Raw genomic sequence first — 67,328 nt, forward strand, 5'->3', positions numbered from 1 at the left:
TTTGAAATGTTTTAAATACCAAAATGAGTCAAAGCTACATATACTTGATGCATTATCAGCTAAAACTTTCAAGTAAAGTTATTATCTGATTGAGACAATCGGCTTTTTGCCTATTGAAACGGTAGAGGCACAATCACCAGCGATTCATTAAATTGAATCCACATGAAGTTCTGTTGGAAATACAAAGACTGTCGGTCTAAAAGTGCATTTTGTTATTGACCCGAAAGTTTTTTGACATTTTCTTTAAATGTGCACCGAGCCAAGGTTATATTTTAAAACTTCTTCATCATCCTAAATTAGTGTGAGTTTAACCTCTGAATGGACAATAAATAAAAAATCATCTATAAGAAATATATTCACTGGAAAGTGTGTCAATAATAATGGAAGGATTTAACTGCTAAAAGCTTAACATGAATCAAATGGCGAAGGTAGTATAATGATTAGGAATGGGTGCATTTGAGACTTTCAAGCCATCAATAAGTGAAAAATGTTTTCCTACATTTACATTTTTCACATTTCATATTGGACATCAGTTTCTAATGGCTGTGAGTTTAGTGATCTACTAAAATGTCCTTTGGGATGAATAGGTCATTTTACATTTCATAGTTGTATTGCCAAAGCACGTTATTTCTTAACGATAAAGGCATTTTAAAGATGCAGCCCAATTTAATATTATTTGTGTATCTGAAAACAATAAAAGTAGTTAAAAAAGACTTACAAATGTATGTGAATGTAAACTAAACATAGGCGTAATAATTTCATCACTGTTCTGGATGCCAGGGCAATAATCTGGAGCCTTTATTCCTACAATAAAAAAAAGTAGACCCCTTGTGGTTAGAAAGGGAATAGATGCAGAAAGCTTAACGTGCCTGTCAGCCTGCACTGTCCGAGCGCACCGAGTGGGAGGCGGCAACCACCACCGACAATCACACAGAGACTCCCTCATAGTTGTTAGCTGTTTGTTCTGATCGGAGGAAGACATCAAGGAGTCGCAGGGAAAACAATGGAAAGTGAAAGCAAGAGGAAGATGAAGGAGAGATTTGCCCTGAGGCGGGACATCTTTAAGGAATTCCTGGCAGAATTTCTGGGGATATTTGTCCTGATAGTGAGTACCTCCCTCTGCACCTGTCATCCAGCTTAAACAGCCGCTTTAAAGCTTTGAACCAGTATGCTAATAAGGTGTCAAACTGGTTCTCTAGGGACTCTGGCTGCTGTCTCCCATATGTCTCTATTATATCAGATAGTATATTATGGGAATAACAGACTTTCTCTTTGATGTGTTGCAGCTGTAATTTGCTCCTGACAATCATAATGTGACTGATGTGGGACTGTTTTTCTTCCTCACATCTCTTCCAGAAGTGCAACGTAACATAAAAGATGATTCATTATAACTGTAACAAGTCACTGTGTCTCACTTATTAGGTTATGGGGGGGGGAAAACACGGGATTAAATAAAGTATAGCAAATTATCTGCAGTACAGAGAATAATGTTTGTTCCCTGAAACAGTTGCCTTCTTTTCAGTTATAATGGTAGTCTGGACTGTCTTCGCCTCCACCTGTCACCACTGAGCTCCACCTGTCACCTCTCTGAGTCCACGTTAATACCTGATGCCATATCAGAGAAGTGATGCAGCTTCCACAACATACTTTATTTTTTTTTCATCAACTCCTCCTAACACTTTGTTGTTGTCTGAATTACTTCTGCCTTTTATCTAATAAATGGGGGATTCTTTTTCTTTTTTTTTTCCCAGACTCCAAGTAGGGCAACTTGTTTGTGGCAGTCAGAGGCTGTCCATGGACAAGAGTGCTAGTGTTAATGACGGTTATAATTGGAATAATTAAAAACAATGAGTCTTTCTACCTCCACCCTTTGTGTTTTTGTTCTTGTCTGTGTCCCAGCTCTTTGGATGTGGTTCAGTGGCCCAGACGGTGCTGAGTAAAGGGGCTCTCGGGGAGCCCTTGACTATCCACATTGGTTTCACTCTGGGAGTCATGATGGCCGTCTTCATGGCAGGGGGAGTCTCAGGTAAAAGTAGCCCACACCGTGTATGGACATATGCACAGCTCACATTCATTACAATACAAACTCATTCTCAACTCTCCACTTTTCCAAAAGCCCAAGGTGACATTTATATATTGCTTTCAAAAACATTCAGTTAACAGTGATATAAAGAGAGCAAAAAATACATTCTTACAGTTAAGAAGCAGCATCGAAGGGATGTATGCCACATTGTCATAAAAAAAAAAAAGATTATTAAGATAGTTGAGTGACTAATTGTCGTTTTCTCAGGTCTCTGGGGTTCTCAGTGAAAAAAACAAGGAAATACATAATTATTTGATATATCTGTGTTTGTAGCTTTTTATTTATTTTTATTTATATATAATATAATATATATAATAACAAACAGGGCTGGTAACAAAGGCCATCACTCACTGTCTGTGGTGGAGATGCGATCTTTGTTTGTGAATGTCTGACCGTCTCTTTGCTCTTACAGCACAATTGTGATTGATGTCACTGCCCACTGATCTAGATAAAGTAATGGTTTATGAAGACCATAGACCTTTGTTATGGACTTGCAGTGGTACATAATGGAGGAAATTCAACATAAAGTCTCCTCTTTTATGGTTTGGAAGTCAAGACTTACTGACACAAATGGAGTTTTTTTTTCTGGAGAATAAACTAATTTGTCCAACCGTCTCTAATGGGCGGATTTTCAGTGTAAGAGCGGTGTCAGTTATCTTAAGCTCTGGAGATATTGTGTCCTTATGTCCAAATGGGACTTTTTTGGGTACATTCCTCTAGGATTACAGCAAGAAGAGCCCTCTGTTCGTCAGGGACTGATAGTTGTGAAATGTCACACTGCTTCTCATTGGCTTGCTGAGCCAAAATGGTGAGCGTCGATTTATCAACAATCAAAGGATTCATTATGTTGAAGGTTGTGATGTTCAGGCTTATGGACTGTTGTGTGGTCATTTCCATCACTGTTGGAAAGTGAAAGTGTAAAATACATTTATTCTCCCATATCTGTCTGTTAAATATGAAGTAACAACCAGCAGACAGCTAGCTTAGCTTAGCATGAAGACTGAAACAAGGGGAAACAGCTACCACTACCAGCGCCTATTAGGTTAAATAATTAACAATGTGTTGTTTAATTAGTGTAAAAACAACAATTCAAAGTTTTACAACAGTTTTGTGAATTCTTGGCTCTGAGCAGTCTCTAGGCAACCACAGTAGATATTTTAATGATCCCGGCCCAGAAATATTATATGCCCACAGTATATAATTATCTTTACACTTTTTTTGAATGGATTAAACAAAAGAGATATAACATGTGCATAAGGGAGCTTCAGGAGTGCTGGGGTTTTTTGTTACCTTTGACGAGCTAAGCTAACTGGCCACTGGCTCTAGCTACATATTTCCCATACAGACATGAGGGTGGTTTCAATCTCCTCATCTAACTCTTTGCAAGAAAGCGTGTTTCCCAAAAATATTGAACTATTCCTTTACAATCTTATAAATACTTTGTATCCCTTACAGTCTCGGGATGGCACAAATTCTCCAGTGTCATTCGTTTCACTTCTCGTCTGTGATTTTGAGAAACTAAACTGTGTATTTCAAGGAATTTAAAATTAATGAGAATTTATTTAATTAAATTATATTACAGAATTTTAATTTCCATTTAGTTTATGATGGCTGTTGTTGTTGTTCGTCCCGGCTTTAAAGTGATACTTGTGCTACATGTTTAATGAGTAGAGTTGTAAAGCTTCAGAGGAAAATCAGAAAAGCCTGAGGACAGGGAGGTTAATATATGGAGAGCTTTTGCTGCGTGACTGGGCCATTCAGCCCCGGGGTCCACATCTCAGTGGGAAGCTTCTGTCCAACGACATCTCTGAAGATGATCATAGGTATTGGACTAATGAGCTTTACTGGGGCATGGGTCTCTGGAGAGAGGGGGGTCAGGTGTGACAAGCTTGGTTTACTAGGCTTCCCTGGCAGGACGGCCCCATAGGAGAAGAAAACACAATTGTTTTCACTTTGTAGTCCCAGATTTTAGCTGACAGTCTACCCTAAGTGTGACACATCATGGTCACTCTAATGACCTGCAGTCTACGTGTGCCTTAAGCAGATTCAGGGAGATTATGTCAGATGCAATTCAGACAGGCCGGTCTGGCTGGTTGTCTTGGTCAGTGTTTGTGAACAGGATGGGGAGATTAACAATGGGCGCATGGCTGATACCCCCAGTGGTGTTAGCACAGTGAGGTCAAAGCCAAGATACCAGAGTGTTAAATAAATGACCCCACACTGTCATCACAGCCCCGTAACATTTGACTGGAATGTGTTCAAACACGCCTCTCAAAGACAATGTGGAATATAGGAAAACAGGTCGACTTTGACGGCACACAAACCCAGCGCTCTTTGTTTGAAAATATCCTGAAAGTGTTGAATGAATGAGCGCTAGAGGGTTTTAACACAGGCAATGAATGATCAAACAGCTTTGGTTTTAATCCACTGAACTCAGTTTACTTTATCTGGTGAGAGAAGAAACAAGAGACTTACAAAATGCTTTGCTAAGTCATCCTTCTCAGCTTGGTCAGATATTTGATTTAGAGCTGAAATGATTAGTTATGATCAAGTCATTTATTCAGAATTTTTATGATTGGGAAAACTAGTATTAAGTTGCAGCCCTAATTATCTCTCTCTCTCTATATATATATATATATATATATATATATATATATATATTTTTTATTTTTTATTTTTTATTTTTTATTTTTTATTTTTTATTTTTTATTTTTTATTTTTTATTTTTTTTAAGTCATAGCATTATTGGTACTGTTTGTCACTGTCATTTATTGTTGTGGTTACTAGATTTTGCTCATCTTTTTTTGTTGCATTGTTCCAGGAGCCCATGTGAACCCTGCAGTCTCTCTGGCTATGGTGATCCTGGGGAAGCTTCCTCTGAAGAAGTTCCCTGTGTATGTGGTGGCACAATTCCTGGGGGCTTTTGCTGGATCCTGTGCTGTCTACGTGTTGTATTATGGTGAGTGTAAATGTGTAAATGTCATCACTACAAGAAAACTAGGTTATCCAGATAACTTTACAGAGGAAACCCAGAACCCTATGTTGAAACATTTACTGAAGTGAGGTCATCCAGCCATAATCCTGCTTAATGTGAGATCTCCCTGAATTTTCCCTGAGTGGAGACAATATGCTCGTGCGAAGAAATTCCCCTATTTTATCAAGATAGTGTTTTAATGTCCGACTTATGAGTAATAAAACACAAATATTGGAGGAGCTTGTTTTGAATAACTATGTAAACAGTTCCTTATCTTTGTTGTATTTTCTTTTCCGCAGATGCTTTGATGGAATATACCAATGGAGAATTTGCTGTTACTGGTGCAAATGCCACGGCCAACATATTTGCATCTTATCCAGCAAAACATCTCTCAGTTCTTAATGGGTTTGTTGATCAGGTGGGGCTTAAGACTTACTTGCAATCTATAAGTAATTTCTCCTGAAAATACACTGATATACAATATATATATGGATAACAACAGTTTATACAAGTTTCTTTTTACCATGAAAGTAAAGGCTTTGGATGGTTTTGCTCCTTTTATATTTGGAATTGTTATTGTCAATGACATTTTTGAACATGATTCTGTGTAAATGGAAGCCACTAGAGCATACAGAGATGCATGTGAGAGTGCATTCAGTGCAGTCATGGATGATTGTAAGCATAAATCGACATGAGAGTTGTTTGCTGATGTATGAACAATTCTGCTCCAATGCCAAGAATAGCTACCATCTGTTCTGGATGTGTACGAGGCGAAATTAACATGTTAGTTATTTTGTGTATTCGTATAGACATATACATTTGAGCTACATTCACATTTAAAAGAGGTTGTGTTTTAGATGAAAAGCATTATGTTTCTCAACTAATTATATTTCAATAAAGCCATGATTTAAACCAATGTTTACACGCATTACTGATGTAAACAAAGTAGCTACACCATCAGAATCATGGTGAAATTTGATAATGGGCATTTGAAACCCAGACCATGTGCCTTCAATTTGTCAAATTAGAATCTGTAAAATTAAACAAAATTAACATTTGTAGATAATATGTTAATAATGTCAAATATATAGCCATATGGGGCTGTGTAATAAAGCTGCCTAATACAGACTGAACCCAGGGGAAAGGGGAAGCCCCTTAATAAGCTTATACAAAGTAACGTAGGGCAGAGGTCACTGAGTTAACTTAAAAACAACAAAAACAACAACAACACTAAAGAGAGTAATTTGTTACTTTTTTTTATCTCTATATACTAAGACTGCGCACTTCATTTTGAAATGTTGTTGTAGTCTTGAATTTTGTGAAAATGACTGATGTGTTAATTGTCTAATGCTTTTGTTTTCAAGGTAATTGCAACTGCTGCACTGATCCTGTGCATCCTGGCCATCACTGATAGGAGGAATATTGGTGCTCCAAAGGGCATGGAGCCTTTGTGCATCGGCCTGATCATCATGGCCATCGGAGTGTCCATGGGTCTGAACTGCGGCTATCCAATCAACCCGGCACGAGACCTTGGCCCACGTTTCTTCACGGCTGTAGCTGGGTGGGGGATGGACGTATTCAGGTAATTTTACTGAAAAAGAAACGCATTTTCATCATAAAGAACAGTCTTTGAAAAATTTAAAATATGAAAGAAAGAGTCTAATATCCAGCAGGGCAATGTTGGAATTGTTATCAGAAAGATGAAAGCCATTATTTGTCGCCTGCCTGAGAGAACTTGGAGTTCATTATTTACTACTGCTCACACTCTCACCACTGCCTGAGACATAGTAGATGTGTTATGTAAGAAACTGAGATTAACCAAGTGACTTCTCTTTTCCTTCCCACATGAAGAGCAGCATTTGTAGCTCCATCTCTGCTCTCTTGACAATCTGAATTAATATTTCATGTATTTCTTGCATTTTTAAAAAGGGCTCTGGGATTTAAGTGAATGGGGAGAGAATTCATGCACACATATGAAATATTCAATGCTTTATTACTCAAATGACACAATTCTATATTCTTCAGTTCCCAAGCTCCTCAGTTTCTTTCTTCCTTTTATTCTCTCCTTATTGTTTGAACCTATTGATTTAATTTCATCAAACCAGAGGTATTCATTAAGATTCCCCTTTGTTAAAATTATTTAGTTCTTTATACAGTTTTTAGTGTCATATTACACTGAGCGACAACTGGATATGTCCAATCACTTCAATTTTGAAGTGTGATCCCAATTTAATAAAACAAAAAGCGATAACATAACAAAGGTGGCACTCTAATGTCCCAAAGTACGTTTCAGATACTGTCTGCATGTTTCAAACTGGAGAGGACACAAGGTGCATCCTTGTCTCACTTTCACTTTGGACTTTGTCAAGAATGTAAACAAAGCTTTCATGCTACATGTATATAAACTCAATTGCTCACAGCAGCAGACTTTGTAAACTATGATCCTACAGGATACCTCCTGGAACATTTACAAAAAAAAATCTACAAACACATATACTGTAGGCTGATAAGCAATGTGGTATAACCTCTCGATTGTGTGTGCAGGGCTGAAATGTTGTTTCCACAATGTTCTGTGACATGGACATAAATTCTTTCTGAAGTCAAGTCTTCTTTCCAGTATCTTGATTCAACCTAATCTCATACAATAGTAAGTTATGTTCACCAACAAGAGCATTCAGTGTAACTGCACAAGCCCCTAAAGTGCAGAACCTTTTTAATTAACAAAACTACTTGGTTAGGTTGAGGAAAAGATCTTACTCATATAGCGTTGCTTTACTACGCAAGATTCAAAACAAAAGTAAGGTAGAATATGTCAACATTGACTTGATTTCACACAGAACACGAACAGCTGTATCCTTGGTGAAAGTCACATGTTTGTTCAGTTCCCCTCACGGTCTGATACCGATGCACAAGGCACCCTTTAACATCTGTATAAGATGCACCTGGTTTTCTACTAACTTCTATCTAAACCCATGTGTGTCAATATAAGATTACTTATTTTACGTAACAAATCTAGTATTTTAGTTGGTTAACCTAACCAAGTAGTTTTGTTGCTGAAGTAAATCTGAAAACTAAGTAAACCTAAGTCGGAAGTATATTGAGCTGTATGTATGTAAAGAGCAGAAACTGTATGTTTCCTGTGGAGAGGGAAAAGGATTTTTAAAAGACACTGTGCACGTAATGAGCGGAAACTGACACGCCGTCCTGACATGTCCAAAACGGACAGTAGATGTCTACCTAGAGTGCATATTCTAAAGTGTATAGGCCACTGACCATGCTGCCGTATTTGACGAGTTGGGAGTAAACATTTTTTTCGACCTATTCATCCGTCCATCTATCCACCCCGACGTCCTTTATGCTATGTCATCTGACTTCCTTACAGGCGGCCCTGCATGGCTTGGCTCATGATTATGTGGCTTATACACACAGTACAATTTATTATTTTTTTTGTTTGTAGAAGAACGAATAGTGAATGAGAACAACCTGCACAATTTAAGCTGTAATTATCACTGAGACCGAGTATTGTGATCCCTTGGAAGGTTGGAACACATTCCTCTGGTCACCTTTTCCAAGCTCTGAGGATGACAATGGTCAGGTGACTCGGTCAGTTGGTCTGACAGTTCTGAGGCTCTTTTTTACAAAATCTCTGTGACAATTATACGGCATGTTAACTATAGCACCCTAAAATATCCAAAGCTGGAAGCATTTCAGGAGTTGTTCTCAGTCACCCTGGCACTTTTCCGAAGAGGAGCTTTCTCATTAACCAATGAACTCTGCCAAGGAGATACTGTAGGCTAAGAGCTTCCAGAATCCTCCCAGTTGCTGAGCTGAACATCAAATTATGTTCTCTGTAGCCTCCCAAAGTTTGAGGCTGTTACAAATGTACAACCTTACAAATAGCGACCTTTTTGACTTGATGTAGGATCTCAGAAATCTTATTTCTATAGCATTCACTGACATAGTCGACATTTTTAACTAGTCAATCAAAGTTTATTTCACACAGGCGTTTACATATACATTTATGCTGTTTTTGTCGTTGCCCTCAGTTCCCTGTTTGAGTCTGGCCCTGTTCTGGTTCTTTCTCTTTAACCCCTGTGCTAAAAAGTGTCTGTGCAGGCCATTGCTAAAATGCATTAAGAGTGAAGAATATGTGGCCGTCAAACTTAGTATAAAATATAACTTGGAAAAATATGCCATTTTATAAAAGCAATATAAAGGCAGTGAAAGGATTGCTATTTGACAGATAATGTTTTTCTCTCTCTCCATGACACAGTTTAACTATCACCAGATGGCTCATATAGCTTTATAGATATATACCAAGATTGCTTTTAATGCACATATAAGCCCTTGGTGCTATGATGTTCATATCATGCAAGTGTCTGCTAAATCTGACATAATCTTTTACATTTATGATATAAATACAGCGGCTACAAATGCAGTAAAGCCATTGGAGGCTGGCACTTGGCTCCGTGCATTGTCCACTTTGCGTCAATGTGACCCACTGTCTCCTGGTCTGATCATTTTAGCTGTGACCATAGATTAAAGTCTGTAATCTATCCGCCTCCCTTCTCTAGTCTACTTCATGAATGCCTACAGAAGAGAGCGATGACCCGCTCAGATGCTTGTTTACTTTCAGGACTGTGCATCAGGTTTGTTAATCGAAGCCCTTTCTCCTGCAGTAAAGGCTCCTAACAGCCACATTGACCTCTAGGACTTTAATCTCCCTCTGGCTCTGTCTGAGGCCGGCCAGAGCAAGAAATGAGGACACATGCAGTTGGTCTAACACACAGAGCTCCTTAAGACTTTACTGTAATCTGGGATAACTGCATATAACTCACCTCTGGTAGGAAGATACTAACATAGGCATACAAATTGGGGAGGCAGTGTACTTTATTTCTTTCAAAAGTGTACTTCATGGACTCTCATGTCAATATGGTTAAAATAAATCTTTGGACATCAGCCAGTTATCTTATCTTAGCTTAACACAAAGACCAGTGACTCCACCAGAGACTCCAGGAAGTAACTGTAGCAAAAAGTAGTATGCCATAAAACCAACTTTTTTTTGGACAGTATCATCACATAAAAATACAGACTTAAATAACAGACTTAAAAAACAAACATAAAAACATACAAAAATCCTGAGAAAAGAGATGGCAGACTTAAAACAAACCAGCAAACATCAGTGAAATACTGTTTATTCAATGTTAGGGCAGAACATGCAGTGCTCAAATGATTTCTATTCCTGTTTTTAAAATATTGAGAGCTTTTGACATGATCTAGTTTAAGATCTATTTAGCTCACACCAAGATGAGGGTCCAAAAACTGTGGCTAATGACTAATGGCTGTGAAAGACATGCAAGCGAGAGGGCTTTTAAAGCACTTATTGCCTGTGTGCGATTGGTTAAGCTACCGCGTGCCAATGGTGTGTCAAGGTTGCCTACCCCTACTTTAATCCTAAATTAAAATTATATATTGTTCTATTGTCAATGCAAAGTATTTTTAACTCTGACATGTTTAATTAATGCAGGATGCTGTGTTAATAATAGTAAATATATTGGTAATTGCATTTTGTCATGGTCATTGATATGTATGGGTTCTCTGCAGAGCTGGAGGTTGCTGGTGGTGGATCCCTGTGGCAGGGCCAATGGTAGGCGGAGCTGTAGGAGCAGGTGTTTACTTCCTCTGCATTGAGTTGCACCATCCCGAGCCTGAAAAACAGGAGAACAACATCCAGGACAAATATGAAATGATAACTATGAGTTAAAATTTAGAACAAGGGTAGCAGTGCAAAGCAACGATGCATCTGATTTTTTTTACCCTCAAAAGACAAAATATTCATCTAGATGAAGCAGTTTTATACATTTGTTCTATAAAATTCAGAGAAAACTTGCTGTTCATATTTAATACAAAGCATGCATCTGACTACACAATAGTCATTTATAAAATATGCATGACTGTTTTATGAAGCCTTTAAAGTCTCTTTTTGTAGAAAGTCTGGCCTATTTATAGATTCACAGTTTTTACTGCCAGCTCTTAAATACGTCAAAATATTAAAGTTGCTTGTTAAATATATTTTCTTTAAACATCAAGAATTTCCTTGAATTCCATGAAATCCAAACCTACTACAGACAGTTTTCTCTGCATTGTAGACATGCAGTATTCTTCATCGTCTCCTATCTTAACTAGGATCTTCTTCTCTCATTAGAAGTATTTGCCAAGCATTTCTATTTTTAATACTGTCTACCTAACAAACATGGGCATTTAATACATGATGCACTTAGTAAAAAGTTGATTTAATGTTGAAATGTTGTAATCTATATTAAGGGAGGGACTTCCTTATTCTGTTTGACTTCATCCTTTGCATGTGCGTAATTTTTTTTGCAATTGATTACTTTATCTTGCTTGCAGCGTTGTAGTTCTTATTACCTGTTTATGTAGAAAATCCAGCCTTAAAATATTTTACTGGCGCTGCTTAGTTATTCAGTCTTCTCCATAATTTTGCAGCACACAAAATATACTTGTGTTGTACTGCTGGATTACAAATTTACTCGTTACAGACACCCTTGATATTGACAAGCCGTAACTAAACATAAAAGACCTAACTAAGACATGGAAATGTCTGCATTCTAAATAAAAACTAAAAACGCCTTTATTTTGTTTCCAGCAGAAGCTTTTGCTAATGTTACTAAAATCCTTTGTGAATTGCGTCAGTGAACATGCTTTATTTGGAGCAACATGCAAACACTGACTCTGAACTGTTTACATTAAAAACTCTGAGCTGGGGTAAAATGTGTGATAAAGCACAAGAGAGGCACAATTATGCTTGGAAATGTAAAATGGACTCTCTTATTAACTGTGTTGTTGTGATTCATAATGCTTTTTATCGTGTGATCACAGAAATGTGAATTTTCAAAGACAGGCCATGTTTTAGAATTAAATGACTTGTAACCCAGGCTGAAAGACACCAGGATGCATATAGACCTCTGCTGATATTAATGTTGATATTGCTTGACATGCATTGGTACTTAGACTTATTACAATACACAAGTTACACTAATTGTGGGATTATATTGCACTGCACTGAATGTAATTTTACAACACGTAATTGACAATGTGACAATTAATTAAATTAAATTTGTTTGTTTTACTTTTGTGAAACAGAAAAATGTGACAAAAGGCTGAGGCACACACATCAAACAGTGTTTTTTTCCTGTGAGATGGTTCAAACATGCAGTGCATCATTTTGTCCTGCTTTCACCAGAACAATCTTAACACTCATGGGGAATGCCCAATATACTGCACACCCTGTATGTGGACTATGTTTGAATCAGAATAATTACATTATGTTTGAAAAGGAGCTAAAGGTGTATGTTTCACTGAATCTATTCAGCTGTTCAGTGGAATGCTGTATATATTGTCTCTCCCTGTTACACACTTGGATGTCAATGCATGGGTCAAGAGTGGTAACCTGTCAGGAAGTAACATTTTAATCTTTTTGTATTTCTTTTGTTCTTGCTTATTTGCTTTTTCTAAGGTAGATTCCTAACATCAATTGCCTTTATCTGTCTGAATTAGTTGTTTGTCTTACTCAGTGTATCTTAATGTTGAATAAAGATTATTTAAATTATTTGTTTGTTCATACTTATGTGGGTTATCTTTAAAAAAACAACAACAACAAATAGCTAGAGATCATCTTTACTATAACCTTTTTTCGAAATACTATGATATGACTTAAATGTTTTCATCAAACTAACAATTACTTTTTCGACATACTGTACTATGACTTTTTATGACTTTTTTCAACATACTATACTATGAAAGTTTTATGACTTATTTCAAGATACTATTACTTATTATGACATACTATACTATGGCTTTCATCAACCTTCTGTACTATGACTTTTTAATAACTTGATTCGACATACTAGACAATAACTTTTTTATGACTTTTTTCACATACTAAAAAAATATATTTTTTTGTATATTTTTAAACTATATAATTACCTTTGTACAACTTTTTTCGACATCCCAACTATGTTTTTTTATGTCTTTTTTCGACATACTATACAATGACATTTTTCTTTTTTATGGCTTTTATAATGGCTTTCTTCATCATTCTTTACTAAGACTTATTTATTACTTTTCAAGAAACTGTTTTTCAACATACTATATTATGACTTTTTTGTGAGTTCATTCAGCATACCTTACTATGACTTTTCTATGACTTTTTCTATATTCTATACTATAACTTTTTTGTGAATTTATTTTCGTTTTCGTTTTTTTGTCATGCTATAGTGTTCATTTTTCAAAAACACAATAACATGAATGTGTTACTTTGTGTCTGCTTATGGCATTATTATACTAAGACTATACTAAGACCATTTTATGATGTTTTTTTGACATACTTTAGTGTGACTTTTTTTGACTTTCTTCAACATACTATACTATGAATTTGTTGTAATTTTTTTTGGCATACTACACACTTTTTTATTACATACTATACTATGTGTTTCTATGTGTGACTTTTTTATGACTTTATTCACCATGCTAAACACTATTCTAAGACTTTTTGCAACATACTCTAATGAGACTTTTTCAGGATTTTTTTAAACAAACAATGCTTTGACTTCTTTTTGACACTACTACTAAATGAAAACTTTAGATGGCTTTTAATTAAATACTAACCTATGACTTTTTTGACAAACTATGCCATACTATTACTTTTCAATTTTCTCACGTCGTTTTTGCTTATGAAATTTGTATCGAATGTATTCTTCTTGAAATCCAGTTCCCATACTGGGAGTCGAACCCAGGACACCTAGGTATGTGGAAACTCAACCGTTGGACCATACGGGACATAAAGCTGGATTTGTTTCAGATGTACAATACTTTGTATACTTTATGCAATGTTTTTCTACCTACCATACTGAGACTTTTTTATGACTTTTTTGACATACTACTTCGTTTTAAATGTATTCAATATACTATGCTATGACTTTTTCATGACTTTTTCAGCATTCTATATATAATTACTTTTTTGACATACTATACGATGTGTTTATTATGCCTTTTGTTGACATACTATACTATGACTTTTTATACACTTACTATACTGTGACATTTTTATAACTTTTTTTGTAAAAAAAAATTAACGTGTATATATTATATATATAATTGTTTTTAAATATTTTTTTTGACATTCTATATGTTGACTTTTTAATTTTTTTGACATACTACACTAACTTTTATATGACACATTATTATGACTGATTTTATGATGTTTTCTATATACTATAGTATGACTTTCTTATGACTAGTATAGTATGCATTGAAAATTAAATTGTACAGAATGTTATAAAAATGTCATAGAATAGTATGTTCTAAAAGGGTCATAAAATGTCATAATGTTGTTTGCCAGTATGTGGCAAAAAAGGTCATGGTATATTTATCAAAAATGTAAAAAAAAAAAGTCATAGTTATTGTAATCTTATATATAATCTCATATATACACTTTTTCATCAGTCATATTTTATTATATTGCTAAAATATCATGGTTTAGTAGGCCATAACAATTTTATGAAGATGAATAGTAAAGTATGGCATAACGATGTAAAAAAATGGGGATGGCATTTTTTTCCATAACATATCATGAAAACTCTTAGTAATTGTACTGTGTAAATGTTACAGTATAATATGCCAGAAAACTGTAAAGTCATAGTATAGTAAGTCATAGAAATTTCATGGCATACATTGTCAAACATAATATAATTAGTTAATTGTTTTGTTTACATACTATACAATAACTTTGAACATATAATGCTAAGAATTTTTTTATTTTTTTCAAAATACTGTACTATCACTTTTCTATGACACTATCAAACAATACTATACTATGACTTTTTTATGACTTATTCAACATAGTATACTACGAATTCTTTTTTGAATATACAATGTGTTTCATGTGTTTTATTAACATACTGTGATATCTACTATATCATGACTTTTTTATTGCTTTTTTCGACATATTGTACTATGACTTTTTTATGACTTTTTCAAACAATACTATACTCTAACTTTTTTGTGACTTTTTTTTTTTTCAGGAATATTTCAACAAAGAATACGATGAATGTTTCATGACTTTTTTGCACATATTATAAGAAGAATTTTCTTACTTTTTTAACACACTATACTGAGACTTTTGTATGACTTTTTTGATGTACTATACTAAGATTATTTTATTTATGTTTTTTTGACATACTATAGCGTGACTTTTCTTAAACAGTCTTTACTATGATTTTTTTATGACTTATTTTGGCATACTATACTAGGACTCTTTTATTACATACTATACTATGTGTTTCCTTTTTTCCAACACACTACAATATTACCTTTTTCATGACTTTATTTCCTATACTATACATTATAACTTTTTGTATGATATTTTTTGACATACTTTACTTTGAATTTTTAATGACTTGTTTCAACAAGGTAAATTGTGACTTTTTCAGGAATTATTTGGGACAAACAATGCTTTTTCTTTCTTTGGACATACTCAACAACAACTTTGTATGATTTATTTTTTAGTATATAAAGTAGTATGGTAATAAAATGTCATAAAAAAGTCATTGTATAATACGTCATAGAAATGTCATAAAAAAGTCATGAGAAGTCATAGTATGTCATAAAAGGTCATGGCATAGTTTGTCAAAAATAATTCATAGTATACACAATCACAAATGTCATAACAAGAGACTGTCTGGAATCACACCAGCCGAAATACTGAATCAGGCCAATTACCCTTTTACCACTACCCTACCCCCCTACTTCCTGTGTCCATGCTCTGACCTCACCCATGATGAAACTCTGCCTTCATTTTGATCTCAACTATACGCCTGAAATGTTCGTTGATTATATCTCTGGACTTTTTTCATGCCATTGCAGTGACAAAAATCCTTCCACAGACAGAAATATAAACACCTGGCAAAGTTATCAAACAGCTTTTTGTGGTAGTTCCCACTACAATAGGTCTATCCAGGACCACATTTGCCATAATGACCCACACACAGATTTACAGGGTGAAAACTATACCAGTGGCACTGTCACGGCTGGTTATTTGGGGTTTAACAATATATACGTATCTATATTTTTGATACAAAAATGTGATGCTACACAACATTGCCTTTCATTTAGAAAACATTCAAAGTTATGTTGTGAAAAATGAATTATAATAACTACTATTCCAAAGAGTCCTATTTTTTCTCCTACTGAAATTTGTCTTGCTGACATTCATGTGCTTTTTCCAAGGTCAGTAATTTTAAATAACTTTCTGTGTAAGATAATTTGGTTTAGTTGACAGCTAAGGTGTATGTTGAGAGAATTATTGTCCAATCAAGTTTAGACATTAGCTTTTCATATTAATGAATTTATTTTCAGCCATCATTGTTATAATACAATAGCAGAAAAATGCCTTTTGACAGAAGACATTTTGACTCATCACAGGAGGAAAAGCATAGGTGTAAATAATAACATGAATGATGGCTGAATTCCATTTAGCTGCTTCAGTTTCAGGGTTCAGGTATAGGGCATACTGGCTCACTGTCACAATGTGACTATGACTTACTGGGAATAGAACAAATTAATGTTGGTAAGATTAAACTTGTAAACAACAAAGCATATTGTACCTATTGGCAATTGAACATACTGGTTTGAGACATGTTGTGCATAAGAACAAATAAATCTTCAACTGTCTTTTTACATTTTTGATTAAAAGTTTGATGTCCTTCTCACAAACTAACATTTAAAGAGGCGAGGATCGGCCAATATGTACTCACTTCCAAAAGAGTCCTCACTTCTAATTGCACTAAACTTGGTCCTCACAAAGATAGATGGTCAAGAGCACTCAAACACACGCACACACGCACGCACACACACACACACACACACACACACGCACACACACACACACACACACACACACACACACACACACACACACACACACACACACACACACACACACACACACACACACACACACACACACACTGACACACTAACAGGTTGTTATAGGCATTCATTCTACTAATAAAATCTTCAGACTTTACTTTAGTCCAGAACACTCAAACACACAAGTGAATATACACAATAATCTATCATCAATATAAGTAGAAAGTACAGCATTCAAATTTAAAAGAAGACCACTGGAAAAGCTTATACAACTTCATGGAGAATGGATGAAGACTGTGTTGTTGCGGTTAAATGGTTTCAGAGCTCTTCCCCAGAGTGCATCTTCTCTTTGACTTGAATAATAGCAGCTTTACATAATAATGGACCACACCAGCTACTGCACATGAGCCCTTTGCTCATATTAAAGTATTCCTTCAGTTTTTTGTCCTTTATTAATCAAAAACTTCTAGCAGCCTTCCTTCATGCTCATTTTAGTAGTACTTTTGATATTGTATCTTTGTTTTACCTGGATAAACTGTTGCATTTGTGTACATATGTTCATAAGCAATGATTGGATGCCAATACAGCATGCAGAGTCACAGAAGCAAACACACACACACACACACAAACACACAACACACACACACACACACACATTTAAACACAGTACTTGGAAAAGCAAAGGTCCATCATGTTTGCTTTCCCAAACCGTTGCCCCTGCAGATGTGACATAACTCATAAGATAAACTGTGACTTTAACCCTTTTGCTTCTGGACTGAAATGAAGCTTTAAAAAAAAAAAAAATGTGTACAGTTCAAATTTTTGTACAATAGAAACTATATTTTTATGTGTGTGACTACTGCTATGATTTGGGACAGTTCTTTACTGGCATATTTCATAAATACATCTAATATTGACTCATGATAATTCAAAGGCCTCAATGATTTAAAGAATGTTGTTGGTGTAAATGCAGTGAAAGCCACTCGACAATCAATATTACCTTTATCATAGAAGCTGATATAAGAATGCATAAGCATGTTGTTAATGTAAACAATTAGAGTAAACAATTAGAGTTGATTTAATTGCAATTTGAACTCAAATTGAGACTTCTGGTTTGTAGTTTATTTCAAAATAGAGCAATACTGGAAAGATAATTACTTCATTAAGCTGTTAAATGTGAAGTTGCTATAGTTTGTGACCATAAAGGCAGAATAATATCAAAACAAACGGACAGATATACAGACACCAAAATAGGAGGTTTGATATTGAATGATAGGGGGAAAACTTTCCTACTTAAACACTGAGGATAATCTTGGCTACATAGCATCAAGAGTTAAAAAATATTGTCTTAACACACCACAGACATTACAAAGAGAAATGAGGATTAGGCTTGATTTGATCAATAATCTCAAACAGCATGCTGAAATCTCATCTAGATAATAATTGATTTTGTTTGATCATTAAACATAAACACAAAGATAGTTTCTGAACACAATCTCTGGTTAGCCTGAGTACACTGAGAACATGAAGTGCTACTTGTCACCTGTTCAAACACATTGCCACACTGCGCTGTTGCTATGCAGGAAAATGTCCTCATCTAGTCACCCATGTTTTGTCCATAGACGAACTGGCAGTTCTTTAAAAGCTACACAAGGAAGGACATTCCTTGCACTTAAATTTGGGACATGAGGAGGTTCTGATTGAATTGATCTGATTTTTACCTGTCCGTTATTATCAGTGCATCGTACCAGATTCCCTCCCCATTCATCCCTTTGCTCTTTCACAATGTGTTCGATCACATGGTCCGGCCCCCAGCCAATCAGGAAAGGACAAAGTGTCCCCTTATCCATAACCATTAATCTTGATGTCCCCTATCTTTCTGTACAGTACAGCACAATGTGTTTTCCCACTCTGTTAGTTATTACGCTTCTTTAAAAAGCTTCTGCACCAGCAATTCAAAGGATCTTACCAACAGACTCTACATTACCTGCATTAAGCCTCACCTGTACTGACCACCAGTGTTGGTTTAAAGGAATTGCCCAAGTGTCTGTGCGACACCATGTCCGTGGTCAAAATCCTGTGCTGTTTGCTGTTAACGTATCATCTCAATGAGGGGAAGAAAATCAAAGGAAACAGAGCAGGTGAGTAAAATGTGTTTAAATGATCACAAATATCCAAAGTGTATTGTATTGTATTTTCTGTCAAAAATCTTTTAAACAGCTTAACAGGAAAAGGAAAGGACATTTTAGGGCACATATTGTTGTTTTTGTGTAGTGACACCATTAATGTTTGGAATAGAATGGTGAATGAATTGTTGCACACTTTTACATTACGGTGGCTGTTGCTAAAAATAGATTAAATAATCATTAGCTGTTTTATTCAAAGTTTCTTTAATAATATCTGCTTCAACTGTGTTTGATGTTGAATTTTATCCCTCAATGTTTGATTCTTGGAATTATCACGTAAAATAATAGACATTTAAAATCTGTATCTGGACCACATGGAAAGTATCAGCCAGAGCACAGTGCATGCAAACATTGCTGCAGTTATTTTGTTTTTGTTTTATCCTTCAACATTATTGCAGAAACTGTATTTAACAAATTACAGTCTGAGATTTGTAAAGTACACTCTGGTGCTCTCTTACTAATGAGTCACACTGTTTTTAATTGGATGAACAGTCATAACAGGGAAGAGACACACCAAAGAAAATGTGGGATTAATGAGGAGAGGGCTGGATGATGGAAGGATAATTACTTTTCATTACTTTCACTGTGGAAATTTTTTCATCGTATCAGCAACCAAAGCTCATCAGATGGCAACTGTGTCATCGAGCGCTTAGGCGCCTTGGTTTCTGTCATTATAAACATTAAAATGTTAGAATATTAAATATGCTGGACAAGAATCAATGATTAACCATAAAGGACATGTAATGATATATTTCTTTGGAAAGGGATCTATAGTGTGTGAGTGACTGTGGGCTGTGGTTTTAAACATGGTAAGGGAGGGGGAGTTTATTTAAGAAATTACGAGAAGAGTCTGGCAGAGATTCACTTATTGGGACTTCTTGTGAAGTGTTATCTGTGAGCAACTGCCAAAGAGCTCTTCATGACCTGGAAACAAAGCAAAGACCCTCAGAAAGGGCGTTAGTCGGCCTGCAGTCCAAATGGGCCTCAATAGGAAGTGTCACCCTGTTTACTTTTTATTGTATCAATGCTTTCATTTAAACATTTTAAGTAAACGCATCCAGTACTTCAGCATGTTCTGATATGTAGAGTTACCAAGAACAAACAGATGACTCTCTTGCTGTTTGATTTCCGAGGTGCAGTGGACACAGAGCAGAGGGTAGTCCTGAGGGTGAAAGATCCGTACGTCAGCAGCTCGGTCTTCAGGATGTTTTTAGAAGGTGAGGACAACTGCACACTGGATCCTCTGCAGCTGCACACGCTCACCTCCTGTGGCTTCAACAGCAGTAATCCCCTCATCATCATCACTCACGGGTGGTCGGTAAGGTCAACTTTTCTTCCACTTCACTGACTTGATCCACTGCATACAAAACATGGAGCTCAGGCCAGAGTGGAGGACTTGTTGCTGGCGTTGTTTCAGATGTAAATGTTTCATACAAATCCCTGAGATGTGCTGAAATAACAAAACATTAAGATAACATACAGAGACTCTCTGAAATGCCTACAGAAACTCATTTAAAACTGATGTCATACAAGTTACACATTCCTGAATGCAGTTGAATTGGATAAGGTTTAGAACATCATAATTAAGAGTTATACTGTGTCTTGTTTTTCCATAGCTGGATGGTATGATGGAGAGCTGGGTGCTCAGGTTAGCCACAACCCTGAAGACAAATCTAATAGATACCAACGTGGTGATTACTGACTGGCTGTCCCTGGCTCACGCGCACTACCCCACAGCTGCACAGAGCACTCGCACTGTTGGAAAAGACATAGCTCACCTGCTGCAGTCACTTCAGGTCAGGGGAAATTAATCTGCTGAAGCCACTTTATTTTCAAAGTAAATACCATTGTTGAGGTTTCCACCTACAATATCACCTTCTCACCATTTAACATAATTAAGTAAAGTCTAATAAATTGGTACATTTTTTTTACTAAAGACGCAGCTTAAAACATCATGCAGGTGGCAGATTTAAGTTGTCAAATGTCCTCATAAATAATGTATCTGTCATTAACCCCTCCAGGTACATTACCAGTACCCAGTTAGAAAGGTTCATTTGATTGGCTACAGCCTTGGGGCTCACATCTCTGGATTTGCTGGAAGCTATCTGGATGGTTCGGAGAAGATTGGAAGAATTACAGGTGAGTTTTTGTAAAGGGTTAGGGTTCTAATTGTGCTTTCTAATTGTGCCAAAACAAATATAATTGCCAAAAGTATATTTATTTAAGTACATTATATTCTGTATCAAAACAGTTCTTGATTGCGTATCGTTTCTGCTCAGGTCTCGATCCAGCGGGGCCACTGTTTGAAGGCATGTCTCCCACAGACAGACTGTCTCCTGACGATGCTGAATTTGTGGACGCCATCCACACCTTCACCCAGAAACATTTGGGCCTCAGTGTGGGCATCAAGCAAGCTGTGGCACATTATGACTTTTACCCCAACGGAGGAGACTTCCAACCTGGATGTGATCTGCATAACATTTACGACCACATATCCCAGTACGGGCTCAACGGTACAATAAAGAACACACTACAACACCTTAGAAAATATGTAATATGGTCCACCGGGGAGCACAAAATCTAAAGCTCTTCAAGTGGCCCCTAGAGGCTCTAATGTTTAATACATCCTAAAATACTAAAGCGTTAGACAGAAAGAACATAGTGCTCGTTTTATTGCAGTAGTGAGGCTGAAAATGAAAAATGTGCCCTGAGGCATGTGAGGCTGGAGGAAAGGTCCTGGAATATGTGGAAAAAAGGTTTATCACATGGGGACCATGAATGTGCTCAGAAATGTTCATGCTGTTATATTTATTTATTTCATGTTCACATTTATTGTGTACAAATTGAAAGATTTGGCAAACATGGTGATGATATAACAAGTCAGAGTTCATCTTGGACAGTCAGCCATTCATTTTTTTATCCTTAGTACAAAGCTGACTGTGGATTTTAATATTGTGGTGTAAATTGGAATTTTAGCCTGATGGTGGCGTTAAAAAGGTCCAATGGTGAAGGAAACATCCAAATTCAACCTCTGGGAACCATGACACAATTAAATAATATTTATTGTAACCCACTGTTACAGTTCTGGCTTTAGAAAAAGTAATTTAGAAGAATTGTAGAATTTGTAGAATTAGGTTTCTTGAGAAAAGCATTTTATTTTCTGTGATTTTAGCATGACACCTTATAAAGAACATTGTGATAAGGCTAAACCTAATTGTTTGAACATTTCTACATCTTTTCCTAAAAATCTCTATATTGAAGAACATTACAGCCACTTCCCAGGGGCACTTGTTTGTGTTTTTAAGGTCTGGATGATTGTTTTTTTTTTTTTTAGGGCCTTGTTTAGCCCTGAACAGCCATGCAGCTTTCTCATTCTCCTGTGTGCCATTTACAATCCTTCATTTCTGGAGAAATGCAGAACTCCAATTGAAGCAGTGTGTTCTGCTGCCTAACCGCTTTCTGGTTTGCCTCTTCCTCTGCTTTATCATAACATTTATTTTTCTTAATTGGACTTGCCACCTCAAAACACTGGTTCAGAAGGAATATCTTTGGCACCAATTCATCTTTTGGTTGTTGACAGTTTCTCGATCTGTGCTCAGACAGATGAGTTTAATTCCCTCCAGGCTTACACAAGTGGCTTTGGGATCATGGTGCTTCTCAAATGAAAACACATCCGCATAATATGATAGTTAGAGCCACATTAAAGCATCTGTCATCCTCGGAAGTTAATTAGCAACATGTGCCTTCCTCTGCTCTGTCCATCCCTCTGAGCTGAGCTGCCTCCAGGCTACAAGAGTCTCCTCAGTGGAAAGGCCTGCAGAGCAGATCAGTATCAGACATAATGAGACGCTTTTAGGAGATGTGACAGATGACAGTCTGAGAGATGTCAGACTTTGGTGATAATGAAGTCAATCCAATAATAATGATTGGACACTATGATTAAGGTACTCCATTGCCTCCCAATCTACAGGAGAATATTTTTGTGGTAATGATCTGTTAGGAAAAAAAATCAATGTCTCACGTTTTAAATGTCCGCCATATTTTATTTCTTCCTATAGGTTTCGAGCAGACAGTGAAATGTGCTCATGAGCGGTCCGTCCATCTATTCATTGACTCTGTGCTGAACAAAGACAAGCAGAGCATGGCTTACAGGTGCAGAGACAAAAGTGCTTTTGACAAGGGCGTCTGTCTGGACTGTCGTAAGAATCGCTGCAACACACTGGGCTACAACATCAAGAAGGTCCGTAGTGGCACCAGCAAGAGGCTCTACCTGCACACACGCTCTCGGATGCCTTACAAAGGTATATGAGGTTTTCATCGTTATTTCAACCAAACATAAAATACATTTATTGATCTCAAGTCATTATATTTATTATATACTGCAGACCAACACACTTCTTTTTCTTCTTCTTCAGTCTATCATTACCAGTTCAGGATCCAGTTTGTCAACCAGATGGAGGGGATCGAGCCCTCTCTTACCATCTCCCTCACTGGAACAAAGGAGGAGAGTGGAGACGTCCCCATCACTGTGTGAGTACTTCACCGCCCCCCATCAGGCTTACAGTACATCACATACGCTTGGCATACTCTGTCTTTGACACATGCAATATGCAGCTGTGCTCTCAACCTTATAAAGAAAGAGGGCAAGTTAAGAAGACCAGCTGACACACATGGAAACAACTGGAGCTGCTGCATGAAAGTGAACTATAAATGGGCATGATGAAGTGAATAATTTACTCAAGACACTATTCCCTGACTGTGTTATCCTTCATGTTCTGTATATCAAAGAGCTTTAGGCAAACCAGTGTAAGAAGAGGAAATATGCTGGCCTGCTTTAATTGGTGCCCGTCACTTTATTTTGTAATAAAGAAATGTGTCTGTTGCAAAATGTTCCCTGCTGTAATAATCGTACTCCGTCTGCCTTGTTTTGTGTTTTCTTTTTTAAACTTTAACAGCACTGAAAATATGTCGGGGAATAGGACCCACACCTTCCTGATCACCCTGGACAGAGACTTAGGGGATCTGATGTTGCTCAAATTGCACTGGGAAGGATCAGCTCTGTGGAAGAACATGTGGAACCGGGTGAAGAACGTCATTCCCTGGGGCGGCCAGGGGACAAAGCCGCTGCTGACTGTGGGCAAGATCAGCGTCAAAGCAGGCGAGACGCAGAAGAGGTACAGCTCTACCTTACAAGCCAGCAGTGGTTTTAAAGTAGCAATACTAATATACTTAAAACAATTATGTTAAAGTTCATTACATCATTTACTACATTCAAAAATTGTACAGGTTTACTTAAAAACTAAGGTTTTAAGTTTAAAAGTAAAAGTACCCCTGAATAGCCCCTTTTAGATTTTCACAGTATTTTATTATATTAAGATGTAAGCCACATTTTAACGTCGTAGCTGGTAAAAGCGGAGCGAATTCATATACTACTGGTTGTTAAATATATCAGCTTCTTATTTGAAAATACACACACAGCAGCGTGCAGACCAGCGGGAGCTTAGACACAATGCCATCAAAATTGAAGTCGGCTCTCTGTTTTTATCTATTTGTCCAAATTCCACGAGGTATCTGACTTTGTTTCTCGTTTCTTTTTTATACAATCCGGAAATAAGTCAAGTGACTTCTACAATCACCAAATATAAGCAGCATTTTAACCAGTCTTTCAAACAGTATTTTACAGTTAGTAAGTACTTTAAAGAGGAGGCTGTTTAAGATGGTTGTGTATCATATTTTAGAAGCTGATGATACATTTTGTATGGAAAATCAAACTGCAAAACATCTAGCTGTCACACTAATGTAGTGGAGGATAAAGGACTACAATACTACAATGAGATTGCGTGGAGTGCCATAAAATGGAAATAGTACATCAAAACTGTGCTTAACAAACAGTAGATGAGTAAACACACTGTACTCATTAGTATTAGATGATTATTACTACTTGAATATTACTATCAGATGTATATATTAAAGGTAGCTTTCACATATCATGTACATGTATTCTTCTTCTTATTATTATTATTATTTGAGTAAACTGTGCCGAGTTATTAATCATACTAATTACATACAATACACTTAAACACATTCAATAAAGAATAAATGTACTTTTTTGCAGATTCAACAACATGGTGCAGGGTCCCACTCTTGTAACATCTACATTAACAGCTTCATAGACTTTTAATGCCACCTAGTGGATTGTTTCGCACACACATAATTTGAAGTGTGTCACCACTCTCTGCTACACTTCACTTTTCACACACTTTCTGTTTAACAACACTATGTCAACTACATTGTTTCTGTTTTGTAGGACGTCTTTTTGTGCCATGACAAATGATGGACAGCATGTTGAAGTGTCGCAAGATAAAGAGTTTGTGCGCTGTAAAGATGACGCACCAAGACAGCACCGAAGAAAGCACAACTAGGCTAATAGACTCGTGTGAGTTCCTTAATCTGTTTAACAGACTGAAGATCTCTAACGGATGGACTGCCGGCTCGCAATTGCATGAAAGTCTGTTAACCTCCTTAAAGTAAGGCTGTGAAGATTAAGGGAGTAAATTACAAACGATTAATTGTCGGAAATGTGTTCTTAAATTATTAAAAAGCTAAGAATAGCACAGTGTAATTTAAGGAACCAGCCCATATTTACCTTTCTGTCTACATACAAATGTCTTTCAGGGTATGAAAGTATGTTTGAAGTATGAAAGAAGGTATGTTGAAAGTTTGCCAGTTCAAATATTAACCAGACAGTAAATACAGAGTCAGACGTTCAATGACCTTTTGCTGATGTTAATTCCAAAGGCTGTATATGTATTTTTTTCTATGTGTGTATGTAAAATGATCAATCTAAGTATTTAAAAACCTATGTAAGTCTTGATCAATCCCATCATGTGTCAAACCAGAGCAATAAATATACACCCTTTCTTTTCTGTAATGTTTTGAAGTTTTTTTTTTTTACATCTGTACTCAAAAGCAGGTTTAATCACAGCACTGTAAGTAAACACAAGCTCATGTCAGACCATCCTGTAATGTCCAGCAGCTCCAAAAATGTCACGTCATCGCTGCCCACAGTGTCTAGCTTTTATGGTGTATTGAGACACTGACCTGATGAACAATCATAATACTACCTTAGGCTTTTAAGCAAAACAGGGAACACAAACATTTAAACAAACTCTGGTTTATTAATTTCAAGTAATTAAAAAGAAATTATATTTTTGCACAGTAACGCTGCAAATTAAGTAGAATTTTCAAAGTAAGCAGAATGGGAAACAGACCAACAAATGTAAAGAAAAACAGAAAGACACTGTATAAGACACAGGAGACATTAAAATCAGACAGTAGTACTGAATCTATACCTTTTTGAAATATTTGTTCACATCACTTATACTTCAGTGCACATTTTTTGAACATCATAGCGACACATGTGAAACAGAAAAAAAAAATCCCAGAGAGTATTATACCCTAACACCCAGTATTGTCCACATTTTACCATGTCAATAAAATAGATAAAGATGATTCAGCAAAGAAGCTCTCACACACTCACAAGCACACACTCGGGCACACACAGGCACACACACAAAGCTTTAAAATTTGCCAAAGATAATAAAAAATATAGTTTAAGCTCCAACCCAAGAAAAAGCACTACCAGTAGCACCAGAAAGACAAACAAAATCAGTAAAAGGAGCAACAGAGGATTGCATTTTTGTCTGTTCAGAAACTTTGCTCCAGCACAGATACGAGTAACAAGTTTGTTATGAAAACACAACAGAATATTCCATGTGCTCATTTAGGAGAAAACATCGAAGGCATTTCTCTGTGAGGAACTTGTTCGCTGTTGAGCTCTGTGATACTCTGCATAGAATCCATCTGATCAATAACGCAACATCCTTACACCTTGCAAAGAAAACAAAGCTGCAGCTGTGCTCCATACATCACCTTTGTAAAGGTGAACATAAAAATAAATCTGTCTTTGCGCCACCAAGGTTTTCCCTCCTAAAATTATTTTAAGAAACTATAGATATAATTTTCTTTATAGTCTGCGAGTAACTCAACTGGTAGTATTCTTCCCTCCTATCTGTCAGTGAAGTTGACCCAAGTTGGAGACGACTGAAAACTCAAGCTAAGCCAAATTAGAGCAAGGGAATGTTAGAATATTATACAATGTAAATAATAATTACCATCTCTCAAAAATCTGAAACAAATGATGGAGTATGACAGGAAAATATGTTTTTGTAACATTTGATTTTCACGTGTTGGCCAATATACATTAATCGTCAATTACATTTCCGATGATTGTCATACATTGACTTATGACAGTGCTCGGATCAATATGCATGGTTTCAGCCTTGGTAAAGAGCATTGACCCTAGTACACCAACTTCGGTCAAACTTTGCTGAGTAGGCACATTTTAATGCAATTACACAAACCAAGAGGGTGTAACAAGGGAAACAAAGTTATTTGAGAAAATTACGATCAGTAAGAAAAGAAAGGACAGAACAGCAGTGGATGGCAGACAAGTTGTGATTGTTCGCTCTGGTTAATGTCTGTTAACAGCAGCAACAAAGCAAGAATAAAATTAGAAGCTCTAGTTTTTCCTCAATTGATTCAATTCCTCCACATATACAAATAATATGAACTGCAGGTGTAATGAAGAAAAGCTAAATCACATCTAAACCAGAAAGGTTCCTCATCTGGATACAGAGGCTGAGAGGATCCAACTGCTCTTGAGTGGTTTTAACAGGTTTTGTAATCTCTTACACAACGGCCAGTGTGTGAAATTCAAAATATGGACAGAACAAAACAAGTGAAAATGTGGACAGGACAATCCCAATGGGACTTCTTTTCTGTAATAATTTCTTATATACGCAGGCTTGTTTGTCCTCCAAATTAAGTTTGAACACATTCTCTGTTTTGGTTGCACTTACATCACTCTGAATGTAAAGACATACTCTGTAGTAAAAAGATTATATATTTATGTAAACACAGCCGCAAAACCATATCATACATATACACATCCAGGTAATCAATCTCCACTTCATCTGATAACAGATGACACAATATTCTTATTAAGCTCATGTATCTAAATTCTTTTCATACAACCTGTCTTCTACATCCGACAGCCGCCAACATGAACCCTTCTGTACAGGCTTCAGCCACGAGGGACTCTACCCTGAAAAACGCATGCAATCATCTTTTCCACTCAATACACTTGTTTGCTGTTTTTGTATAAATCCTGAGAAAGTGAATTAAAACAGGTAATAATCTTTAAGAAAATCAATTTCATTTGAAACACGGAAAAAGAACTACTGCAACACCAGTACAATTGCACACTGAAATAATATATATGCTTTAGAAATAAAAAGCTTTTGATGGTGAACTGATTTATAACAATCTTATTATATTGGCCAAAAAAGTGTTTTCTTCCAACTGAACATCTCGATGCTGTTTTTAGTGGCAGTAAATACCATTGTGACTTGCAGTCCTGCCATCGTGCTGATGATGGCAGCACTTTGCAGAGAGGAAGAACAGGAAAGGAAAAAGGTGGCACAGATGAAGGACAGTGGAGGGCGACTCTAGTACAAAGCTGCCTCTCTTTCCTCCATTCTGGTAAAAAAAAAAAAAGCATTCAAACATTAAGACCACATAACAGAGATCAGTCAATTTCTTCTCCTGTCTTTCCTTGGAAAATGTATTTATTTATTTCCTATAAAAGCTGAGTTTGCTAGGCCCAACAAAACACCTTGGGCTTGTCCAGTGAAACTGATCCAGTTGCAAGTTCTTTGAATTTTGCTATAGGTGGTAAAGGTAACTCTTTGGAGTGAAGTGCTCATATTGTAGGCACAAGGAAGAAACAAGGCAAAGCACAGACCAGAGTCTCAGCGTCTCATCTGTCCCATTTGATAGTTCTCTCTGTGCTGACGGTTGTGGCGCTGGCCCTGTGCCTGTTGGTTTGCTTGCTGCTGCCTTCTCCTTTTCAGTGTACCTACAGGACATAAACATCTCGGTTAGGGTCAAAAAAGGACAATGAAAACTGGAAATCAATTCTGCTCCTTTTCTACACTATCAGAAAGGAGCCCACAGCAGAAGATAAGGCAAACATACAGCAATAACATGTAAAATCTTAAAACTAAATAGCAAATAGTCATATTTCAAACAACAAAAAAGTCTATCAACATGTAACATCTGTCTCCTTAAACTGCACTCAACTACTTATCTAAAGTGGGTGCATGTGAACATACATAAATATAAAGTAAATATAAAGGCATATGATGTACTGTACCTGGCAGTGGCTTTGGCGGGGGCAGTTTGGGGTTGCTGCTGGGGGTGTGGACGCTGCAGATCTTGATGAAGCCAGCCATTAGCATAATAAGAGCAATGCCCATCAAAAGCACTGCCCACCAGTGAGCCTGGATAACAGAGTATATATTAAATGATATCTAAACACAGGCGAGAAACCTCATAGAAATAGTTTCTATATGTATGCGTGTCAACACGTTGACAGGTCTTTGCTGCATTTGCTGTACTGATGCACTCACCACTATCCACTCTGCAATATTTTCATAGAGCTCTGCATTGAAGATGGCTTTCTTCAGCCTTGCCAGAGGCCCGTCGGCGTCCACCAGACGACACCTCATGAACACATCACAGTAGCCCTTGAAGTCATTGCAGGGGGAGCCGGGCTGCAGCGTTGTGGTCTTCTTGTTGAAGATTGCGACCCATCTTTCTGAGCCTGTACTGCTGCAGGTGCTGGGATTCACTGAGGGCAGAGGGAGAGGGAGGAACGTTTAGGATACTGTCAAAGAACCTCAGTTCTGTAGCCTGAAGATGACAACTATTGTCATTGATGTCATCACATAATTCTAACTTGATATTACTGCTGTGATTGAGTTTTTTGATCCATTAACGGCTTTGCAGCCTGTCACTCACTTTTTTCCATGCAGCATACGTGACACAGCTCAGCTGCTTCATCCTTGCCCTCTTGGCTGGCACAGGTGCATACCTCCAGACCATACTTTTCACAAATGGAACCAGAGCATACCTGTTCCAAACAATTAAGCATACAAAAAAAAAACGTTTTCAAAAAGTTTACTTTAAATACAAAAACAAGCTTACTAACTGCTCATACCAATAACAAAAAACAGGAGGTTTACTAAAACAAACATACCCCATTGAGGCAGACTTGTGTTTCGGCATGGCAAGAGGTGAAGTTTGCCTTTGGTTCTGAGGCAGGACACAGAGCAGTAGCTCCATTACACTTGCCGTCTTGGGCGCACTCAGACTCCAATCTGCATCCGTCATTCGTGCTCTTGTAAGTACACAGTGGTGTGCAGCATGGGCCTTGGCTGGGACTGCATAACACAAATTATAAATATAATATGCAGTCAAACAAATGCTATTAATAGAAATATTTGTGTTGAATAATTATTTCCCAAATTACAGGACTGAAAGAAAAGCATGCTTATCCCATCTGACCTGCAGCTTTTGCCAGGTTGGAGCTTGCACTTTTTGCCCTCCGCTTCATTGGCGTTAAAGCAGCAGGGATCTTTACACTGATCACTGTAGCCGCAGTCACACTCTTCTCCGTCTTCCACTAGTCCGTTACCACAGATAGGCTGTCCAGACTCTGTACACACAGACACAACAGCATGAAGACAGAATCTCTCTCACACACTCAGCCAGAACAGATATTGTTTTGAGCGAGAATTTACCAACAAAACAGTTATCTCTCTTTTTCATCAGAACGGCGCTAATATTGCGGATGCTGCAGATGGAGAACTTATTATTGTTGAGCTTGTCCCCTGATGTGGCTCTGGCGTACATGATGTAGTTGCCCTTCTCCTTTAGGTCCTGCGCCTTAGACTCTCCAGGGGTGCATTCGACCCCAGAGTCATGCTGTAAAACAGTAGGCAAGTGAAGGGCAGAGGGCAGAGAGACTTAAGCGAGAGATGCATTTATTATATTGCACAGCTTGAAAAAAGAATGTTGTGTACTGGTGAAGGTCAGTGTTTTAAATCATAGTACTTACAGGAGAGCCAAAGTTGTGCCCAACCTCATGAGCAAAAGTAATGTGGGACACCTTTGGAGGGACATGGGAGGCGTAGTTCTGCACAGTGATGATACCAGTGTTCAGAGACTTTTTCTTCCCATCAGAGTACAGTTTGTTCTCCTCACAGATGCCCCCTGAGCTTCCTGTAGAAAGACATAACTACAATCATCGCCTTGCGGTGTCATGCCTCCACCAACCAGTCAAGCTGCAGTTTACATCCATGTCACATTTGTGTAAGATTGTTATGATTAACATATTAATTCCCCGCAGGCATTCCTGAGGTATCACGAGAATGGGACGGACGTGGGGTCAAACTGACCTTGACCTCTGACCAACAATTTCTAAGTGGATGTTTTAGCCTGCAGGTGTTTCTTGCTCAATCACTGAGGTTAATGATCCTCACTGTGATGTCAACACCTCCAGCTCGTTACATAAACTACCAAAAAATAATCCAATCAAAAGTAAAAGTTATAACTGGCTATACCCGTTTATAACTGCCCAATGCATTGCCTAAATACGTCTTTGTTCAACAATTACAAATAATCTACCGTACTTCACACACTGTTTAGCTTATAGTGATGCTTATAGAGTTTATGATATTACATGATAGCTTACACAAAAGTACCAATATAAACATGCACCTTTATATATGGCTATAAAAATATATGTAATAAAGGGAATTAAGATGCATATTGTAAAAGAATATACACATATATATATATATATTATTTATATATATACATATATAAATAATATGTATATATATAAATATATTTAGTATTTTGTGAGTCATTTATATAAACATATTCTGAAAAAATAAAACTGCTCATGCATGTGATGAATTTGATGCTTTTTCTGTACTTTTTATTAATTATCAAAAATAAAAAATTTCCATCTAGAAAAAGCTATGAAAACCACTTGCAGTCACAGTTAACAGTAAGCATTTCAGCATTGCAGTAATTCTTCCCATAATCCATAAACCCAGTCATAAGGAGGCAACTTCAGCTTCTAGCCGCACAGAAACAAAGCCAAGAGACTAAAGCACTTAAAGCAATAAACAATGTATCCATTATGTGTAATTGTACGTAACAAGTATGGCTGCACATTATATGTTTACCGCACATATATGTGTGTGTGTGTGTGTGTGTGTGTGTGTGTGTGTGTGTGTGTGTGTGTGTGTGTGTGTGTGCAGCTCCTCCACTGAAGCAACAAAACAGCTGTTCACATCAAATAAGATACACTTTAGTTGTGCTCGACCAGTATCCCTGAAGGCACTTCATTCTCCCTTTGTTCAAATAATCACTCCACAGCTTACTGCAGCCCATTTTCCTCTCCATCTCTTATCCTCAATCGATTCTTTCAGCTTACAGCAGGGCCAATTTGCCCGTATTGATTGTCTGTGTTTGCTGTATTCTTCAAGTTGAGATGGTGGTATGAACTTATTCAAAGAAATAGGAAAGAGAAGCCACCATAAGTGTAATCTTTATGAACAGATATATTCATATGAAAGCAGAATCTTTAGACCCAGTAGTTTTAATCATGTTTGGCTTTGGTTGAATGCAGGTAAACAGTCCGTGTGGACAGCAAAAGACGAAAAACTCAGAAAAACAATCCTGGAACCCACCGGCTATCATCTGACAACGATATAGCTTTGAGTTCACTTTTTTTTTTATTCATCTCTATTAATATGCAGTTTAAACTATCTACTTGTGAAACAACCAGGTTGTACACGTCATCCTTCAACTCAAACTCTATTCTTGTGTCTCCATGTTGCTAATCCTACCTTAAACAATGAACAGAGCATGGTAGGCGAAGTCTTGGCCCAGGTATCTGTTATCTGTATATCCGCTGGCCACACCACGACAACAGAATTATTAATAACTACCCTAAGAGGCTAAATTGTCATCTGTCCGATAACCAATGGGATACAAGATGGCCATAGCTATCATTCATACCTCTAGAGAAGTAGAAATACTAACAAAGACAGTTTGGTGAGTTTGGGAATTCTTTAACATAATGGGCAAACCTAGTGGGAAGAAAACAAATTATGAATCATGACAAAGGAGGAAGCATTTCCTCCGGCATCCATTACTGCTTAAAATTATTATTTAAATCTAGTATTATACCATTTCTAGACCACGGTATCAAATTGTTGTAATGCTGTTTAACTGGATGAATGGATGTACCAACCTGAAGGAGCCCCGACCCAAGCCAAGCCAAGCACCCCATCATCAAAGTCCCTGTCAGAGAAGACATAGGCGAGGCAGTAGTCATTGTGGTTCTGCTCAGAGTTGAGCTCCAAAAACTTCTCCACTCCGATGTTGGCAAAGCGAAAAGGATTGGAGGAGTCTTTTTCCTCAACGGTGGTGTTTATCTGAATAACGGAGAGTTGAACAATTAGACAAGAGGAACGAGAGAGGAAAGAGACCCCAATACTGGAAGATAAGCAGATAAAACTTATAGAAACTATAAAGAGTTGAAAAATTGTTCACACTGAGTAAAATCTATGCCTAAATGTTCACTGCTAAAAAGACAAGGTTAACTTTTCCACTCATATTAGCAGCTTGATTTCTTTCAGGTTAGTTGTTATATAAACTGAATCTGGAGCAGTTATGAAATTTAACTCACCCTGATCCTTTTAACCATGAAGCTGATGTTTCGAATGCCCAGGAAGTCAGTGGCCTGGTAAATCGAGTCAATAGCCTTTACGTGGCTGGATATCTGTAGAGCAAGCGATCGATTAGATTTGTAGGAAGCCAGAAAAGCAACATATGATAGCTAGTCTACGTTATCTTGCAGCAATGAAGACACTAAGCTTTGTCACATTCCCAGGGGCTGCCATTTCTAAAAATAAAAAAGGGATGAATTTCTTACATTGTGACACATCTGCTTATTAGTCTTTTAAGTGACTATTTGATTTCATAAATATGTGATTGAGTTTAAAGGTGCTAGCCAAAGAGCCTCCAGCCTAAAATCATGTGTACACACTGTGTTCATACCTGGGCAATGACAGCTTCTCTTGTGCCATAGTATTTGAAGAAGAGGTGGTCAGTCTGGATGAAGAGCTGGCAAGTGTTTTTCTCTTTCGCCGCTGCCCTCTTTCTCCTCAGAATAACAGGACCATGGGAGCTCTCCTCCTCCTCCTCCTCCTCCTTCAACACACTTTTCACATTCTGTTCCAAAAAAACACCAGGATCAAACGGAAAGAAGATGGAGTGGGGACCAATGCCTTATTAAAAAAGTTTATCAAGAAACGATAACAAAAGACATGCACATCCAGTGTCTGATAGGAAGAGCGCTGGATCAAAGAAAAACCTAGCAGAATTAAAACAGATAGATTTGCACACCAAGTTGCTTCTGTTGGAATCATTTTTATTGATGGGTTACATTTCGAGCACCAGGCTCAGGAAAAGCAGCTCATAGAAACATACCCATACTGTCAGTGTAAAGTAGTTTGGATATGAGAGAAGATCTTTTTAATCTCACAAGCCTTGTCCATCTGTGTGTTTAATTATGAGCTTGAAGGAGGGGGAGGGGCTTTGATGTGATGCTGGCACTTACTTTCACTGGGTCTTCTACTGCAGTTGCCTGGTACTTCCTCATCCTCTCCAACACTGAGTGGTCAGCGCAGCCGCCCTCTGAGCCATACTTATGAGGATAATCTGGTAGATAGGAAGCAGATAAGAGAATGGTACTGAAGGGCTTACAGTGCCATCATGGATCTCTTTCGAACCATGTGTGGTGAGCTGGAGAAGGTGAATCGGGTTGAGTTGGGTGTAAGAGTAACTGCATTTAAAAATAAAATAAAAGAGCTGGAGCGATATAGGTTTTACTCTCTACAAATCCTAACTGACAAGTCAGTGTTATCTTCCTCTCTCCTTCCTCACTGAGCATTAAAAGGTATTAGCCAGCCATGATCTGCTTCTACTATTTGAAAACATTGCTTCTCTGTTCAAACCTGCCTTTTTCCATCGTACAACTGCTGTGTGTGTAACAGAGATCTCTCCAGGCTAGGACGCACACTGCATTGAATCTTAAAGGGCAAATGAGATCGGGCTTCAAACAAAGTCTGTGTACAATATGAATATAATTTCCAGTTTTTTGGTTTAAGCAGTTCTGATGGCAAACAACTCTACCATGTTAAACTAATGGACTACTTTGGGTATTCTCGCAGTTTTTTTTACAATCACAATCACGAATGTGCTCATATCTAGACTGCACACCGTGTACTAAATGACGGCAATTTTCTGTTTTCATAAAAACAAGAATCACTTCTTCAACATCTAAATCTGTGCCCCACTACAGCACGGCCATCTGGCTTCAGCAGCTGTCTTTACTAGATCACAAAAACAAGATGGGATCAGTCTTACGATACATAATCACCACCTCTGCTTATAGTCACAACACAGTTTACCACTGGCCACACCCATATGGCAATCCAACATCAAATAAAGTATGATTCAAAGTTGAACTGAATGGAGACACACTGAAATGACAGATTAAACCTCTGACAATGTGTTTTCGTTTTTTTTTCAGAAAAAAGACCTCTTTGTCCTTACAGTGAATGCCGTCTCATTCAACTACTTATCAAAAGGCCCTTGCAATTCGGACAAAAGTGAGAGAAAAAAATTGGCAGAAAAGCCAAGAGTCAGAAGTGAGGACCATCCTCCTTTTTCACTGATAACAGCCTCAGAAACTCAAGATATAACTAATGGCAGACAGACTTAAACAAATCTAAAACTGTTGTTTTATTCTCTGGGAGGACTATTTTGAGTTCAACTGCTCATACAGTTATTAACTTTTACAAGTATATTGTCATCGGAAAAATCAACGAAACAAGTTAAAATAGTTAGGTCAGGATGCATTTTAACCATCTTGAAGACCTGAATTTCCTTTTAAACAGAGGCTTAGAGAATATGTCTTTATGGTAATGAATTTATTTTTAGCTATTGTTTTCCTTTCATTTCACTAGGATAGAAAAATCAAGGTGAACAGTCTGTATTTTTCTGTACAAAACAGTACAAATTAAGGAAAACATTCAGACAGAGCTAACAGGGAGGGAGAGGGATGGGTGCTATGCTTCTGCAATGAGGCTGTCGTTCAGGGTGCCATTATCAGCTGTAACTGCTGTAAGAGGGCAGTGCAGAGTGCAGCTATGTCAACAGAGCAAAGAAAAGCTTGGGTATAACAACAAAACAGAGGAAGAGCAACTTCCTTCTCTGCTCAGGTGGAAAATACTACACTATAGCTTTACATAGCAAATAGCTGTTTGCTGCTTCATTAACGATCTGGATGTCATATATGGCTCCTTTCAGTTGCATGTGGGAACAAGTTTGCAAGTTGGTTTCAAATGCATTCAAAATAATCCCTGTGTCTGTGTCAATACATATGTGTGTGTTAATGTGTTTATGCAGGTTTTTACTGCTGATCACTTGGTACAAACACACACAAGCACATTCACAGTGCAGTGAATCAGCCAGCCCAAAGCAAGGACGGGGCTTTCTGCCTAGAATCATGTCTCTAGTCACTGGATTGTGTTTCTACTCTACATTTTGTGCACCCACCACAACCACACCTTGCCTGTCTGAAATCTAAACATTACTTCCAAACATTTTCAGAGGTGAATTGTAGTTTCCTATCAGCTCCAGTCACCTGAGCAGTTATCAGTTGGTTGTATTCTGACATTAGCAATGAATATATTTTTGCTGTGTGGCGCTCCAATAGTGCATCTAGTATAAATTCTGACCACCTTGACCATGGCCTAGAACCCAGACCTTCTCTCAAAGCTTGTGAGGCTAGTCTATGAACTGCTTAACCATCATCCACTTTCTTTAAAACACTTGCCACACCAGCTTATTCCCAATTTCATTCCTCACTGTACAAAATAAATGTTTTGCTCAATATTATCCTTCCCAAATATTAATTATCTTCCTTTGTAGCTTTTAATATTATGATGTCTTTTTTTTAAAACAATAAAGAAGAAGACAAGTAAAAATCTTCAGCCAACACATTCCTACACAGAGGCATATCAAAAAGACACCTGTTAAAAAGTCACAATCTTTCCCCAATATTGTAAACATTAACAACACATGAAGTACCTCTAGACAACACAGTGTCTTTCAGTAATGCAAAGTGCAATGTCAAATACTTACTGATGTCATCCTCGTGATAGATGACGGAGTGGAATGGCACATTCTTGTTCTTTAGGTACCTCTCGGAGGGTTCGACATAGTATGTTCCTTGGTGAGTTTGAATGAAGCCTTCAAAGCGCCCGTCGATCACAGAGCCATGGGTCAGTGTGCCCTTTTCACCTGAAGCACAAAAGAGGATGAGGATGAGCAGAGGCAGACAAAATGTAGTCTTTGTCTGTAAGGAAACTGAAGATCAGAATACTATCCTTGTATATCCAGTACACAATAAAACTGATCTAAATATTCAAGCAGGTTAAGGAAAAAAACCTGGTCAGCATACAATTTGACCAAATAGACAGAGGTATTTGCATTGAGTATGACAACTCTTGCATTGTTTGCATTTTTAAAAAATGGCTATAGTTACAGTGATATTTAATCATTGAATTTACACAACTTGTGTGATAAATAAAGGGAATGCTTCAGAAAGTGTATTTGCAAGAATCTGGCAAAACAATACGTATCATGATACGGGGGTTATGATCCAAAATTCTGCAATACTGTAAGCAAGGCGATATATTGCAAATTTTATATAATTATATTTAAATTGTATAAAGTAATATAAAGAACACATTACCATATGCATGAAATATGTGCAATGTAATCAGAAAAGTGGGATCTGCATTGCATTTATCACAGCCCCTGTAAAATCCAAAATCATAGAACTATTTTGAGAGAGCACATGTTGAGAATCAATACAGTATCACAGAATTTAACCTCATAACACTCAATAATTTCTTACACCGCTAATTCAAACTGTTGTCTGACAGACTGCACAGAAGTACATTGGTCAGTTTTGCGTGACTAAAGAAAGGTGAAAAGGTGAAAAAACTTTGTGTGGTTAATTAGAATCTGTATTGTTACCAAATGTCGGAATTTGGTCAGTTCAAACTATACAAAGCACGATGATGCTGTTTAAGCTGCCACACTATGATTGTAAGCATTCATGAAACCTTTCAAATAAAATCACTGTGTGGTCAAAAACTAAATGTTGTGTAAGGGTCAAAACAGCTATATTTTCAAACTCGACGCTATTTCTTTTTTTCCTTTCTGAAATGTCTTAGCTGATAACTGTTTCTTGCTACCCTTTCTCCTTGTTTCACAAACACTGACCACAACAGGACAAACAGACTTGTTTTCCTCCTGTTCATTTGAACTCTGCTGGAGAAGGGCTGCAGATGTACAGGAAGGGAAGGGATTAAGAGCGGAAGGAAGAACTGGATGAAAGGTAAAAGTACGTCCTGTGTGTGTTGTTTTGTGATGTGATAACTACTTGACAAAAACAACCTTTATGTTTAGATGAAAAAATTGTCCCCAAGTTGAAATGTTTGACGTCAAACTCAAGTCATTCAAGAGTCAATAAGGGATAATGTAGGGAGGATACATTGAAAATGATGATACAAACTTTCAATTTAATTGAAAATAAAAGGGTGATTGATTTCAAAACATTTGCTTTGAAGAAACTGCTCTTCTGTCCAGGATGTGTTGTGTGAAAACAGCTGGACTTACCAAAGATTTCTCCACTGTAAATATGTGAAGTATCAACGGGAATCTCCTCTCCCGATACCTCAATGATGAGATCTGGTGAAAATAGAGTTGTATCTGTCTTCATCCGCAAGTTAAAGTGTCTGAAGAGAAGAATTGGAAAACATGTGTAGTTAGCATAGCAATTAAAAACCAAATGCAAAGTTGTACTTTGACACACTGACATGTGGGAAACACGATACAGCCCTTCAACCCTGGTATTGTCAAGGTCATCCTTTATAGCAAAGTATAAAAGATGACCCACACTGGAAAGCTTGACAGCATACAGAGACTTTGGCACTAAAAGCAGCATCATTTAACCATTTACTGGTCTACTGAGCTCTACAATGCTGGTTGTTGCTCACTGAGCTAGAAGAAGAATTAGGTCATGAGGAAAAGCACGTGAACATTTTTGCACAGCCATACTTTACTTTTTTATTTATTTATTTATAATCCTCTCGTTAACATAACCATGATGTCAAAGAAAAAATAGCATCACATGAGGTGCACATGAGCCACTAGCGTCCCAGAAACCTGAGGCAACGTAGGGAGCATTTCAAAGGAATACTTTTCATCAGGACTCTCTAAAGTAATCACAAGGATTGGTCTCAGGGTGTGAACTTCCTCCATATGACTCCAATGATGTTCACATTGCTACCTCATACTGAGCCTTTATGGATGTACCATTTGTATTCTCTTACATTAGAACATTTTGCAAAAGACAACAAATCTTTTAGAGAAATAATATTAACTGCTGACTGTCTAATTCTTTTTTAAGTGTCTTCAGCTCGCTCCTTTTTTATTTTATTTTTTAAATCATCGGTCCTTTTATAGGCAGGTGGTAGCCTCAAATAACCAGAGATTAGCATTGGCAGACAGGTTACCATTTCTTAGGAATTAAACAAATTTAGTCACTGCCTCGGTTCATTTATGTATTATATTGGTCAATCTCCAAAAACACTGGTTCCTACCTTAGCCACAACCAATAGTACATTTAGTTTGTAGCCGCCTGCCTGAGTTTAGAGTGCGGCAGAGATGAAGATTTTGCAGGCCAACATCAGACAACATCAGCACCGGTTCCCTCGACAAATAAACTATTGGATTTTTCCATTGGATTTTGGATTATTGCAGAAAAAAAAAGGATCCGTGGCAAACACAAGTTTAGGATACTAACATGTTTTGTCAGCAGGATAATCTTTAGAAATGAACACCACTAACAGCAGAAATAAAAAGCTAACGTTAATCTATAAACAAACGAAACCACCGTCGCATAGTATATTGAACATTTATATATTAATACATTTGCAGAGGTATGTGTGTTCAGGAGAAGAAAAATGGTTGAGGACATAAAGGCAGACTGAATACACTGCAGGAATGAGTACATGAAAACATCAATAGAGCAAAACCAAAAGAAACTGAGCACAACAGACAGGCAGCAGAATGTTGGGAGGAGTGGGACAGAAAATATTTGTGAGATAGCAGAAGTTTAAAAAGGTCAGACTAAATCCAGGATATCCCTGTACAGGATGACTCATTGACTTGCCCCAGCATTCAGTTTTCCTTTTATCACTCCTGTTGTCATTTCATAAGCATCCCTTTTGTTTAACACTTCTAGGGGTGATTTCTTCTAGGGGTGCCCCCGACTAAAAATTTGTCAATAGTCTCCTGATCGTCAAATAATATCTAGAGTTATGCATCTATAGAAGAAAAAAAACTAAAAAAACATTATTGTCCGAGATGCATGTTACGCTCGCTTAGCTGTTGTTTCACAATAATGAGCGCTGTTTGTTGTGTGTTGGGGTTGTGTGTGTGTGTGTGTGTGTGTGTGTGTGTGTGTGTGTGTGTGTGTGTGTGTGTGTGTGTGTGTGTGTGTGTGTGTGTGTGTGTGTGTGTGTGTGTGTGTACTAACGGCAGTGTCCGTAGTACAAACATGAAGTGGACCTTGATAGCTAAAGAGACATGGTTTCTTATCATGCTCGCGTTTCATGTAAATTAAACCTTATGCCCCTATTTCCATTTTCATTATTGTAGCAATTCACAGAGAGAAGGGAAACGACAGGGAAGTGAAAGGACAGTCAAGTAGAAAAGAGCTGTTTCTATGCCCCTCCCCTAATTGATTTTAGAGAATAAATTCGGAAAATTCGCTCTGATAATGCTGCATTCTGTGCGCTGATAAATAAATATAGGACTATTGTTTTATTTTGAAAAAGCTATGTTGTTATTTATGGATGATGAATGATCCTTTGTTTCATTACCACATTCTCCTGTCAAGTATTCCACTAATCAGAGTCAACCCCAATATCTTCCATTCAGGGGTTCCCTTCATCTACTTAAACAAAATGGTTGTATAAAGCAACCTAAAGTTTGTTTCTGGAACTAATAAAATCACTATTTTGTCGCTTAAAAAAATTCCATATTCAGAACTGGAATTCTTAAGTCAGAAAATAATTTCAATTGAAAGCAACAGAATTTTAACAGAGAAAGAAAAACATAAGAATATAATTTGAATCAGAGAAAGCAGAAAACAGACTGCAACGTGACCTACTCTTTGAAGTCAGAATGGTGACACGTGATCATGTGGCAACAGACTTAGACAAGTATACATTCCTCTGCTTGTTATTCATCCTGGAACACCCAATACAGGTCTTGGCCTCTTTCTACCCTATCAGCGGCAACTACAACAATCAATATGACCTCATGACTTCACCTATGGCCAATCAAAAGCTCAGTCATCCCATAATGACCCCATCATGGTCACTGACACAGATGAATCCATAAATAGATTATTCAATCAGAAATTGAATGCATCATCAGGGATCTGCAAAGGCATTTTGGATGTTAATCGTCAGCTACACTGTCCATGACAGCACTTTTACATAACGTTTTTGAGAGAGAAGCATCCCTAAGCAAGAACCATTCAATATATTATGTAATTATATAATTAACCTAGTTTCTTGCTTTAGTTTATAAAGCTACTTTAAGCAAATAATCCCCATATATTTAGACAATGATTCAAACCTTAACAAAAGTTGAGTTATCGCCCAGAGCCAGTATGAAAATCCAACATCCCCCCGACTCAGTTTCAGATTCCCCCCAGCCTATGTCCAATCTTTTGAACTAAACCACAATAGGTACCCTGCATATACCTTGAAACACAAAGGGGCTTGGTCACAAAGATAGACTAGCTATATTCTGTGTTTAAGGCTCTATTGCCAATGGATAAATGTGCTATCTCATTTTGCAAATAATTTTATCTCTCAGGTAAAACACAAACTTTTGTCATCAAACTTAATTTTTTTTTTTCTGAACTACTTTTGCGTTGCCTCGCTTTAAGTCTACACATATAGAAGTATAAATATAAAATGTAAAGAATACAAAATATGTAAAAAAAAAAAAAAAAAAAAAAAAGGTTTGCATTCCCTCGCAATATCTCTTTTAACTTCCCCTGATGCATAAACTCTGCAGATACTACAGAAAGGAGAGATGACGGGACATTTTACATTATGCATTGATTGTTCATTACTCCTTTCAAAGGGCTGAGCCCCAACATTATAGAGCATCTGGCTGTGAGAACAGCTGCAGCTGCTCTGCATGGCCTGGTGGGTGAAGCTGTGGCTGTGGTGATATGGTTATTGCTCAGACTACGGCTGCAATTGTTGTTTAATCTTCGATGCTATGGATATGGCTATTGTAGTTAGTTTAACAACACTCATAAACTAATGTGTCACAGCCATAATCATAACAGCCAAAGCATACCAAAATCCCATTGGCAACCAAGAGCCAAAGCCACATCCTCCCATGGCTTTAGTCATAATCACAGTTACACAGCAGTCACAGCAAGCTGCAGTCTCCTACACAATACATAATGCTCAATCATAATGCAGCTCAGACTTTCATTATGGATCAGAGGGAATGGAAAACCTATTGAATGGTAATACAAAATGTCAGGGAAAACAATTATGTACTAACTAACTAAACAGCCAAGAAAAAACAGGAGAGAGTGAATTCCAATTAAGGGGAATTTCAAGAAGGGAAGGAATTGACAGTACTAAATTCCCAACAAGAAATCACTGAACAGTTAAAAATGACCCCAAATGGTTAATGGTTTTACCAACCGAAAATGGAAATAGAGATGAAATCACTGCATCATGTTCCAGACGACAAAAACTGCAGACAAACGAACATGGCTCGCAACAGACGGCGGTGGATCAAGCCAGTGCTCCTCATCAGACCGAAGCAGCTGACTGATAAATTATTCAGACATATCAAAATACTGAACATACTGACTCAAGCATCTGACAGTCATACACTTTGCTCAGTAAGCATGCCGGCCTAAAGAAATAGAGTGCCCTCAAGCCATGGCTACAGAGATGGTATCCCTACAAAGAGGCCAATATCCATATATTTAAACAGTTTTTATCTATTATCAATCCACTATAACTCACAACGTATGACTATATATCCATGTTGGTACTTTTGGTCTGTTAACTACACCATCACTAAACTTTCACTACTAGAGTAAGCACACATTACCCTTATTTGAATGGGCTCTGTTTGAATAGCTATGAGCTATGATAACAATTAGAGAGCAAATAATAAGTTAAATGTGCGATTACTCCATATGCGAGTGATAATTTAACTTCAGGATATTGCGTAGCCTGCTACGTGAGCCTGGGCCTCTGAACACTGCTGAGCTTCCCTTATTGCAAATCATTAATATCTTTGATGTATTTCCAAAAGGGGAAATTACATTTCACAAATCAGAGACTTATTCTTGAAAAGGTGGATACTAAACTCTGGTCCTCTCCCAGAGACAGCTGTCTCCTCTGCCTTGTTCCATCACCTGATCCAGCTACAAATACTCATGTGAGTGGGCATACACAAGAAAGCGTTTCTCTTGTTACAACAAACCTCTATAGTGCCACACAGTCCTGCCTTGGGTTTTAACAATAGGGGAGAGTCTGTGTCTGTTCACGTGCTGCACACACACTGGTAAACTTGATGAATTCAGTGAGTATATAAAGAATAACATACTAGCTTTATGACCACTGGAATAGTTATGTCTATCTTAAAGACAACTTTATCACTGTTATGGAAAACACAAATGCAAAAGTGCAATATATGATGTCAGTCACCACAACAAACGACAGCCTTAACACCAGAGTTAAATCAAAATCTCTCTGACACATTATCTCAAAAAATATGTAACACTGTAAGCATTATAAAGGTGATATTTGTTTCAAGACTATGATATCTGCTAGCATAAGCTTGTGCAAGGGTATATGATATTGTGTACACATCTGTGGTGCTGCAGAGACCTGGACCATTAATAACGGGAGCCAATAATGTGAAGCTAAACCTTGTTTGCTTCCTTATGGACATCAACATACATCAATAAAATTTCAAAATATTCGTCATAAATGTCAGGCCAGTGGGATTATGACCTGCTCATAAATTCATTATCATCTACTCTTTTCCTGTTCAGTAAACTTGGGTTGAGAAACTGCATCATACTGCAAACCATCTCCAATTCAACTCCCTTTAGGAAATAGTGTTCATGTCCTCTTTAGACACACTACAGTGTATTACGCTGTGGTTACCTCACTGTTACTGGCAGTACCAGATGATTCTCCCAGGCCAGCAAAGACAGGAAATAGCACAAAAACACAGGAAAGGAATCTGTTTGACAGGGCCTTGATAACCCACAACGCACAGGCTTGTTGAAGAGGAAAGCAGAGGGAGCTTGCTGAAAAAACAGTTCTGCTGAGGTAAAATATTGTAAAATTAAAAAGAGTACAAGGGAAAGCAGATGGATAAGGCCACGTCCACACTAACCCGTTTTCAAATGAATCCGCATATCTTTTTCTGCGTTTGCACCGAGCGTCCACACTACACAGCGTTTTAGGGCACCGAAAACGGATAAGTTTGAAAACGCCCCCGAGGACGGAGAAGTTTGAAAACGCCGCGTTTTCATGATAGTGTGGATGACGGAAAACGAAGAAGTCCGAAAACGATGACGTAGGCACCGGCGTTCGCTATTTGATTGGTTCTTAGCAGTTATGACGTGTCATTCCCTGATTCGTCACCCCCTTACCACGTGACCCTTTTCCGTAAGAGAACAACAACAACAGCCTTGATACCGATCGCCTACCAGGTTAATTCAACATGGAGAATGTGGTATTTGTTACAGATGTTTGTACAAAGATGTTCAAACATGTAGGGACTTAGGACTTAGGACCCAGGGGAGCATAGGTGACCCATGGCAACCCGGAGGGGGTTAGCGGTCTTTCGGGTTCAGCTGGAAGCTGATATGGAGCGATTAGCGGCCTTATCAGCCCTACGGAACGGACTTCTGACGGACTTGTGTTGACCAGATGTATGGACCCACAATCTAGTAAACGTAGTTTAATAACTGTTCATTTAAAGTACATGTGCTGTCTGTGTGGGAGACATAGAGTTAGACCTGCAGTGTTGTAACTAAGCTTGAAAAATAAAACTTCTAAAAACTTCCACGAAATGTGTCTGTTTGAGTTCATGGAGGAAGATTTTAGAGGAAGTTGTTAAGTATCAAGCACGACAAGTATCAAGAGTAGTGTAATCGTATTATCTGTAACCAAGCAGCCAATGCAAAAAACGGGTTAATGTGGACATGGCCTAAGAGTGAGACACAAAGGGACAAATGGAAAGCTGTTTAGCATTAGTAGGAATAGCCCAAGAACTGAACTGTGATTACAAGACAGTATATTAAAATATACTTTACTGTGTGTGCGCAAGTTTGTGAGGATACTGAAGAGCTGATATCATGTACAAAGTAAAGTTAGCAGAAAGCAAACTGCTGTTGCTAGTGAGCAAAGGCAAGCCAGCTAGTCCACATTATCCATGTCATCTGTTGAGGTATTATGCATTCCCAAACTGGGGCCTAGTGAGAAAAAGGCAGGCATGACTCCATGTTTCAGTTGTAGCATATCATATGACTCAGATAAACCTTAAGAAAAGTTTGAGCCATGTCATTGGTTCCGTTTAGTATCTACACTTTTTGACTCACAAATGGGAGTTAAAACATTTATTTTATATTTGGCAGTAATTGAACCACCAGTCTCACAAAGACATACCTAGAGTACATAGAGTACAAAACCACCAGCTAGATCAATGTGAACATTTTAAACTATAACTTGTTCATATTCTTGTACTACTGGAAGCCATTTATTTCCATATGCTTTCCACACACAGATTCTGCTGCAGCCCGCTGTCACTTTATACCAAGTGACAAGAACTCAGCTGATACAAATCTGAGAAGACTTCAGCAGTGTTAATGCCTAAAATAATCTGTTTCCAAAACAGGGATGGCACCATGGTACTCGGACTACTTGGCATTGAAAACGGCTGAACTCCAGTAAAATGTAATTTAAAAACAGAATTTGATTACAGCTTGCAATAATGTGGTTAGTCTTGTTTTCTCAGAGATTTGAATAAAGGAAGCCACAGTGTGGCCACAGGTGCTCTCAGAGAAGTCTGCACCACAGAGATGGGTATCTTTTATACCTGGTACAAAACACACTCAACACAAGATCAATGATGATCCCTAGAATAGGGTTAGTTAAAATCTCACACATATCTTGTCGTATGTAAAGAAAACACCGGTAATTTCTCCACATGGGGACGTTTTAGCTCAGTATTATGGTGACTTTGTCTGAAGTTCTTTTTACAACAAGATGGTTCAATAAAGAAATGAACATTTCCATTTCACATTTAATTGCAAGTTTTATTGCAAATGCAGAAGACTGTGGTGATGGCATGGTAAGTAAACATAATAAGTCCAGCCCAGCACTGGTCAAGGTAAAAATGATGAAATAGATGTCATGACTTTTTTAAATGAAAGGTACTATACTTCTTCTAAATGTCCTTGAGTAAAACAGTGTTTATTTGTAGGTCCATTCATTAACATGATTACAGCATGTGTTCACAACTGTGCATGGAGTAGGACAAATAACAATAACCACAAAGAAGACTCAAACTTCATCGGCATAGAAAGAAGTTAAGTTAAAAGATAGAAGGGGAGCATGAATAGGTGAGGAGGACAGAGTGTGTGAGCTTGTGATTTAACAGACCTTCCATGTGCATGGAAGTCCAGGTGCACAGTCTTGTCTTGAGGAGAGAGTGCCCTCTTGGCTCTCTGGTGACGGTTGTGCAGGGCTTCTGTGTCATATGATAAACCCTCATAATGGCGAATATATTTGTCCAAGGGGTTCCCAAACTGACCTGAAAGAGAGTTCAGTGGCAACATTTAACAACAAACATTTGGTGCAAGAGTAACATTTTGTTTTATCATTTCACTGTAAATCCTGGATCCGTTATGAGTATTCATCCATTTTATATAGAATTTGACTGACACAGTAGACAGATATTGGAGCTTGCAACGTGTTTGTTTTCACAAAACAAATTAAAGAAAAAGTTAAAATAATCACTTCATGTTTTGATCCTTTTGGTGAATCGTAGACAACTCATAGACTAACAAAACAGTGCTAACGCATTTCCTTCATCAGAGCATTTAACAGCTATGAGCTCTATTCCTAAAGGTCACATGCAATCAACACTTGCTTTGGAATTACACAACCACACGGGAACGTCTGCAAGAAGATTCACAATTGCACGTCTCTTTTGAGCGCAGGCTTTGTTCATAATATTAACACAATGGCTCTGTTCTATTTGAGTTTCCCTGTGAAGCATGACAAGGAGCCAGCATGTTCAATATCAGGACCCTGAAACTGAAGCAGTTACATGTAATTCAGCTATCATTAATGTTATTATTTACCTGTGCCTTTCCTACTGTTAGTTGTCAACATGTTTTGCATGAAAGAAGTGGGTAAAACAGGGATGAATCTGTATCATAGTGACCAGCTTTCGTTCAAGCTGTCATTCACTAGAGATGCTTAACAGGCCTATTCAGCTTGGTGATGTGAACCCAGAGAGGTTATCCTGCCAGCTCTCATACTGACCATTTCTTTGTTCTTTTCACAAAGACAAAGAGAGTCAGTTTAAAGCGCAAATGAGGAGCACATGATGCCCATCAGGTGACTGAGGTTCTGTTTCAGTACTACTGTAAGTCATTGTGCAAGAACAGTGACTGAATTGGCTTCAGGCTATTTAAATACTAATCTACATTCCTATGGCTACACAGAAAGCTACTAACTAAATATCAGTCTGAAGTTTTGGTTCATAAATGCGCTGTTGGAAGCTACAAAAGCAGTCTTTGGAAATAACTAATGTAAGCAAATGATCACCATCCCCATGCTCAATTATGTCTCATAATTTTTTTAACAGATTTGGTGCAAGATTTTTTTTTTTTTTTAACCAAACAAGAATAGATAAAAATAGTCAAAGTCCTTCCAAAATACCACATCAAGACACCAACCCTTGGAGAATTCGGAAATTTACTGCAAGAATTACAGTTTTCAATTATTGGATGACAAATACTTTTACAATTACAATTACTGTTTGGAACACTAGTCAGAAACCCATTATCATTAAAATGACATGCCCCAACCTGCATGGGATTAGCATAATGTGGGCATGTCTGCAAAGGAGAGACCCGTTTGTACCCATAAAACTCATTTCCATTCAGATATCTTGAGAGGAGAAGGGACCGCTGTGAATATGGCCATGCTAGTTATTCCCTTGGCAAACTTTAGGGTCCTAATTTATTTTGCCTACTTCCTGACAATCTAGCATGACATGGTTGGTACCAATGGATTCCTTAGGTTTTCTAGTTTCATATGATACAAGTCATTCTAGCCCTAAAAGTCTGCTACAGCCTCTGACAGAGTATAGTCTGCCGAGGACGTCAGCGTACACAAGGAGTAGAAGAAACTAAATTGCTAGGACTGACAAAAAGCTGAGCTCAAGTGTTTGTAGTGAAAGTAAAATGGTAGATAAATACATTTTATTAAGAGACTCCCACAGGCCAAAAGGGATAAGTTGCTCCATATTGCCTGTATTTTTCATTACACTAGGGCTTCCATGTAATGGGAGTCACACCTCCCAAAGCAAGGAGTGGCTGTATAGGGCTAGAAGCAACTTGTCCATGAATGCAACACAAAGATATTCCAAATATCAGCTTCTTCTTTGGCCATTTTTCAACAATGAAAATAAAGACAGCAAATAAGACTGAACCAACATCAGCCTGGAAACCAACAAGATGGGGTTTGGGATGAGAGAATGATGCTGTAATTAATCAGGACATGTGTTGATTTTATACAAAAACACTCACTGCCAACCCAGATTGCCCAGATCTGCCTTCTCAGTGTGACGTGACAACTCCATTAATATGTAATATTGTAACAGCACAAGGGTGATTTATTAAAAGACGGTGGCTTACATAATAACTTAGTAGTTTGTCTGAAATTTCTGGGATATTGCTGCTTATCAAAAAAAGAAACAGATATATAAATAGGATTGTAGCAACTACAGCATACATTTACATGCACACAAGCATCCTGGTTACAATCGGGTCTACTGGGGTAACATGTCTGTTTGCGCATGTACCATCCTATCGTGGTTTCAGATAGCAGAATTACAAAGACCAACCTGCACAGAGGCAGACAATCAAGTCAAAGCCCAAGAAAACTGGAGTTTACCCTATAGGTTTTGATTATTCCAGGATGTTTCTTTAAACGTTCTCAACCATGGTGCTCAACTGGTGTAACAACAGACTGAAAAACAGCATTCAATTTAAAGGGCTGCCCCCCCTGCCCCTAACCTCAAATGGCCAATACACCTCCTCTATTTCACATTGTTAGTCATGACTATTTGACCTTATCTACCATTATCATCTAGGTTATAATTAATTAAAACATTGTTTTTTACTTTTTTATTCTCAGTGAAACCATAATTCATTATAGTAACATAGGAATAAGTGAAAGAGATAAAAAAAAAAAAACCGAGTTAAGTTAGAAAAATAACTTTAAATAAATAAAAAGGCTTTATAAAAAACACACACAAAGATATAAACCAATTGGATTTATAGCAAATAAAATAACTATTCTTTTCGCATTTAATTGCTTTAAAGTGTTGTTACATTAATCACTTTTAAATTGACTTCTGTTTCACTCACCCCTCTTTCTTAGACACCTTATACTGCATAATGACTTGACGGTACAATCCTATTGTATATGGGCCTAAATAGATTACCTTAATAAGAGGTAGTAACTGAAATTTCTAGCCAGACAGCAACCAAAGGTGAGAAAGAAATCTGGCAGTCAGTTTTACTGTAAAGGCTATGTCATCGTGATTTAGGTGCTATCTGTTTCAGTCTCAAGAGCCTCAAGAGCAGTTCTTGACAGAAAGGAAACTGCTGACAGGAACAGAGGAGGTGGTAACAGCATGTTTCACAACTGATTTGAGCCTCACGTTACCATGCATGCTGGGTGATGGCAGGCGGGCTACCACTACACATAAGACACCCAACAGCTCAGGGCCACTCAAATACGTCTCAATGTCCTAAAACTATTGTATAAAACATTACTGGAATAATTACAGTAAGACAGTTGTGTGTAACCTGCAAGCATCAAATCTGACCAAGATTGCCATTTTTAAAAAGTCAATGCTATATTCCTCCTGAAAATATTATCGGCTACATACCGTAACTGACTGTAAGCAGGTCAAGTAACAGTAGCTGTGTCAAGACAACCTAATTTATCTGAAACACTGACTTCCTGACATTTTCACAACATTCACAATCCATATTTCCACACATAGAATCCATCCGGCTTATTACATTTCATACATTTTAGGGAATTGTGTTTTTTACTAGCATGAAGAAAATGACCAGTTGTTTGCAGCAATTTAGGTTCAAATCAGGACATCTTTTGTCCCACCTTTCCTATCCCTTGAGCATACTGCTTATCTTATTGTTTTTATCTACATGGCCCCATGATGCAACCTAAGCACCATTATGTTTCCGTCTGGTCAATGAATGGAAAGAAGTGAGTTAAACAAAGTAGAGAAAGGGGAAGGCTTTCTTACCTAAATTTCACACTTCAACTAGAACTGCTGCATAATAACTGGCTGTGGTTGCTTATATGTCAGTCAGTATGCAAAAATTACATTGTAGCGCTCTGTCTCAATCACAGCTTGTATAGTAAAGGCTTTAAACACACAGAGTAAATGTATAGTAACAGACAAAAAGATAAGCACAATGAAACATATATGATAAAAGCTACAAATTTTGGCTTTTGAAAACGTATTTTAAAAGTAAGCATTATTCGTAATGTGTGCTCCATTCCACAACATTTGGAGTTTAAGTACAAATGCTCTAACAATAGAAATAGCATTTTCCTAGAAGACCATGTCTGCCTTAAACCTGACATCTCAGAACTTTGTTTTATGATCAGTGATTAAGCTTTCATTCAGCCTTGTGCCAGGGTTATAACACACGTGATAAACCAATAAAAAAAGTTGAACCGTATGTAAACTACAGTACCAGTCAAAAGTTTGGACACACCTTCTCATTCAATGGTTTTTCTTTATTTTTATTTTTATTTTTTTCTACATTGTAGATTAATATTGAAGACATCCAAACTATGAAGGAACACATATGGAATTATGTGGTAAACAAACAAATGCTCAACAAACCAGAATATGTTTTATATTTTAGATTCTTCAAAGTAGTTGAATGAGAAGGTGTGTCCAAACTTTTGACTGGTACTGTAACTCTCAAATCACCATTTTTGCACACAGTGTAAACTAGCACTTTAAGTTGTGTTTTAATGTGATCCCTTTGATGTTTGGCCACAAGGTTTGTGACTGTATGGAAATAAGGAATCAGCACTAAGCATTCTGTTGTTTCCTTCTGGGTAGAGACACACTAATCTTCAGGTCAGATCAACATTACTTGTATTTATATTTTATCAATCAAAATTACAGCAAGCTTTTGTCATCATCAAAACGGTCCTCTAGGATATGTTTTCCCATGAAGTAGTACGATACTGCCATACTTAGAGAACATCTAGATTAATGATTGTCAGGATGAGAAGCACCAAATCATGTAAATGAGATAAACGCTATGTTTTTCCCCACAGCTGTTACTCATCCCTGACAGGAACAGGAACATGATATGATTAACACCCGTGGACCAACTAAAGTTTCTCCTTTAGGGTCATTTACTGCCAACAGAGAAAGACACAGACCTAGTTTACAGGGCTGCTTCTGGTGGATGTGACGTTAAATCCTGTGTAACGTTGCGGCAAGTGACAAACTTAATGTTGAGGCAGAACGAGTTGTTTTGAAACTAGTCTAACTCCAGTAAACACGTCTGTAACTTAGGAGTGTGTTAACTACATTAGCACCGTGACGTCAGTCCCCCCCTCGGATTGAAGACTAAACATAAACATCACGGACCTGCTCCCCAAACAACACGACACACAGCGCAGCTCACCGGGGAGGCTAGCCTGTTAGCTTAGCGGGTTAGACCCGCGCTAGCTCCCCTCAACACCGTCCGTGTGGAGCCGAGGAAACTCACCTGTAATGGCTCCGAGGCAGCACAGCGTGAGGAGTAGTTTAACAAAGATCATATCGACAGCCCCGGTACGTGATCCAGCGAAGCGGCCCAGCGACGCCGAGGATTGCTTCTTGTTTGGTTTTTCTTTCACTTAAAGATATAGTCGCCCTTCCTAGTTAGCTAGCTCCCATCACAAACACCGGCCTCCCGCAGCCCGACGTCACACACACACACGCACGCGCACGCACACACATACGCACACACACACACACACACACACACACACACACAGACAGGCGGCCCTCCTCCCTTCCGGCGTGCCCTGCCAAGAGAGCCCGGACACACCCGTTCCTTTCTCGCTGTGGCCGCAGGTCGAGAGACTCTGAAAACAACCAGAGATCACGTCTGAACCACCATTCAGGGTTTCAACAGGACCACAACACGCTGCAGTCTGAATGTCAAAGCCACGAGGCGTGTTGAGGCTGTTTCCTTGATCAGTCTGCAAGTTGTTTACTTCCGCAAACCATGACTTCCGGGTTTACTGGGTGTTTCAGGGGGGGTTTTCATACTTTGCATAGTGGTGAGGCTCTATGGAGGACAAAATCCTACTTATGAGGAGATTAATTATAAACAAGAAATGGATACTTAATTTACAAATTACATACATTTAAATATGTTATTTTTTTCACCAGTAATTCTGTAATAAAGCTCATATTACTGTAACACAGAAAACATAATTGTAGTGCAATAAACTAGGGGAAAATGTACATCTGACAAATTACATACATTTAAATATGTTTTTTTTTGACCAATAAGGGTAATTCTGTATGAAAGCTCATATTACTGTAACACAGAAAACATAATTGTAGTGCAATAAACTAGGGGAAAATGTACATCTGACAAATTACATACATTCAAATATGTTATTTTTTTCACCAGTAATTCTGTATGAAAGCTCATATTACTGTAACACAGAAAACATAATTGTAGTGCAATAAACTAGGGGAAAATCTACAACAGACAAATTACATACATTTAAATATGTTATTTTTTTGACCAATAAGGGTAATTCTGTATGAAAGCTCATATTACTGTAACACTGAAAACATAACTGTAGTGCAATAAACTAGGAGAAAATGTACATCTGATGAACTGTTCAAATCTGTGTGGGGACTTCCAGTAGATTAATAAATAACAAAAACAATGGCATCAAGATGCTAAAAAAGCGAGAGTATAATGACATCCTGCTGGCAACAGGAAATCAAAATCATAAATGTGTTCAAACAGACTGAGTGTTGATTTCCTCTGTCAACCGCAAAGTGGCATTGTGTCTGTTTTCCTTCACCCAAATAATTGTATTATTATATTCCTTTATTGGTCCCCATGGGGGAAATTCGAGTGTTGCAGCAGCTCAACTACACAGACACAGACAATAAATACACATACTATACAACAAAATAAAGATAGAACAAAAATAAGAAATAAGAATAAAAAAAAAATGCCTGGTCAGCATGTTGACAGACTGTGGTTCCCGCTGTTGTTATACAGTCTGATGGCAGTGGGCACAAATGAGCGAATTTGAACAAAGAAATACTGTTAAGGATATCTCTGTTGTCATCATGTGCTAAGCCATGACACCAGTTGTTAAAGAAGGTTTCAATCTCAATAGATTCTCAGTAAAAACCACTAGAATTAACAGTATGACTGGCTTGCAGTTAATAAAGGAAGTGTTTTTATGCAATCTGGTAGAGTTCAGCCTCAGGTCTGTCAGTGAGGAGCAATGATGTGCCCCTTCTGCTCCGACGACTCATTGCTGCCATCTAGCGAGTGCAAGCAGTTACTGCATGTGGATGATAGAAGATTGAAGGCTATAAAAAAATGTGGTTAAAAGATTTAAAAAGGGTTGAATTGTATTCTATAGTTATATACAGTTTTTCAAATTAAATTAGTTTGAAGTAACGGTGATTGGGTTTTTGCAAACCCTTACAAAATAAAATAAATACTTTTAATTTCATGTGTGATCAAACAATGATTGTCTAATTTATTGCAAAGTCTAGTTTGTATTGAACCAATGAGGTAACAATGACTATTAATCATTCATAAGTTACTGTTATTGTTGTAGGCTCTTTATTTAGACGGAGGGCTGACAACATAGACATCGGCTGACAACGCGAGATGTTTTTCGTCTCACAAACGCGCGAGCACTAGCAGCGTGTTCGCGAGATGATTCAGGCCACAGTCTACGTTCAGGAATGCTCGTAAAAGTAAGCATTTTTCAACGGTTTGTAAATAGTACCAGCTATTTATCTTTGTATACATCCATGTATACACCCCGTCATTTCAATAACTGTTTTGTAAAATGTATTTTGCAACACTACTGAGGACACAGGGGATGTTTTGCTATAAACAGTCTGAACAGTACTTTTGAGTCTGTGGTAAATGCTTAAGAATTCCGAGATTGGCTTTTTTTTTTTATACACACGTTGTAAACAAAAACAGTCAATAAAATAAATGTCCAATGGAAACACGTATATCTCGAATATACACAAGGTTTTTTTGGAGGTGAAAATAGTATACATTTGTTTTGTTTTTATAAATACAGTACCAGTCAAAGTTTGGACACACCTTCTCATTCAATGGTTTTTCTTTATTTTTATTTGTTTCTACATTGTAGATTAATATTGAAGACATCCAAACTATGAAGGAACACATATGGAATTATGTGGTAAACAAACAAACGCTCAACAAACCAGAATATGTTTTATATTTTAGATTCTTCAAAGTAGTTGAATGAGAAGGTGTGTCCACACTTTTGACTGGTACTGTACTCGTCAATGAATAGCGGTTAAAATGTAAATAGTTTCTGTAACCTAGTCATCAAAACACGTTTGATGGGGACACCGTTAGTTTAGAACGAACACCTCGGACGGGCCACACACGTTAAATCACAGCGATGAACTTCACAATCTGAGGAATCCGAGCCGCCCCTGAACGCATCACCGCCCGGCCGTCGGTTTTCCGCCGCCTTTTTTTTTTTTTTTTTTTTTTTTTTTTTTTGCTCGGCCTGAAAGCAATTCACTCTGATGACGTCACTCGCAGAGTTATCATGGCGTCTTTGGGACCGAAGCTCCTGCTGCAATTGAGCTGAAAAAATAAATAAATCTGTCGACAGTCTGTGAATCTAAAATGGAGAACAATGCCAGCCTGCATGGAGACACTGACGGAGGCTCTCTGTGCGCCACGACTGCGGGAGAGACGGGCGACGTTACGGCTGTCTGCGGAGCGAAAGGAGCAGCCGAGAAATGCAAGACCCGTGAGGCTGCTCTCAGTACTTTGGTCAACGCTAGTTACAACAACAGCACCGCCAAGGATGCATGTGCTCCCTGCTCCGGGAACGTCACCTCCAGCGCAGCGAAGTCAGAAGTCATCGCAGTCCCCCCGGTGCAGCAGAGGAGCGAGACCCAGAGGAGCCGGTCCGGGTCCGGGGACCGGGTCAGTAACGGGATGGGGCATGCCTCGGCGCTGGCTGCAGAAGATAGCGAGGGTGGTGCCTCAAAGTTAGTAAACAACAACACCGACAGCTCGTCCAAACCTCTCGCTGAGGGTCTGGCTCCTCGTGGAGAAAGTGCACCCACAAAACTTGCCAAACCGACCCAGCTGTGTCCGGACAAAGCGCTCACCGCAGACGTCCACCCCGGGCTGTCCGGTGAACGCACCTTGTCGGAGGGATTGCCGAGTGGGAGTGACCCCGATGCCAGCCTCGGAGGAGAGTCCCGAAGCGTAGATTCACTGGAGTCCTTCTCCAACCTCAACTCCTGCCCGAGCTCGGACCTGAACAGCGAGGGGCTGGAGGACCGAGGGCTGGCCCTGGCCCTGGCCCTGCAGGGCGAGCACGGGGCTGATGGGACGAAGGCTTCGTGCGCCAAGGATCGGACCGCCGGCCAGTCCATATACCACATCAAGTGGATCAAGTGGAGGGAGGAGAAGACGCCGATCATCACCCAGAACGAGAACGGCCCCTGTCCGCTACTGGCCATTATGAATGTCCTTCTGCTTGCATGGAAGGTAACGGTCCTGAGATGAGCACAGATCTATGATGCTACCTCAAAATATGCACATTATGTCAGCTCTGTCAGTGGTCATTTTACTGTATGCACAAAGATCCATTTATTGTAAGACTCGATTCAACATTCAGAGTTGCTTATAACTAACATGCATATTCATCACTCCCTGTTAGAAAAGTAAGTTCTGTCAAAACATGTTTGCATTAGGTATCATTTCATATCAACATGTCAGTGTATGTTGAACGTTGACATAGGGTATGAGGTGTTTTATAGATGGGTCCCAACAGTAAAATGTGTTTTTCCTGTTGTTTTAGTTAACTCGTGCTGTAGTACTTTGTTTTATAAATGCATACTGATTGAATGCACAATGGGTGTCCATGTCTCTCTGCTGCAGGTTAAGATGCCACCTATGATGGAAATTATAACTGTTGAGCAACTGATGGAGTATCTTGGTGAGTGTTTTTAGCTATTGAACCTATTACTCAAGAACAAGTTGATGCCACATAATTGATCAAATAGGGTAAATGCAATAAGTATGATAGTGGTGATACCTCAGTAAATATGGACCTCTCCTTTCACCTGGCTTTACATTTACAACAATTACCTGCTTCTAAACTTGCAGTCGATTTAAAAACTTGCAGGCGATTTAAACAAAAAAGAGTGTATATATATATATACACACATATAAAGTAGCTATAGTATTAATATGTGAACCTGAGAGTATTGCCCATGAGTCCACACTTGTAAACACATTAGACCATAAAGCCACTGGCACTGAGTTTTAACAGCCTAGTAAACATTCTTGTGTTTCATGTCCTCTCAAATTTGAGAGGTCAGATATATATATTCCAGAGTCAACAGAGGAAGAGACCAGAACAGGGGAATCCCCCATGATTAAGATGTTGCAAAAGGAAACCGGAGCTATCTCTTCTCTCTGGCTGAGTCCTGCCCTTCATAACTAAAATTACTGTACAATATCAAAGTAGAGTGTATGATTACAGCAGGGGTTCTTGAGAGGTAAAGCCTGTCTTCACTAGTGTTTCCTGTCAGTATCCACTGCCATAAATAGACTAAAAGAATCCACATCACGTCAATGATGCAATGTGCACTCTTTTAGGGAAGATATTCCCCTCACTGTGATTGGTGAACTTGTTTCCATCCATGGCTCAAACAGTGCTCTCATATCTAGAAATCACAGCTAAATAATATAGGAAGTTAACAGTTTTGATCAGGGTGTGTATTTGTTTTGCCCCTTGTTTGGTATTTGGGAGGATTGTGCTTGCGTGTAATAAATGCACATAAAGTTAATCTAGTTCTTATCCTGTTTGTCATTAACACACAGACAAAAACACCATGAGTGATGATGGGTGATGTAGTTCAGAAGTGGTGTTTAAAGTGGGTGTTGGTCGCTGCTCAGCAGTTTGCTGTGTAGCACGGCCAGTGATCCAGACGCATAGAGGCAGACAGATACAGATATTAAGGGATGTTCTAGGGTGAGTGAGTCAACAGTTCGCTGTACAGAGCAATGAGGGGTTTTCCCTGTCGAGAACTCCGCTTGCTGGCCCCCCCTGCTTAATAACAATCATCATCTACGGTGACCACATGGAAATCAAGTCGGACATATTTTTCAAAACTGTGACCAGCAGTTAGTCTGTTGTTCAGTCTAATGTTGTAAAGCTTGACCTTACATGTTGCAGAACGCAACTACAAATAAAATATGAGTCTGACTTGTGTATCATTTTGAGTTTAGTTCATACGGCATAAGTCTGCTCACTTAAAAAAGAGAGTTAAACATGTCTTTACTGTCACATGGTCCCTCACAGCATGCACATGAAGAAATCATTGCGCATTACAATTATAAAGCACAGATTAAAAGAAAAAAAGGGTTTTTTTCCCCCCTGGTTCAACTCCATTCATTCAAATTTCTTGCAAAATATACTTGAATGTGTTTTTTTGTGGAGCTGTTTTTACTTAATGTAGCGGTTGATGACATGAGTTTGATGGCATTCATCTGAGTAATACTAGTATGGGTTGACAGTGCAGCATGGTACTCTCCCCAGTTCCTAATAAATAAATCAGTCTCTGTGAAGCGTTTAAAAGATAAAACTTACACGAGAGTTTTTAAAAGTAAGAACTGCAATAAAATTTTAACAGCAATAACAAGAATTTATTTGCATGACTTCCTTTGCCATCACAACTATTATTAAGCTACTAAAAAAGGAGCTTCAAAGTTGTATAAGCACTATACTATTCAAGGCGAACTACAACAAAAATATACATGTGGCTTGAGGTGTCGTGGTCAGCACGTTTGTAGCGCTGATCAGGCTGCACGGAGCCGCAGCCAGACAGCTGCCAGGCTGTTCTCTCTGCTACAGAGCTGAGTAGACAGAGCTCTCAGGTGACACCGTAGTGAACAGACTGATGCTTCATGTTTGGCACAGCCTTTTGTTGGGGAAAACAGCTGGCCAGTGCTAAACCCTCCCAGTGTGCACCTCATAACATCTGACGCCTATCAAACACTTAAGCTATAAAGCCATTGTTATAATCAGTCAAGGCCGTGATTGTTTAGTTCTGTCGATACAACATAAGTCAACATCTCTTTCCCTCTGTCACACAGGAGACTACATTCTTGAAACTAAGCCTAAAGAGATATCGGAGGCTCAGCGGCTAAACTATGAGCAGGTAAGTCCTGCCTCATCACGGCTGAATATTATTTATTATTAAACAGGCATGTGTTTTTGCTTATGTGCGTGCATCAGTAAGCTGCTGACTGTTCATAGTATTTTAGGAGCGCAGGGCTTTTGGGATGAACTCCCTCTCTGTGTTGAAACCATGGTTGTGCAAGTTGAACACAAGCTCTCATTTTGTCTAATCAACACACTCAAAATATCTCAGCTGTTCTCACCGTCATTATTGGTTTATGTTCACCACAGTATTCAAAGTAAAGTGCATTCAGTAGCTCGGTGGCTTACTCTAAAACGGGGTTTGCACATTTGCATTGCGTTTGCAAAGAAGGTCAGTGGATGTTTCCGTAATGTGGAAATAAGCAGAGAGTTGATTACAAACCACATTAAAACTGCAGCTTAGCTTTTTCCCCCCGTTGCTCTATAGGTTACATAAGATGTGTCTTGCAAGGCCCAGGGAACAACATGGTTCAGGAGTGTCAGATTATGTTGTTTCACATGGCTGTGAATGCTTAGAGACGCATGGCTGGGTTCGGCTCCCGGCTATTACTGAAGGTGTGTGTGTGTGTGTGTGTGTGTGTGTGTGTGTGTGTGTGTGTGTGTGTGTGTGTGTGTGTGTGTGTGTGTGTGTGTGTGTGTGTGTGTGTGTGTGTGTGTGTGTGTGTGTGTGTGTGTGTGTGTGTGTGTGTGTGTGTGTGTCTCACCATGAGTGGCACTTGGAGATGGAGCTCCAGCTCCCCTGCTTCCTCCCATCTCCACTGCCTGCCTATGGTGTGGGAGCGGCGCTGCCTCTCCTCCTGCGTGGCAGAGCACCAGCACATCTGTAAACGATTCGAAGCCACACTTGTCCCTCATTCAAAAAATAATGTGCACTCTCCTCATAGAAGCTCAGTGGGTCGACCTTTCTAAATTTAAGTTTGGCTGAAATAGAACCTCTTAAATAAATCAGTGGTGGACTCAGCATGCACTGTTAAAGTAAGGGAGTGGTAAGAGTTTGCGTTGCATAGTTGTTATGGCAGTCTAATCCTAGACAGTGGCCTGGGAGCTCTTTAGCATGTGGGTGTCCTCATGTCCGTGTGCTGTGGTTGACACAGTATGTGGAGACTACAGTGGGCAGGCTTTTGGGAACTAAGAGAGCGCAATTCTCAAATGTATTTATGTGCATGTCAAACAAAAGGTCTCCTCTTCTTTATATCTTGGAGAGATGTGCTTTCATTGCTTATTGGATTGTTATAAAATACAACTGAAGCCACCATAACTTTGAAAAGAGCCGAAGGAATTCAGAACAGAAGTTGTTCTATTTATAAATTCAGCTTAAAAAACATCATCTGCCACAGGAGCGCAGGAGGATTAAAATAGCAGTTGCATGGCTGCTTTTTAGCTATTGTTAAATATTTACTCGGAGGAGCGGTGGAAGTGAGAGTGTAGTTTTGCTCTGCTTTTGTCTCAATGGACCCAGCTCAACAGAACTTTTACAAGGCAATTCATCCATGATGACTGTTCAGCCATCGGAGGAAATGGCTTATCATGTTAAAGAAGCCTCTTTTGTTTTAATTTGTCGTCATTCACAATTAAGGGCCTTGTTCATGAGTGTTTCTTCAAAACCCTTCTTTTGTTCTTGATAAAGCAGATAAAATCTCAACTTGGAAATCAAAAAGCATTTCTCTCAGATCTTGCGTATTTCCTTAACCCTGCCTGTCTGCTGAATTAATGCTGTCTGGACTCCCTGGTAATCAAATTAAAAGCCATCTGAATAGTAATCTATCTGTAATTGAGTAAGCAGGGACATTAAGTGGGACGACCACATACTGAGAAATTGCTGATGGTGATGTCAGAGACAGAGAAATGGTTTGGAATCATAAAAGCTCATAACGGGAGCAAGTGGAGAGAGTGTGCCTTCAGTTTTACCGGTTGTGGCGTTGACACCGATTTAATTCAAGCAGGATCAATGTTATTATAAGATCACAGATTAAGCTTTACACAGGATTATCAGTTTGTTAGGTACACGTGTACAATCAGATCTATTACATAAGCATCTTTATGAAGCTTATAATCACGTTACAAACTGTAGATTAGCTCGTTGATACATCCAGCAGAAATGTAGAGCAGTGACAGCTGCTGATGTGTGCCAGGATTCATGAAAGTATGACCCACATTGTGGGACATTACAGTCTTATAAACTGTTCATTATTTACAGCTCCCACTGATGGGTCACAGCGTTATGTAATGGTTAACTTTTTCCTCCAGTGACTGATATGTTGTTCTTTAGGTTCATAGATCTGCTGTGTATATTTTGGGGGATTTGCACGAATGCAGACGGACTCATAGAGTTTGCATCAACATGCACACACGACAAATATCTGACAGTTGTGTTCCATCTTATTAGTTTATTTGTAAATGGCACAACATTAGATCACAGTATTGGTCTCACTATGCATTTCTCAGCCAAAAACTCTTTCTCACGTGTGTTGCTTAGGAGAAAAGTTTTGATTTTCCTAATACTGCGCTGATTTTCCAATATTCTAATATTATATATACATTTTTGATTTCCCTGCTGCATGTTTTAACTGCCACACATCCTTTATCAACTGGGACCCTGATGTTAATTAATGAAAGCTTTTGGAACCAAATCCCTCATCTTGGCACTGTAATGCCATTTTCTGTCAATTACCAGTTAATTACACATACTCAGGATTATGTTTTCAGGTACATTTTGGGTGAAAGTCAACATGGAGAGTACAGCAGAGAGGCCTCCCCTTACACAACTAGGCTGAAGAGTGAAAGTAATAATACAGAAAGTCCTCGAGCACTGTGCTCATGTTATACTGTGGAAGTGCATCCAACACAAGCACAGATGAATGCAAGTGATGCTTTGCTAATCATCTGATCTCCAAGCGCTCATCTGCTGTTGGAGCCCTCTGCCCTAAAGTGAAGAGATGTGGTCCATTACACAGCCCCGCTAATCCTGCTATCACTTCTGCTCATAAGCGTCCTAATCCACACACTCAGATGGGCAAGCTGAAGGCTTTTCATCTCAGCTCTCCGCATCAAAGCTGGAGTAGCTCAATGATCATGGGACGTACAGTATCCTACTGTAAACTGAAAAATAGACCTTTTGCTAATTTCTTCTAAAAATTGACGACCATTGTACTGATTATTGGACATGAAAGAATCAAAATTTAAGAAATGATTGATTCAGAAGCATTGTAAACACTTGAACATTTTTTTTGCATGTGACATTTCCTTAGTGGTGCACACAAAAAAGGATTTCAATACATCATGAAATAATAATAATAAAAATAATATTTAAAATGGTGATTTTTCTTTTTTGACCACACAAATAGAGTGTCAAAGCTGGTCGATACTTTAGTTGAATGATATTAATCAGAATATTTAAGCACTGTTACCTATTCAATAATATAATTGATGTTTAGGACATAGCATTAGTTTGGACAACTGCAAGTAAATCTGCAGTTTGTAGACTCAGGTCTATATTGTTCTGGTATCTTTAAAGCAACTGGCTGTGCTTTCAAGACATTTTTCATGACTCTCTATCATCTGTAGTAGTTTAATGTGAAAGCGTTGAAATCAAATGGAAATCTTTTAGAACTACACACTCTTAACTGAGTTGTAGGGCTCAGCTGTGAGACTATCTTGAGCCCAGACTTAAATGGCAGCAGAAGTTTAGAGCCAGCTGGGGAACATTGCTCCAAGACTTATTGCAAGAATGTGTCTGTTTTGTTGGGTTCACAGGTGTGTGGATGCAGACATGTGACATATATGGCTACGTATGATGTGATGTGTATTTAAAGTCTGAAGTATTCACAGTGCAGTAGTAATAAAATCCTCACTCATAATTAAAGGATGAATAAAGTGGAAACAGTCTATTCAATCATTCAGTCACTGAAATAAAGGAAATTCTTTCTACATGTGTTTATTTAAACCCTTCCCTCTACTACAAGAGATAAAAACATAATTTCAAAGTCAAGCCACAGTTCAGATTTTTCTACCTCACAAAACAAAACTGACATTTTCTTATCAGTATGAAAAGACAAAAAGCATCATGGAGAGGTATTTTTCTCAGCTCTGTTTTGGCCACATGGAAACTGTAGAGGTCAAATCCAATTAAAACCCATGGAAACAGATTTTTTTTTTTTATATAAGACTCATGCTGAAGTTCTTACAGACTGCTGAGGGCCAAAGATAAGTGAAGCAAGGTGAAGCAATACTTTCTCAGGGTCTGTGCAACATTTACAAAGCAAGCACACAGCATCATTTGAAGCTGTCAATCATTTTGACCAGGCTGAGTTTAGTTTTCCAAGATGTTTTTTCTGAATTAAACCCAGAACAGCTCTTTTTTACACCATGTTATGTTCTGGGTTTAAATCAGTCAATGTTTCTGTATAAGACAGTAAACCTGCCCGAGGCATCTTAATGCCCTCAGGCTTTGTTTTGTGTAACAGTACTTTCCTGTTGGGACAACACATATTTTATATCCATCAGCTTGATTTCTGTCTACATTTTTAATGTCCACAGACCATTGACTGTCTCGCACATAACAAGGGGAATTTTAGACTCTGGTAGCCTTTACCTTTTCAAGACTTTTGTGTTTTCCTTCTGGTATCACAAGTCTGTTCATAGTGAAGTGCATTGGTATCATTTGAAAAAGTGATGTCAATGCATACTATCGCCTCCAGTGAGTCATCTTCCATCATCAGGAGACAAAACAACGAACAATATCTTGATTTAAAGTGTTTAAAGTTGATATTTTACTTTAATTCATAATTGTTTTGTTGCAAAGGTCCACTGACTTTCTTAACTAATTACAGACCATCTAAGCTGTAGGATGAACTCTGTATTTATTTGCCAGCTTGTTGAATCATCCTGTAACTTAATGTTTGAGCCTTGAGAAAATATTAACAAATGGGCAATGCTTTCTGTAGAACAAGTATTATACATTCTTAGTTAACGAACTACAGCACTAAATTGCCACAGACAAAAGCCTTAATCTTTGACCATTGTGTTGCATGTCATCCCTCCTCTGTCACCTAATTTCCTGTCATGTCTCTACTGTCAGCTATTAGAAATTAAGTCAAAAATCAAACAAAGGCTAGGTTTATTGCAGGGCTAGTGGATTGCATTATGTCGTCACCTGCTCCTGATATTCTTTCCCCTTTTTTGTAATATTAATATCATGTCTCCTAACGACGAGCCTGAGAGCTCGCTCAGAAATTCAATATTAATTGGTTTCCTGGCAGCGACTTCCAGTTCTTCTTGTGGTTGTAGATTGATTGACAGTAAGCAGAGCAAAACCTAGAAAGTGCAGTACATATGAAAACAGTCAACTTAGTCACATTAATGTAACTCTAAAGAATATAAATTTGACAAAAACAAATTAAGTAGTAAGTGTGTGGAAGCTGTTTTTGCATTGTCCAGGAATATATGGCAGCTAATTGCTTCTTGAATGGTAGAAAAATCAATCGCTGTTAGCTCCAGCTATAATGACTGTGTGCAGACAACCAAGAATAATGTATCATAAAGAGAGCACAATGTTTGATCCCTCTGCTGCATTGTTATCACACGGTCTTAACAAAAGTCTGAACCGTTTGTTTTCCTCGTTTCCAAGAACATGAGTGATGCCATGGCAGTGTTGCACAAGCTGCAGACAGGTCTGGATGTGAACGTGAAGTTCACAGGAGTGCGAGTCTTCGAGTACACCCCAGAATGCATTGTGTTTGATCTGCTTGACATCCCTCTCTACCACGGCTGGCTGGTTGACCCGCAGGTGAGATGGACCTCCTGGAAATAAATTAGTTTTATTGACCTCCTCTCTCTCCTGGACATGTCTCTTTTCAAATCCACTAGGAGTAATGAAATATTCTACCCGCCAATTACTGCAGTTTGAGGTCACTTTCACACTAGTTCGGTTCATTTTTGCCCTCCAGTTTTTGTCTGTTTTGTACCAACCACAGTGGATTGCATGTATTAAACAGTAGTTTAGCTTTTGAATTACATTTTATGTCATGTACAGTTCTGGTCCTCGTCTGGTTTGCATTCCCTTCACAAACTTCAGAGTTCTCTTGGAAGCATACCGCCTCATTTTCTTTAGGTGGTCTGTCTGCAGATTTTTTGTTAATTTCAAATGTCAGCATTTACACCAACCTAAATAAAGATAGTTAAGTGGTAGGGATCAAGTTTACAAATTGGTCAGAGTTCAATATGTACCCCTTGTCACCAGAATGTTTCTCTCTGTTATTCATTTTGTATAACTCTTCTTTGGCTTTTAGTAACACAGAGTCACAGCGTGGTAAATATTCTTTGTTGTTTTTGTTTGCAGATGCAGGACATTGTCAAAGCAGTGGGCAACTGCAGCTACAACCAGCTGGTAGAGAAGATAATATCCTGCAAACAGTCGGACAACAGCGAGCTGGCAGGAGAAGGTGAGTGCTTTCTCTTCACTCCCTCTGCCCTCTGACCAGCCTGACTCCCCTCATCTCTACTATCCTCCTGTGTTCTTGGAGACAGAGAAAAATAAACAAAGTCATGCATTTTGGGTAACGATGTATGGTGAAAACTTTTAAGATTCTGAGCAAAAAGAGATTAACATTCTAATAGAAAAAAATCCTTATTCATTCAATTTTGACTATCTTTGTTTTATAACTAGTGTTTCAAGTACAGTTTTCCACTGTAACTACCATGTGCAGTGAAACATTCATTCAGTGGGACATTCATTACTTGAGATATGTTTCCTGGACTGTCCAGTGCAGACACATTCTGTGCAAAACCACAGACCAAGTTCAAATGAAACCAGGACATGAGGCCACTCATCAAATGACCTACTTCCACAGCTCACATTTGTTTTACCAGCTGTCAGTAACTTCTCCACTTAACTTATTTGCTCATTCAACACTGAGCTTCCTGAGTAGTTGTCGGCTGGTCTGCTGCCAAGCAAACAAATCAAAGCCTTAAGTCGATGATGATATTGGAGATTCACTCCCCTCTATTGTATTTCTCTTTTTTTCTAGCTAAGAAATTTCCTATGAGTGCTTTATTTAAGTGGTTTGACGCTGATGCTACCAACCACTTTAAATGGACTGATATACTCTGAAAACTATAAACATCTCTGAGTTTTGATACCATGCTAAAGCATACTTTAATATTTCATAGGAAGTATTTAATAGTTGTTTTCCACCTATCTGTAAATGTTGTGTCTCATTGTTGGCAGTCTGTTTTCTGTCTGTTTGAGGATCACACTGAGTTTGTCGGTGTTTGCTCCACATTGAATGCCGCTCTGTCTTACAGATGTCACTCACCATCTGCCTCTCAGCCTTTATTGAGTTCACTGTAGTTGCTGTGACCGCTTCCAGCAGCACAGAGCCAGAATGTTCAAATAGTTTCTACAGACATTACAGCAGGGTTTCCCACATGCTTTCCAAATGGTGGCCTTTGAATGAGTAAGGATTGCTTGATTGTTGTGGGGATGACTCATCCAGTGGTCTGGGGTCTATCTATGAAAATATGCGTTCATTTAGTAGTAACATATGAAAGTTATGCTCCTTGTTAAGCCAAATAATTGATTATCTTTAGAACTGCTTTAGTCACTCACAGGTTAAGAGGTGAAGTTTATCAAAATAATAATAATAATAATAAGCATCATAGACACATGGACGTAAAATCACTCAATTTCAAGTCAATAATAAATGTGTCTGTATATTCTGCAAAATGCACGGCTAAAATCATAATAAAAGATGTGCTAAAGCATTTAAGTAACACTTATCATGGGTTCATGGTTCTGCATTCGATCATCAATCACAAATTCAATCCCTCCTTTTTTTTGTGTTCATGTATGTGTCTTCCTCCCCTTCTCTCGACCCAGGCATCGTGGCGGAGCAGTTTCTGAGCAGCACAGCCACTCAGCTCACGTACCACGGCTTATGTGAGCTCACATCCACCGTACAGGAGGGAGAGCTCTGTGTCTTCTTCAGGAATAACCACTTTAGCACCATGATCAAATACAAGGTAAACACAAAATAGTGTAGTAGATTAAGAAAAATAACTTGCAATCAAGTGTTGCCATCTACTTCTTCTAAAAGAGACTTAGTATTTTTCTGCAGCGTTCCCCATAAGGACTTCCTATAACA

The 67,328-nt window shown here is 38.2% G+C and overlaps 4 protein-coding genes across 6 annotated transcripts in view; 3 read left to right on the plus strand and 1 right to left on the minus strand.

Annotated features, from left to right (window-relative positions):
- The first annotated feature begins 841 nt into the window (after positions 1 to 841).
- On the plus strand, positions 842 to 11,270 carry aqp9b (aquaporin 9b). Its single transcript, XM_054608945.1, has 6 exons — positions 842 to 1,105; positions 1,900 to 2,026; positions 4,905 to 5,042; positions 5,357 to 5,475; positions 6,422 to 6,639; positions 10,662 to 11,270. Exons 1-6 carry the CDS (start codon positions 1,004 to 1,006, stop codon positions 10,819 to 10,821), a joined length of 864 nt encoding a protein of 287 aa, XP_054464920.1. The 5' UTR covers positions 842 to 1,003; the 3' UTR covers positions 10,822 to 11,270.
- Positions 11,271 to 18,870: 7,600 nt separating this feature from the next.
- lipca (lipase, hepatic a) lies at positions 18,871 to 26,120 on the plus strand. Its single transcript, XM_054610822.1, has 9 exons — positions 18,871 to 19,144; positions 20,329 to 20,507; positions 20,806 to 20,985; positions 21,211 to 21,328; positions 21,469 to 21,702; positions 23,248 to 23,490; positions 23,605 to 23,719; positions 24,145 to 24,363; positions 25,497 to 26,120. The coding sequence occupies exons 1-9, from the start codon at positions 19,063 to 19,065 to the stop codon at positions 25,609 to 25,611; spliced, it is 1,485 nt and encodes a 494-aa protein (XP_054466797.1). The 5' UTR covers positions 18,871 to 19,062; the 3' UTR covers positions 25,612 to 26,120.
- Positions 26,121 to 26,347: 227 nt separating this feature from the next.
- Positions 26,348 to 52,933, minus strand: adam10a (ADAM metallopeptidase domain 10a). 2 transcript variants are annotated; one of them, XM_054612603.1, is made up of 17 exons: positions 52,461 to 52,933; positions 47,053 to 47,203; positions 38,930 to 39,048; positions 37,385 to 37,543; positions 34,794 to 34,894; positions 34,232 to 34,405; positions 33,861 to 33,953; positions 33,423 to 33,606; positions 31,212 to 31,375; positions 30,895 to 31,078; positions 30,659 to 30,809; positions 30,351 to 30,534; positions 30,113 to 30,224; positions 29,722 to 29,942; positions 29,466 to 29,592; positions 29,055 to 29,168; positions 26,348 to 28,789 (listed from the first exon to the last, which is right to left on the minus strand). In XM_054612603.1, the coding sequence occupies exons 1-16, from the start codon at positions 52,510 to 52,512 to the stop codon at positions 29,062 to 29,064; spliced, it is 2,283 nt and encodes a 760-aa protein (XP_054468578.1). In that variant the 5' UTR covers positions 52,513 to 52,933; the 3' UTR covers positions 26,348 to 28,789; positions 29,055 to 29,061. The 2 variants fall into 2 exon arrangements, with proteins under 2 accessions (XP_054468578.1, XP_054468570.1); XM_054612595.1 differs by having other exon boundaries at positions 26,348 to 29,168.
- Positions 52,934 to 55,535: 2,602 nt separating this feature from the next.
- The window catches only part of mindy2 (MINDY lysine 48 deubiquitinase 2), a 15,898-nt gene continuing 4,105 nt past the window's right edge, over positions 55,536 to 67,328 (plus strand). For both annotated transcript variants that reach the window (XM_054612819.1, XM_054612828.1), the window contains exons 1-6: positions 55,536 to 56,504; positions 56,898 to 56,955; positions 59,121 to 59,185; positions 64,814 to 64,972; positions 65,525 to 65,627; positions 67,064 to 67,206. In XM_054612819.1, coding sequence (XP_054468794.1) covers positions 55,626 to 56,504; positions 56,898 to 56,955; positions 59,121 to 59,185; positions 64,814 to 64,972; positions 65,525 to 65,627; positions 67,064 to 67,206 — 1,407 coding nt within the window. In that variant the 5' untranslated portion in view covers positions 55,536 to 55,625. The remainder of the gene's footprint in view (positions 56,505 to 56,897; positions 56,956 to 59,120; positions 59,186 to 64,813; positions 64,973 to 65,524; positions 65,628 to 67,063; positions 67,207 to 67,328) is intronic.

This window comes from Anoplopoma fimbria, chromosome 2 (assembly GCF_027596085.1).
Source record: "Anoplopoma fimbria isolate UVic2021 breed Golden Eagle Sablefish chromosome 2, Afim_UVic_2022, whole genome shotgun sequence".
In the NCBI taxonomy this organism is placed as follows: domain Eukaryota; kingdom Metazoa; phylum Chordata; class Actinopteri; order Perciformes; family Anoplopomatidae; genus Anoplopoma; species Anoplopoma fimbria.

Bases quoted from the DNA above. Each gene is read 5' to 3' on its own strand.
- lipca (XM_054610822.1), top strand. From the start codon at position 19,063: ATGTCCGTGGTCAAAATCCTGTGCTGTTTGCTGTTAACGTATCATCTC. The intron at 19,145-20,328 runs GTGAGTAAAATG...TCCGAGGTGCAG, and splicing joins AATCAAAGGAAACAGAGCAG to TGGACACAGAGCAGAGGGTA. The intron at 21,703-23,247 runs GTACAATAAAGA...TTCTTCCTATAG, and splicing joins ATCCCAGTACGGGCTCAACG to GTTTCGAGCAGACAGTGAAA.
- aqp9b (XM_054608945.1), top strand. From the start codon at position 1,004: ATGGAAAGTGAAAGCAAGAGGAAGATGAAGGAGAGATTTGCCCTGAGG. The intron at 1,106-1,899 runs GTGAGTACCTCC...TCTGTGTCCCAG, and splicing joins TGGGGATATTTGTCCTGATA to CTCTTTGGATGTGGTTCAGT. The intron at 2,027-4,904 runs GTAAAAGTAGCC...GCATTGTTCCAG, and splicing joins CATGGCAGGGGGAGTCTCAG to GAGCCCATGTGAACCCTGCA.
- adam10a (XM_054612603.1), bottom strand. From the start codon at position 52,512: ATGATCTTTGTTAAACTACTCCTCACGCTGTGCTGCCTCGGAGCCATT. The intron at 29,943-30,112 runs GTGAGTGACAGG...CTCTGCCCTCAG, and splicing joins CGTATGCTGCATGGAAAAAA to TGAATCCCAGCACCTGCAGC. The intron at 29,593-29,721 runs GTGAGTGCATCA...TCTGTTATCCAG, and splicing joins ATATTGCAGAGTGGATAGTG to GCTCACTGGTGGGCAGTGCT.